The following is a 70,085-nucleotide window of genomic DNA, read 5'->3' as shown; positions in this document are numbered from 1 at the left end:
CACAGTTCTGGGTCACACACTGTCTTTCGAGCCAGGCAGATCTATGTATCCTCATCACATCATGCAGACTCAGAACCTCCATTTCATCTGCAAAAGAGCAATAATTCCCCCTTCCCTGATGGGGTTATCACAAAAGTTAAATGAGGTACTGTACCTGGCACAAAATAGCATATTTTAGACAGACCTAGCTTCAATTGTCAGCTTTACCGTGTACTAAACATATGGGGCAAGTTACCCAACATTTCTAAGTCTCAGTTTTCACATGTATAAAATGGATTCATAAAATGACTATAGGTTTCTTTTGAGAATTAAATGAGTGATTGCATATAAAGTGCTGAGCTCAGTAACAGCTCTAATTGAATGACTACACAACCAGCAAATGATAATTTCTTGTCCTTCCTCGGAGAGTTCTGAATGAGGAATAAATGTTATTATCCTTTCAATGGAAAGTGTTTAGTCAAGAGGGTACTACAACTATTTTCATATGTCAATAATGGTACCTGGATCCATGTCTCCTTCCAAAGGCAATCAAACATGTTTAATATTTACAAGTTTGCTGTGGTTTTAAATGTATAGTATCAGCTCCATTATCTGATGGTAGACTAGCCAACCAGGGGATTAGCTGTGGTAAAGCTTTAATCCTAATATGCTTTCCCCTACAGGAGGCCATGGGAACTTAGTGATAGGGCTCTGAGATCAGAGTCACCTTTTTCAAATAACTCTGGTTATGTGGCCTTGAGCATGTTTTTTTAACCTCAGTCTCGGCTCCCTCGACTGCAAACGTAGGAATGGTGACATCTTCCTCAAGGGTGTATGCTGGGAATAACATATGAAAAAAAATGCATGGCCCATATCATTCTTTAATAAATGGTCATTTATTCCTGAGCTACCTTCTATCACCACATGTTCTGAGTTTATGGATTTGCAAATTTTGTGTAACATTTGCTTAACAAACACATTATTACCTTGCCTCCAAAAATTATATAATTGAAAATTTATGTCCACATTAAAACCTGCCCACAGATGATTATAACAGCTTTACTCATAATTGCCAAAACCTGGAAGTAACCAAGATGTCCTTAAGTAGGTGAATGGATAAACAAACTGTGGTCCATCCAGACAATGTAATATCGCTCAGCCATGAAAAGAAATGAGCTATCAATCCATGAAAAGACATGGAGGAAACTTAAGGGCATATTACTAAGTGGAAGAAGCCAATTTGAAAAGGCAGCATACTATACAATTCCAACTATATGACATTCTGGAAAAGGCAAAACTACGGAGACAAGAAAAAGATCAGTGGTTGCCAGGGTTTGTGGGGGGGCGGGGAGGGTGGGGATGAATAGGCAGAGCACAGAGGATTTTTAGGGTGGTGAAAATACCATTTATGATACCATAATAATGGATGTACGTCATTATACATTGTCCAAACCCATAGAAAGTACAACACCAAGAGTGAACCCTAATGAAAACTATGGATAATTATGCTGTGTCAATGTAAGTTCATTAGTTGTAATAAATGTACTACTTTGATGGGGGATGTGAGAAATCTCTATCTTCCTCTCAATTTTGTTGTGAACTTACAACTGCTTAAAAAATACTTTTCAAAACATGAAAAAAAAAAATTACATATTACATCTCAACCAAAAACAAATCATGTGTTATCCATTGTTTAGAATTAATCTATATTATAATTTCCCTCCATTAGAGAAGAGAAGACTAGCAAGAGTTGGCTACAGTAATTTTCGAAGTAAATTGAAGACCTCATAATTCATCCTTAAATCAGAGAAGTTACTATATTTTCCATTGTTTCACTGTTTACAATCCAAAAGAATACCATCCTCAGAATATAAAACCTTTTTATCTTCCAGTGCATCCATCTAATGCACTGGCGAATATAGCTGTTATTAGTAAGTTCCTATTTAACAGATGGGCAAAACAAGGTAGTGAGACTAAATGATCAGCCCATGGCTAATACTCTATTGAAAAGACAAATTTAATCAAAGGTTCCATTTGACTTCCCGTCAGGACTAGAATTAAATCCTAGGTGTCTCTCGACTCCCAGTTTGGTGCTTATTTCACATGACAGTAAAATAGATGCTTTATTACATGCTTTAAAATAAAAGGGGAGGTAGTGGGAAGGCGTGAGTATCTTCATTCTAAAAAGCACAAAGCGAAAATACAAGGTTAAATATTCCATCATTAATTTGCATAGTATTCCCCTTAAAACAGTGAGTACTGTCTCTCCCTGGGTTGGTGCAGAAACCTGAGCTAAAGAAGTTACATAGCTATAAAAGATGCCCATAGTTGTCCAAGGAATCAAAGAGAAAAGCCCAGAATGAGTCTGGAAAAGCCCAGAATGAAAATGGAATTGGACCATACACCTTCTGGAAGGAGCACAGTTCTAAAAATCTTTAGGAATGCAAGGAAATCAAAGTATCTTTTTAAGGGGAATGGAGGGAGTAAGAATAGTTTAATAGACTGTTTAGCAGCAGCCCTGAGCAGGTTGATAGTGTTTTGGGAAATATTTTTTTTAACTTAGTCAACCAATTTTCATCAGGCCCAACCAACCAACTGCCTAGCCCTGTTTTGTTTTGAAAAATAATGTCACAAATCTGTCCAGTGCTGGATAAAATGCACAGTAATGAGTTCATTAACATGCCATCTGCATACAAAACAAGGGGATTTCAGAGGCAGAATCCTTTGGTAGGCCTGTTGAAAATCAAATTCTGGGCTAAAAAGTATAAAATACAATTTAGGGAGAAAAATATTACAGCTACACCTTCACTTGGCCCACAGCAAAGAATGCCTTTCCAGAGATCCCAAGCCAGCCTGAATCTTTTCCCCTTTTTAAATTTTAAAACATGTTTTACTACTTAAAGAGGGTAAAAAATAAAAAAAAATTGCTTACAGCATAAGGTAACTGATGGAGTTTTGTGAATTATACACATCTCTAGGAAGAAAGACCCAGATAAAAGCCTCAGTGTCAGAAATCCATTTAGGATTGCATGTCCTTTGAAAATCAAGCCTGTTTACCCCCCTGATTCACTCAATAACAAATCAGAAAACAAATCTGCCCCTGCCATCTCTTCCAGCCCTACTGCTTCCATTTCACCCTCAGAGAAGGGAAGGATTAGATTTCCAGTGGCTGTAGCTTTAAAAAACCAGAGGCAATGTTTCTTTCCACAGTGGTACCCCAAACTTCATCAAGACATTGGAGTCTGCTTTTTTTCTGTTGCAATTTCCATTTCACTTCAGCTCTCCCTGACATACCTGTGAAGTGTCACCAAATGCTGTATCGTATCAACTTTTAAAAACTGCCAACAGCGCTAATGTCTGAAACCTCCTGATGTCACAGCCTTGCAGTACACAAAAGCACAGCTTGAGTTTTACCATGCACGGTGACAGCGTCCTGTGTTGGTAGGGCAGAGGATCTTGTTGACAGTAGTGAAATAAGACAAACAAAACCATGTAAATGGGGTATGTGAAGAGATTGTTTGGGGAGCCCATTCAGAATTCTTCCCAAAATGCACTGAGACTCCAGCCCTTTCACCCTTCCTTGAAGAGCGATTTATTTAGGCAATCATTCCTTCTTTTCAGCCTACTTCCTTTCCTCATGATAGAAATTTCTCCACAGCTTAGAATTTTACAAGAAAATATTTTATCTATTATAAATTTCATAATTTACATCTATTCCCACCCCTGAATCTCCCCTTCAACCCCCCTCCAAAAAAAAAAACCCTGATGAACACTATTCAGGCTACTGATTGTATTGATTATTCAGTTCTGGGTATGCGTGGCATTTGCTGAAAAACTGGAATCTATCGAGGTGGTTTTCAGTCATACTATAGAGAATAGTATCTATAACCAAGAGGTTGGGTCCAAGAGGTTGCTTCACTACCTGGTGCAAATCCTGCCTACCCCTCAATGATGTACCAGACTCAACTTACTGATATGAGCTTAAGTCACAATATACACATAACAAATACATAGTATCTCATCCTTTATAATCAACGTTCTGCAGTTTTGAATCTACAGTGTGCTGATCTCCTCATATATTCTAGGTCTTTACAACCTAAAGTGGATATGTGTATATCCATCGATATCCAATGAGAAGGGTAATTTAATCTTCAGACCAGAGAAAACATATACTGGCTAACTTAAGTCTCATTTTGCACATAGCAGAATAAAAAAATTAAAAGATAGCCTGCAAAGAATCACTGGACTGAGATACTCCATGAAATAACATATAGACATTATGGGCTTTATTAACTGGTACTTTGGCACCAAAATCCACTGTGGTCAAGAATACAAACCAAGAAGAAAAGTCTTTTTTGCTTAACTTTTATATCGATATCAAAATAATGTTTTATTACATTGAGTAGAATTTTTTTCCTAACTATTTTTTCTTTGTAATAAAGGCAGCTTGGATTTAATGGTGTGTTATAGCAATTTATTTACAAATCTTGATATCTTTTTGGATTCTAGCAATTAATGGGAAAATAAGAAGTACAGCCAATTTTTTTTTAAATCAGCTCAGAATCATGTTTGGATATAATTAAAGGTATAATCTGTTCCACTTGAACATTTCAGTGCTTTCCCATCTTAAAACAAATATGAATATTAGTTCTTTTGTGGTACGTCTGCTTTTCACATCACACAAGAAAATGTGAAATTTTTCTATAAAAATTATCGTTTGTATTACTTCTTTTATACTTACAAAAGTATGTGTTACTTTTATAGAATCAAATTCATCGATCTTTTATTTACTACAAGTATTATCCGCAGACTCAAATCACAGCTCATTCAAACATTTTAAACATACCATTAGTAAATGGGATGTATTTTTCCTCAGCAACAACTTGTGGGCAGAGTTGTTATCAATTATATTTAATTTACCCATCATGAGGTTGTTGAGATGTCAAAACTCAAAAGAAATTTCTTTTAGAGCAAAGCCAGGATAGGCAAGCAGTCTAAATGAGTTGGCATTCCAGGTTGGATAAAGATTAAACGCAATACTTTAGTTTTTTAAGGGGAGATAAAAACATAGTTATAGTTCATGCAATAAAGTATATCACTGTTGCAGAAGGCAAGTGTATCAAAATGCCCAAAATGCCAGGGTTCAAATAGTTTTGGCACTGTGGGCCTTAATAACAGTGGGCAGCCATGTTAGAGCCTGAGGCAAAAGAAAATACTGACCTTGCCTTTATTTAAAATTGTAATATTTTGTTCATCATGCATGTTTTTGCATTACTTTTATTTTTACCGATTGTTTGGTACCCCGTTACATTTTGCACCCAGAGTACCTATTCACCTCACTCTCAGTGACCTCATCTGTAAAATCTCATCTGTAAAACTGAGGCAATAATGATAAAGAGGAGTATTGTGGCGACTGAGTAAAATAACGTATAAGGAACTTGTTAATTGTAAATGTTAGGATACAAACACATTTACAAAGCATTATGAAACTCTAAGATAAAGTTATTATAGTAAACATTATATTTAAAAATGTAAAGCTTATGAAAAGTGTAAGTCCCATGATGGATGATAGAAATTGAAGGAGAGGGATATGCAGAATTTAAGACACACCCACCTCTACTAAACCTTATTTAAATAAAGAAAAAGCTATACAACTGCAGCCCAAGCAAGCAATTTCCTTTTCTGTTTTCCTAATTAATCTTCATTTGTAAATTCAGTTTGTCTTCAGATTTTCTCTTTACAGTTCCTTAAAAACATTCAATTCACTGAAAATGAAAAATTAATTTAGGAAGAAACTTCTTTAATGTTTTCTTCTTAGTTAAAAAAAAAAAAGCTCAAACAACACGGAAGAAAGCCTACAAATAGATGCACTGCACATGAAAATTGTTTTTGAAAAAGTTGAGGACATAAACCTTTTGATTCAAGGTAGGGGGAACTTTTTAGGCTGAAGGAAGGTGAGATCCCTCCTGTTCCCGTGAGCTAATGATTGTTTCCAAGCTGGTTAGAATTCAGTGCTAATTGCATTTTAAAACACCACCTCTAAAATCCGTTCCTCTCTCAGGAACTTACATCGATGTTTCGCATTTTCAATAAAACCTTTGCACTTCGCCTTTCTCACTCAACAAATCCTGAACTTTAGATCCGCAGGAAGAATTCAGTTCATATCCTTTCTTTCCCCAGCAGGTTTTGATCTGCTGGTGGCAAAGCTAATACACAGGAAAGCTGTCCTGCCCTGTTTCTGAGGGGAGAGAGACAATTAAAACAGGTATTTTGGTGGCTCAACTCAGGCTTGTCCATTCCAACAGAGTCATTAAACAACTTTTCAGTGTCATTCAAAGAACTTATAACAGAATCAATTGATTTTCATCCTATGCTTTATTAGTTGTGATTTAGGAGATAGAACGGCCCTGTTTACACAGCTGTAACATGTCAAGACCTGTAGTACATGATTGGCTTGAGGCCTCTGAGTTGCAGTCCATTCTCAGCAGAATCAATCTGAACTTGGAAACATTCCCTCTAGGAAACATGCACATATCTACTAGCATAAAGTACTTCTTGTACAACTGAAAATAGTATTCACTTGAGGTAAGTTGCAAGTTCACCTTCTAAAAATCAGCCCTGACTTGTCATGGCTCTCAGCATGTTCACAATGGGAGCAGAGGGCTACAAATGCCTCTTAACTAGATACCCAACATGGGTGAATGTGTTACACTTTGCTGCTAGTCAGATCTCAGACTCTGCAAGTGGGAGTTGCTGGCTGTTTAACATGCGTTCAGAGCACTGCCAATCTAAAATGGCTGCTCAGTAATACTTTAATTGCAGTTTCATGGAAACAAATTGCTATTTAACTGCAATAAGAATTTCTGTGACTTGGCTGGACTGACAATAGGTGAGTCTCAGTAACAGAGCGACAAGTCACATCAACTTGTAAATGGTCTGTTTCTCCAACGGCCTCTCAAACTGAGTCATAGGTGCACAAGCACCCAGGATGTAATTCTCGGGTGAAGGAATCGCTTGCAAAACCTCTTCTCAATTTAAATACAATTATTTAGGCTAGACAGAAAGTCTTCACTGGTCTCTTGATATATAGCTCTTGGATTTACTGTTATATAATTTATTGGTCCTAAGAAATATTTTATATAAATAGTGGTACGCATTAGAATCTTACTATACTGACATTTAAAGCCACTTAGAAGCTTCATTTTAGATGATTAGTTGTTTCAAATATCAGTGTTAATAAGGGCAAAAGAAAGAATTTAAATAGTTAATATTAAAAGGATGACAATTTCACATGCTTCATTTTGGTGTGAGTTTTCTCATTTTGCACTTTATAAGACACTACAGCCCATGTTAAACTATTTCCTAATAATTCATGAAGAGGTGGAAATAGTTTCTTGTGGCAAACGGTTTGGTTTGGAAAGGCTTCTTTCAGGTCCTCATGCCTTTCGGGATGTGTAAACCTAACTAGGCAGGTAAAAAACATTAAATCCTTTCAAAGGATAGTCTTTTTATAAAACTGTTTCATTAGCAAGAGTGAGTTTGCATGATTGAGACATTTATATGTCTCATAAACATGTTTTTTTTTTAAATCAGGAGTTCAGCAGGGCTCAGAAATATTTGCTTTTTAAATTGCACTTCTTACAGGAACTGGTGGCCATCTCACTCTACGACGTGGGTAGTATCAAATAAGTCTTTTCGAAAGAACAGAGTATCCCTCGCTAACATCACAAATGCAATGATTAAGGTGAACAAGCTGGTGGATTTTTTTTTCCTCTCAAAGCAATGTTAGGGTTGCGGTTGGGGGAGGAACAAAATCACTGCTCACATCAGAATAAACCTGTTTTTAGGGGCTTTCTATCCACAGAGCATCCCCATTAGAGCCACATTTTATTGTTTGAAATGCCTCTGGTTTCAAGAAAAGTGTTTTACCTAAAGCAAGACTACTACTTAAATATGTTCTATTGTATATTCATAGCTCCATTAGTCCTTCTCCAATTTAGCACATCAAAGAGAAGGCTTCATCACTTGCATGTGGATTATACTAACATGAGTGACATTTGTAATCTTATAGGTCTGCAACTTAAGAAATGCTTTTAGAAGCTTGTTATTAAATATGCAGCAGTGCTTGAGGAGCCAGCCATATAATAGTTCATTTAAAGTCTTTAATGACCTTAGCCCTCCACATCACTAACTGCCACACTATATTACTTACTAAAAGTTATTAGCTATCTCCTTTGAATTTCTACACTATATGGGACGAGTGCTTATGACAAAAATATAGAAGATACCTGCATTCTTATTAACGTTTCCCCTTTTCCATCCTGAAGAGTCTAAGTTCCTAGAAATTCCTCAAGGATCTAATTCAAACAGATGTTACGTGATTTTGTTCATTTTATTTTTCTTGCATTTTCTTTTTATAAAACTCTAATAAAACTATTAACTTTAACTGCCTTTAAAAATTCTCCTACTGGAGGTTTACAGTTTGAGCAACTGATTTTCATCCCGGCCTGCAATCTGAAAGCAAGTGAGCAGAGATCTCAAAGGGAAGCTAAGCCGACTGTGCTAGCTGAGATGTGCTAACCTCGACCTCTCTATATAACCTATTTCTGTTCAGAGAGACGGTCTACATCGGGAGCTCTTCTGGAAGAAAAGAAAATAAAACAAATGCCGTTTTTACAAAGAAAATTGAAAGTGGCATTGTAAACACACATGGTTTTATTAACCTGTGATAGAAGTCATAGTTTAGATTTGCTCACATATGTAATGAGTCTGGCAGTGAAGCTTCTTTGGTTTTTCCTCCCTCCAGCACTGGCCATGGACCTACTGAGTCCTTGGCCTACACATGCTTTCCTCAGGGCACCTCTGCAGGCAATGCAGAAGCTGTTGGGCATACTCTGCTGCCTAGAACTAGGATCTAAATTATCTCAAGACTACTATTAAATGAATTCCAAATCCTCTCCCAAACATGGAAAGGCAGAGTTGGTAGAGGAGTGTTAGAGCAAAACAAAATAAACAAATCATACAGCAGACCACATGAGTCTAAAAAACTCAAAGGAAATGGCTGTTTCACCCATCGAAGATGTCTATAAAAGAGCTCCGGGTCCCTAACAACTAATGGAACTTCAAAATATGTCCAGGTATGGTTGAGAAATGCTATTTCCTTCAAAAGCTATATACTTGGTAAGGGAACAAGATGGTTATGCCACATTCTTTAACATGCTTTTCATCAATACCCAAGGTGTTCCTATTGAGAAAAAAGAATAAATGAAATAGCTGAAGAATCAAACAAATATTTACATATAAACACAAAAGATGCACTGTGATATAGGAGAGGTGTAATGAAGTGCTGTTAACAGAATATTCCGAACTTATAAAAAGGACTCAGTTAAGAAACATTGCTTTGTACCCCTGCCAAAACGGCATGGTTAAGTAATTTGGAGAATACCTTACTGGCTCAGAGCTAAATAAATATACACACCACCTCCCTCAACCCCTAAAATTTCAAGTGAGCTTGGTATCACACGAAAACCCTGAATTTTTCCAAAATACAGAAGAGGAGAAGCAGTGTTTAAACCCAAACTCCATCAAATATTTTTTCTTTTAAGTTTTTATTATTTAAATACACCATACTAGAGCAAATGTCTCTGAAAATATCACAAATAAAAGATTTTTTTTCTTCATTCAGCAAATTAGAAGTAGAGGGAAATTTCTACACAGTAGCTGCTATGAGCCTGATTTTTTTTCCAATTTTTTTTTCTCTTTTTGTTCTTTTTTTTTTTCCTTCGCCATGGGAGTAGCAACATTAGGACGAAAACACTTACATGCATACATACATTGTATTTTACAGAGATACAATAAAAGTGTTTGTGATAGAATATCACAAAAGCCACATCTCTTTTCCTTATCTCATGTTCGGTTTTGATTGAAACACATTTCCTTACAACACTTAAATATACAAAGAGCAAGTAGAATGTTGTTAAGGTAAAACACAGGGTACAAACTCTGGCCAGTGCCCTGCTAATTGTTAATGAAGGTAGAAAGCAGATTTGAATGCTTCTTTTAATTAGCTTCATTAGTCATTTCCCTCCTCCCAAGCTCCCCACCCCCACCCCCCCAAGATGTCCTCCGGTGGATCTTTTTTCATTTTCTCTACAGTCTCCCATTAGCCCAGGTTCATGGAGTCCTTAATGTTCATATTCAGTCATTTTAATACACCAATAAATGCAGGAAGGGCAATCAAGACTAAAGAAGGTGCAATGGCATGGAGCTGGCACTGGTGCTAGCTACAAAGGTGACTTGTCTACTGAAGACACATGGGATCCACCTGTGATGAACAAAATCTGAGATGAAGGCACGCATTCTGCATTACTCTGACCTTTTAGCAGACCTGCAAGAAATAAAAATGGGCATCTTAGCTAAAATGCTAAATTTGAGAGATATTAAACTCAAATATGACTGCTTTTGTCTTTTCTATATTCACTAATCTTCTTTTATTAGATTACTTCCCAACTGTGACTTGATGGAGGCTTTCTACGCTACTTACTCCGGCAGTGAAGAACTAAAGCATAACATTTTCTACATTTTTACTAGCAGAGAAAATGAGACAATAAATGGACTTTCAGAAAGTTTCTGGTGTAAAGTTCTACAATGAATTGCTTAACTCTGTTAAAAGCAAGTTTCTGAAAGGAATTATGACTACTTGCCAGTAGTCGTATCTTAAAGGCACATTCAGAGCCAAGTTTCCCTACAGACCCCCGGGCCCAAGGAAGTTTTGGGTTAATATGTTCAATTGTGTAACTTTTGACAAGTTACTTAACCTATCTGTGTCTCAGTTTCCTCACCTTTAAAGTGAGGATAATATGGCTGTTGTAAGGATTTCATAATATATGTGGAGTATTTTCAACAGTGCCTGGCACTTAATAAAAGCTAAGCAAATATTGGCAGTTATTATTCTGATACTTCCATGTGACATCTATTCGCCCCTGTCCTTCTCTACCTATAGGCATGGACCTGCACACCTATATGTGGGCATGTGTGCGTGTGTTTACGCGCACACACATATACATACAAATATTCGAATAGTACTTTTCACTTAATATTTCCTATCTATGTCACTTAATATTACATATTCTAAATATATGAATCAAACATGTAATGTGTTAATGACTTATGATCAACTAAAGAATGTAGTTCAATGGAAGTCTAACTTTAATGTCTAAGCTAGAAATGACAATCTACAGTCATCAAATACAATCTGTTTGCAATTACCAAAATGAAATAATATATATTAGGTTTTTATGGTTTTAAATGACATTTTGAGCTTCCCAGGAAGTTCTCGTTTCACTCTTTCCCTAACTTACTAAAAGCCTGCAGTCTATTAGGAACTGCAACCCCCCACTTCCAAGCTAATTAAAGTGGTGGAGGCTTAATTCCCCAGAGTGGAAGCTCAGTGTGAGAAAGGTAATTTGTCTGTCCAGAACAAAGATGCGGCAGCAGCCAGCGAGCATATTTAATAAATGAGCATCAAATGTCCTCTACGATGGACACACACACAACACCAATTATGTAACTACAGGGGAATTGCGAAGTGATATGTAAACTAGGACACTTGCTAAATTTTCCTCCAGCTAAAGAGGTGTGATCTCTTACTTTACTGAAAAGCGCAATAATTCTAGATGGAACCATCACTCCTGCATAGAAGAAAGAATTCCAGAGCAGGCAAAAATTTACAAAAAGGGGAAAGAAAAAAAAAAATTAGCCACAATTCCTGACTGCATTTACATAACTCTCTAGAAGGCAATATTCTCCTAAGGATAGCCAAGCCTCCTTTAAATGATATCGGCTATAACATTTTGTAGATCCTTTGAATACTAGTGGTCTTGAGATTTCAGCCAAGAGACTATATGATTTAAAAGCTTAAAATTATTTGTTCTCAGAATACACAAAAGCCGATGATGCAGAACAAGAACTAAACTACATATCCCAGACATTGGGAACAAATTTCAGAAGAATAAAAGTTTAAAGGGACCAGATGATGGGGGTCTACACTTTCCATACAATTAGCTGCTGTAAAGATGGGATTACAAATAATCAATTCATTATTTTTAAGCCAAAGGATGCTTGGGTATATTTATTATGCATTATGCACAAAACGTAATTGGTTCTGCAAATAGAAGGAAAACGGCCGAAATTAATGTCCAATTTTCCCTACCAAAAATATGGAGAATGAGAGAGAAGAAAATAATCAAATGGAGCTATTTGTCATTTCTCCCCATCTCATCTCCTCCAGAAAAGAAACGCCAGAGGCTTTTGGAAAAAATAATTTTAAAGCATTCTCCAGGACCACAAAACAGTTTATGTTCCACCAGGAAGTGTGTTTTCATTACTTCTTCCCCCTTGCCCTCTCATTAATATCTCTCTGGACCGTGTTCGGCTTGCCCAAAACCTTTATTTACAAAAACTACCTTGTGAATTGACTGTGCTCATGGTGAGCTGAGCACCAAGGGCAAAAATGTGAGACATTTATACCAACAGGAAAATGTTCTTAATTAACGTCACCCCCAAAACACAGCTTCTCACCAACTTCTGATAAGAACATATCCTTAAGTTATATATCCTTTCGCCTTTTAAGAGCTATTAATTTTTGAAGGTCACCTGTCTCTTCTGGCTTCCAATATTAATACACACTAGTAGGTTCATATTCATCGCCTTATATATTTTGTGTTCCAAAACGAACACCCTACCTTTCCTCATTCGGGAAAAAAAGTATGGAAAACAGGAGATTTATATGAAAGGCACAATACATGCAATCTTGAAACCACGTAAACCAGATTTTTCTCCAGTTTCCCTCACATCTCAAAATTTACATCACCTTGTACTCAAAAAGATGGTACGGAGACCCTGCTCATATTTCTTATTTGTCCTTTGCACTTAGTCCCTAGCTAACATTGCTACTGCCTATGTTCAGTGCTTCGTTTTGGCTACGTTTTCTATCACGTCTCCACATTTTTCAGATCTCACCATGCATGTTGGTGAGCTCTAACAATCATTTTTTAAATTTTGCTAAGTCATGAAAAGAAATGGTATAGAACCAGTAACAAAGTCAAGAAAGAATTTAGGTAAAAACTAAGCTTTTACAATGGAGGGAGTGGGGAAGAGATCAACTGTTTTATTCCTAGCTCATTTTTTCTTTAAGCTACCAAGTGTAACTACAAATGGCTTTGCCTCTAAATTGAAATGGGTATCTGAAAATATTTATGTTACCCATTCATTGTTCTCAATTCTTCTATACAGATTCACTTTATTAGAATTCAAACCACAAAAATCTGTACATATTTATATGTATTGGCATTCCTTAAAGCAGCTTGAAATGTCTCATCAATGGTGACTGGTTAATTTGCAATAAAAAATTAGACTTCTATTCTTAAGACAGCATTCTATGTAGCTTCCTGTATTAGTAAATTAAAGTGTGCATATTGTGAGGTAATTAACATTTACTTAATAAAGAAATGGAAAATACATTTAAAATTATTCCGTAAACTTGTGTAAGGAAAAATGATAAATATGAGCATTAAAATATGGCAGTATAATTTTAAATGGTTAAAAGTTTTCAAATATTAGTCATTTTCCCCATACACAGCATTAAGAAAATGCACTGCAGAAGACAAAGAAGCCTAATATTTTTTCCCGAAACTTTTGAAGCTTGCTAAATTCCTATTTGCAGATAAATGTTTTTTGTTTTGTGATCCTTACAACAGACATTAATGAAGTTCCTATTGTAAATCCATAAAGAATTACCAAGTGAAGTGTGCACTTTTTGTTTCAATGCAATAACTCAGTGCTGTGTGATTGCCTGGGTTAATGATGAAAAAGTCAAACATACTATCAGAGCTGATGGAAAAATCTATCACCGATCTGAAATTAAAATTCATCTGTGGTCAATAAGATTTAATATCCATGCAAGTGGCGCTGTAAAGAGTAAATGAATCAATGTCATCAATACATAATCAGTATGAAATATGATGTGAATAAAATTATGCACACGAGTCATACATTTCACTCTTTTCTGGGCCAGTGTAGAATGAACAGTCTCTTAACTGAAGGTTGACAGTAATTGTTACAAATTAGGCACAGCAGTTATCAAAATGCACTCACTTGCATAGCTATAGGACTTATTAAGGAGATTAAAATAGATCTAAAACTATCCAGTCCTGGGTGTGCTGGACAACTGTTGATCACCAATTTTCCCTCTGAAGCGCCTTCTAATACTACGTGACCTGTACGCTCGAATAATGTCCTCATTTCCAACTCTGGTCCAAAAACTTTCCAGGTGTGGATGAAGAATCGAGATACATAATCTTTAATGGAGCTATCAGTAGCCCAAAGTGATTAGGAAGAGTTAGAGTTCTGTTTTAAAAGTCATAACTTATTCAAATTTTACGGGACTACCAATCAACAAAAATGCTCTCCTCTAGAATTATAGAATGTTTTGTAAAACTGATTTTCTAAAAATAAAAGCATCGTAAATTGGACTTGGAAGGCAGGTGTCCAGATTGCTATTATTAATACAGAAATCATTCTGTCATGACAAAGACGTTTATTCCCTTTCCTACCATAAATGTTCTACTTTTCCTCCCCCAATAACCTTATTCACATCTATCATGCTTCTGAATTTCAAAATTGTCAAATGGGATAAACAACTAGTTATATATAAGTTTTATGCTCTATTTGATTTTGCATGTGATAATCCCATGTTCAACAACGGTAAAGCTACAAATATAATAAAATGAGAAGGATTTTTCTTTTTAGCTAGAAAAGATTCACAACTTAATCAACTCTCCTATTTCTGAACTCTGTATGTATGAGTAATCTACATTTCTTCAAAAGGACATGCAAAAATACAAGCACCCAGGAAAATTCCCTTGCTAGGTTCAAAGAGGTTGAACCTCCCAACTTGCTCTAATAAAGCTTATTAGTAACTGCGGGGTCTTTACCTTCTGGTCTGGCAGTAGTGGATTGCTCTGAAGTGAATTCAAATGGCCATTGATGAGCGCTGTAGGTCTATCATGTTCACAAAATAAACTGCCATTGATGTAGTGAAACCGATCTCCCGGGACCAGGCGATTCCGGCAGGTAGAGCATGTAAAACACTGAAAGGGAAAAGCAAATGCACTGAAAACAAGTACAAGTCTTTATCTTTTTCCTTTCTTTTTTTGGTCGCAAGTTTATAAACTATTTTAAAGCAGGTATGTGTCAAATACAGAGCCACTTAAGGTTTAGTGTGTTTCTTCCTTCAACATGATTCCAGAAATCAGTAAGCCAAAACACAATAAATTGGATCAGTACAATAAACTGGATCAGAACAAAGACAGAAACAGACAAATGTGTATGCCTGTGTGGTGCGGGGGCAGTGTGATGCGGGTGGGTAGGTAATCATCACTGCCACGCTACAGTCTCAATGGGTTCCTTCAGAGTCTGCAGCTTGAGAAAACGGAGTTCATACTAAAGAGAAACGCGCTTTGCTTTATCTCCATGTAGGAAAGGTATGATTCTTTTAAAAAGAGAGGAAGAACGAATTCTACCTTAAGATGATACACATTGCCTTGGGCCCTCATGACGAGTTCGCTCGCAGGAATCGACTGTCCACAAGCGCTGCAAGCACCGCTATTCCCAAATAATCTGAAACAAAGATGACGGGTGACACCGATGAATAATCCTAAAGCAAAGAAAAAGAAAAAAGAAATCCCTGGCCTTTCGCTCTCCCTTTGGAGTGCATGTGACAGAGACTGAATGCTTAGGCGCAGGCCTCACACTTTATGAGTGATTTACATAACCTGGGGAAAATCTGTTTGGGGGTCACAACTAACTTCTGCCTACCGCAGAGGAAGAGGATGCCCCGGATTTAATCAAAATATTGACTTACACCTCTAGCAAATACAAAACAATTCTGTTCTACACACATTTTATCAGATTACTGGGTTCATCATAAAAAAAAAAAAAAGATACAATTCATGACTAGAGTTTAAATGCATTGTGTCCTTGAAATAATATGAAGAACTCTTTTGTACTTTAATCATATCTTGAGATATGAGTCATCAAAAGGGTTAAGAGGATTTGATTGTATATCTAAGAAGACATCATGCTCAGTGTATTGAAACTCCCGTAAACCTCCATCAGTGCAGACTTTCCATTAGAAACTCTCTGCTATCCAGGTTGATATATAATGTGTATGGGTTAACCTTTTCAATCATGGTGTCAACACTTAAGATTTGCCTCTGCTCATCTCTTTCATCCTAACCTTCTCTCTCTCTTGATAATGAAATGCTTGCTCCAACTTCCCTCTATCTGCTCCTGAGTCCACAATTTAGATTACTTCATCTCTGCTAGCAACAAACTGAATGAAATTTCGATTTGAGCAGAAAGTAATTTACCGGGATCTGGACCCATTTGTCATCATATCTCTCTGGGTGTTTGCTGTATCACTGCAGTTTTCCTATGCAATCAAATGAGACCACAACATCTGCCATGGGGGGAGGAGGGGGAGAAGGAGAAGGCTGCAGAGGAGGGGAAAGCTCAAGGAAGTATGGTGTACTGAAGAAAAAATATATATGTAATTCTTTATACCCTTCTATAGGTGTAACGAAATATTTTAATGAATACCAAAATTTGGCTTTTATGGGATCTGTAGACTCAAGCTGGGGAGCTTTATTTGCTTTTGGGCTTCCCTCTTTAATATCCACAAATATTTATTAAACAGACCAAAATGATTTCACATTGAAAAATGATATAGGCACAAGTAAACGGAGTCAGAGAGGCACTTTCAACACTAAAAAACAAAGGTAACACGACCTACAAATTAACATATCGGTGTCATAATAAATATTAATATTTGCATTTCTTCTTGTCCAAATAAAGTCATAAAATGCAGTTTGTGTCAAACCAGGAGACACGCTCCTATAGAACACCCCATAATCTGAATGATTGCGGCATGCCTCTATATAAAAATAATTGCTTTGAGTTTTCAGAATCTGGTCTTGCAGAAGAGGCTTGTCATGTTCAAACTACTAATTTGCTGTCGCCACTTTATTGAAAATAGCCTGTAAGTTGTTATTAAATGTATCGACTGAACGACAGGGAGAGTAGTAAAACTGCCCCTTAAGATGGCTTTTAATAGGAAGGCCGAGAAACAAATTTTGCAGCAGCATCGATTTGAAGAGTTCAATCAAAACTCCATTTCAAAACTAATTAGTCTGAGATCCACGACACATTGACACGTTCTTGCGGAATCAGAACAGTTACAGAGAGAAAGCTGAAATAATATACTGTCAAGACCTCTAACTGCAGGACCACACCGTGTGAGAGCTAGAGGGCTGCCGGCCTGCCATCTCCTAATACTGGACCACTTCAGGAGTACTGATGAGGACCACCCGGTGCCTCACCTACAGCATCCTGCCAGTCTGAGTTGTCACTGCTGCCACAAGGAGGGTTCCCCCAAAAGGCACGGTGGCCAAAGAATTAGCATGGCCTTGGCAAGAAAGAGTTTACAGTCAACGGCAGGGCAATTCTAATCCCCAAGAGCAGTACCAAATTCAAACAAATCGGGTAAAAAATATAGTTAAAAACCTGTCAATGTGGCTATATACATGCTGAGGATAAAGGATGTGGGGGGTTGTGTGTGTATAGGTAACACGAGTGGGGAACAGAATCTTACCAGAGCTAAGGATCAAATATCCTCTTACAGCAACCCAGAAGTATTTTAATGGATAGGAGTCTATAATCATGGCTGCCACTACCAAGAGGTACACGGTGACACTCCATTTCAAAAATACCCTTTCACAGTACAGATCTGATTACCCAGACTAAATGTTCATTTATTTAACAATTTACCCTGAGTAAAGTCAGTTGTGTATCTTCAACATCTAAGTGTATTTTAATAATCAGGGCAGTCATATGTAATCCAAAAGCTTTTCATACATCTTATTTTCTCCAGTGCCACTTTCATAACCTTTCAGGGAACATTCATTCAACCACAAAATTATGGGATTCCTAAAGTGTCAAAAATTATAGTTACGAAGTTTGAAAATTACCAAGATCTACCCAGAACTGATGTAAGATTGAACATTATTAATAGAGTTTAAGATCTTTCCATATCTACAGCCTCAGAGCAAAACAATTTACACGCCTATATACATTTTAATCCACTTTTACCAGAGACAGAAGGCTACCATTAGAATTTCACCTTTTCCTGAAAAGTTGTTTCTTTTTTAACATTTCTGTGCACTAGAGAGTTAATTATCTAACCAGGGGGACTATCCAGGACAGTGTTTGATTTAAAAGGCTTGAGGCTTTAGGTGCTCAATTAAGTAGCTATCGGTCTCAGACTGGACTGTAATGGGCTCTTTTCTCTTTAACTCAAACAACGGGGAGATATACCCCAGGTCAGGCTAATTAAAGCCAGGGGAGTCTTTAATTGTGATGACAGAATCGGTTTCAGTTTCCTTTCTTTGGGTCCTCAGTCCAAGAAGGTCGTTAATATTTCAGCATTTGGGCAATGCAATCAATCACAAACATCAAGAGGTTCCTTATATGGGAAAAAGGGAAAAGAAGGGAAGAAATCCCACCAAACCACTGCACTTTCAAGGTGCTCCTATGTGAAGAAAATGTAGTGTTAGTACTGCTTGCCAGCTCAGCTTCAAACTCTCCTTGCCGACGACATAAAGTGATGGAGAGGGCAAGCCATGCTTAGCATCTTTCCATAACTCCAATGACCAATAGGTGGGCTTATTTTCAACTGCATTATTACTTCAAGCAAAATACACGTAATATGCAGTACTATCTGGCTGTGTTTTCTAAACTGCTTTCAGGGAAGGAGAGGTGTGTTTTTAAGAGTGTGGCTGAAAGGTATACATTTGTACCTGCGAGTAAATATCAGCAACCTATCTGAGGAGAAAAATGCACATCCACAGCTACTGATCCAAACGCAATTGGTTTTCCAGCAGGTTCCTATATTTAATCTAAATTCTGCACCAGCTATATTAAATGTAACAAAGAAATGCAACCCAGAAATTATGCCTGGAGCCAAGTCCATTAAAGGTACTTTGGAATAACTAGAGACCAAGCACCTTAAAAGCACCAGAAGCTATTGATACTTAAGAGGGGGGCTGTGAATAATCGCAACTGCTGCATTAGAGAGGGGAGGGAGAGAAAAAAAAAAAATCAGCCAAATTACGCTTGGTTAATTCAGAGTAACAGATCTGCCCCCAAGTGAATTGGAGGCCTTGAATTAATTCTGTTATGACAAATCAAGATAAACGTTCCCCCTAAATTGCATGCGATTTAATTAATTTTTGAGATCCTGGGTTTTTTTTTCTTCTCCTAGCTAATAGTTCACATGCTCCTGTGCTGTCATTGTGCTTGAGTGGGCAGACTTCAAAGTGATATTAAATAACCAACTATTAGATTTACCTAGCACGTCCTATTGGAAAAGTGCCATTTAATTACCTAGCCTGTTCAATTAAAGGGACAGCATTCTCTGAATATAGCAGCTTGCTGTTGATTACCAGGGAAATGAACTCGCTGTCTGGCGGCGCCTCCGTTCCTAACGCTACCCCTCCCCAAACACACCCTCCACCACCGACATCCTCCCCTCACCCCACCCCTGCCCGGCCCCCCCTCCGGCTGTGCGGCGCTCACTGCGGCTGCGGGCGCCACATGAACCGCCCAAGAGGAGCCGGGGACAGAAAGTGCGACTCGCTCGCCGGGCTCCCTCCCAGCGCTCGCCCCCTCGCGGGCCCGAGGCCGCTGGCCGGCTGGGCGCCTCGACTGCGGCCTCCGGCGGCGCCAGCCCGGTCTCAGCTCGGGCCCCGCCAGGGCCAGGCGAGAAAAGGCTCGCCCAGGACCACCACCAGCGCTTCCGGCGCGGTTCCTCGCCCTCCCAGGACCTGGAGCCCCACCCGTCGATCTCCGAACTTCCTCCTCTAGCTGCACTTTCCGCCAGTGTTCGGGCCGAGGTGGGGGTGAAGGAAGACGGGTTCGAGGAAGGAGAAACGGAGTTTCTGAAGCTACTTGGTGGAGCTTGGCTTGAGCTGGGGGGTCAGGAGCTGGGAGGAAGGGGACAGTACCAAGGTTCGCCAAGTTTTGTAAGGCGGGGGGGCAGGCATGTTGACACCTTTAAGATCCACCCTCTTCTTCCTTCCCCCCCCCCCCTCCCTCTCATAGAGGCCAATTTTGTTAATTAAATGTTTTGTTTGCGACGCAGCTCTCATTCATTGCGGACACGTCATTCGGAGCAGATCTAAGCCAGAGACCAGATCTCATTAGATAAAGCCCATCAGAACTAAGAAAATGGAGGAGCCACTAATTAAAGCTTTTAATTGTGCGGATTCGCTGCAGCAAGGCAGCCGCTTTATCTGAAATCTTGGAGGGAGAGAAGGCAGAAGCCCAGCTCTACCCAATCCACACTTGATCGCCCAGGGGGGAGGAGACTGGGGAAAAGCAGTGCAGCGCCCCCGCCCCCGCCTCCCCAGCCTCTCCCAGCTCTCCCGCAGCGTTTTACCCAGATCTTGGTTGTTTTAAAGAAAACCACAACCTCAAAGTCAGACAGTTTAAAAGCCCTTAATAAATCGCTCTGTGGTTCCAGCCAGGCCTTAGAGCCGAACGGTCCCCTTCACCTGGCGGCCAGAGAGCGGATTACTCCGCTCTTCCGTGGCCTCTTGAAGAACTGAAAGCTCCTCCAACAAGTGTCCTGGAGGAAGATTGGGGAGTGGGTAGCTGAGAGGAAAAAGAACGCATGTGCCTCCCCACCTTTCCACCCTTGATGGGCAGAGAGAGGGAACACTCAAGGAAGACTTCAGAGATCCCTTAAATTGGGGGCTGGGTGGGGGTGATTAGCTGCTGACGAGCCCTGAGCAGTGTGAGGGCAATTTGGTACTGAGCTGGAACTCATCACTCCTGGACAGATCTAAGGTTCTCAGGACAGCATCTAGTTCAAGAGCAAGCCTGGCTCCAGTTTTCAAATTCAGAAGAAAAAAGAAAGGAAGTAAGAATACGGACCCAATTAATTAAGGCTCAGGGCTGGGCACACATCCTCTCTCCACTGATCCATTAAGCCACAAGAAAACACCAAATGGGCATTTATATTTGTCCCCAGAATGGGTAAAGTAATGGAAGCGATTCCCAGGAAGCCACTTGCCTAAACTTGTCCTGAGGGAATGCAAGTGGACCCATCTTCTTTTTAATTAGTGGTAATCAGAAGCGAAGGTTTTTTGAAAGCATTTGGAGAAGAGATGAATCTGTACCATTCACCCTGTCTTAACAGTACTGTCAATTTTTCCACTTCAAACCACCCTCCTTTCTTACCAGTTTTGCTCTCTATTTAATTACAATACTGTCAAAGCTCATAGCATTGCTTGGAAAGAGGACGAGAAAGCATTACACTCGTGCTCCCGCTGATTTTCCAACATCTATTTCTAAAAGAACACTTAGTGAAATTAATGCCGCCATCTTAATTTAAAAATAAAAGCCCTCTTTCTTCCTATATGTCTTTTACTTGGCTGATTGAGGATGCCAGCAGAGTGGACAGAAGTTGGCTTATTGGAATAACCAAATGTCATTTTACTCCATCATTTTACACTAATATCACTGGAGTAAACATACACATACATACTCAGCTCAACTGCATTGGGATCCTTTGCAGTTCTAGACGCAGAGTTAGGGAATCACAATGGTGCTAAACTTTGAACAAAATATCTCGTCCACTGATTCATCGCCATTAATAAACAAAATTCCTTGCTAATCACTATAAAGAAAATTGTTTAGATCAGAAATTTAAATAGAATACAATTCTTTTTAATAGCGGTTCTCGAGCGCTTCTCTAGTATCAACGGTGTGCGTGTGGGTTTTTTTTTTTTAATTACTGGATGTTGAAACAGAACACCTCCTAGAAGCATTCATGTGCATCAGTCTATCAAACCATTTACTCAAATTAAATGTGTAATCCTTCAAATGCCTCCTTTCAAATTAATGAGTTTAAGTAGCTTGAGTTCACCTGAAAAGATCCTATAGGCACCTGACCTCCTGAATTCTTTCCATTAATTGCACTGAAACTTGTTGGAAAAGACTGCTTACACAGGCATATGAATGTTCCTATACATCACTTTAAAATGCAAGATTAGTATAATTCTAGTCTCTTTTCTTAAATCTTTTGGAGACCGAGGATAGTGATACAAACGACAACAAAAAACCCCAAATCTGAACATTCCTTAAGTGAAAAAACTGCAAATTCTACATCACAAACCACACAGTAACAATTAGCATCACAAGCCTCCAAGTAACAGTATATAAAGAGAAATATTACCATAAATTTTAAGGTTTTCTTTTTTTTTTTGCTTTTTTTGCTATAAGAATTACAAGTCTTTAAACTGATAAGATAATCAGCATTTTTTACAAGGAGCACAAAGAATGAGTCACAGGTTTCCACTCAAAAAAGTTTAAAGGTGCTTATGTAAATATAATTAGCCATCACCGTAAGCAAATAATTTCTAACCACGCTTTTAAGTCAACCTTTTGTCTCTGAGTTTCTATGTAGGTCCCTAACTTGCTTTAAGAAAGTTTAATTCCCACTTGAAATGTTTATTTTTAGCAGAGTCCAGTTGGGGCTGACCGCTTAAAATTTTGGTCCCCTGAGTGCCCAACCTTTGCACACCTAGTGGCTCAATTCCCACCAGATGGGCAGTTTATACTTCATATGGCATTCGACATAATTTACCATTAAAAATTGGAAGGTTAACACATGCTTCTTGAACCCCTCAAATACGGGCCAACCAGAAGGTTTTTGAGGTGAAGACTACAAAGAATTCTCATAAGTGCCCTACTCCTTTCTTTAAAACCCTTGGTAACCTTTGGCCTTACAACTGCTCTGCTCACCCATCTCGGGGAACAGCAGCCAAGTCTTACCTAATGTAGTCATTTCTGCAAAGGATCATGCCGCTCTTGGTGTAACAGGACGTGCCGATGTCGCCCAGCTGCGCCTGGCAGCAGGAGCACTTGAGGCACCGGCTGTGCCAGTAGCTGTCCATGGCATAGAGCAGAAAGCGGTCAGCAATCTTGCCCCCGCAGCCTGCGCACCGCTTCCAGGAGAGGGAGCCGGCCGTCACCGGGGGCGGCTGTGAGCTGCTGCCCGGATTCACCATGGTCTGCAGAGGGCGGGAAGGGGAAAGGGAAAGAAAGACAAAAACAGGGGCGACATAAAAGTTAGTAAGCGCAGCGTAAGCAAGCGAACCCGTTCCCCACAGAGCTGCTGGAAGGAAGCAGCAGGGCAAGGGCGGGAAGGGTGAGGGGGGAGAGGGAAGGAGGGAGGCTCGCCGGCAGCAGCCGCCTGTTTACTTTTCTCAAGCTTTGTTCTGGGGCCACGAGCTCCTCTCAACTTTCCAGCGCTCGCCGCCGCTGACAATTTCAGCTTGGGTACTGTCAAAACTCCGAGAGCGAGGCTCGGCGGCGCGCTCCACCCCTCGCGGCACCTCCTCCCGGCCCCCGCCTCCGCCCACCGCCCTCTCCACCCCTCCTTCGCCGCCCGCCTCCAGCAAATGAGGGTCAAACCCACCCACCGCCGCGCCCGGCCCCTCCCCAGCCCCGGCCGAGCCCCGAGAGCCGCAGAGGGGAGTGAGGAGGCGGCCCCAGCCGGAGCCACGTTCCCTCCCGAGCTCTGCCCTGGGAAGTGCAGCTGCAGTTCACAAGTTGGAAATAGTTCGGTTTTCTGGGAGGAACCGGCAGAGGGGAGATGGAGAGAGGCAGTGGTGGGAGGGGAGGCAACTGAGTGAGTGCGGTGTGTAAAGTTGCGAAACTGGTTTTTCGTATTTTAAACAGCACCTTTCACATGCCATTGTGGTGACCGCCATCTCCCATTATTGTTCCAAATCTCATTTCATTTTGAAGATCAATGAGTGTTTTCTCTGGGTTTTCAGGACACAGGCAAGAATAATAGATCATTGAACTTTAGGATGCCTGTTAACTTCCTATACAAACACTCTCCACTTTGGTCTCACTAATCTGCCCTTGATCAGCAATTTAAATGCTGAATCTTTGTTCCTCCAAAAAGGGGGGTCAGCAGATAATATGCGAGAAGGCACTATTAAAGGATGCACAAGTTAAGTTCGAGCCAGTCCTGCTGTCACCAAACCTGCTTTTAAAAATTCCCCACTCTTTCTAATGAATGTCATGAGAGAAGCAACTGGGGTATAATATAGGAATCAATTTATAAGGCTTAGCCTAAACCGATTAATTTGTTGCCTCCAATCCTGAGTCCAATAAAGTCCTAGTGTTCCTCCAGTCACTTATTCTATAAAAAGATCAAGTTATTTACTGCCAATTAAGCAGCCTGTTTTGTCTTTGTCCTCTGTAAGCCGAGAGTGTGGGCTCCCCCCGAGGCTCCCGGCTATCTGCTCAAGACATTCAGCTGATACCTCAGAAGAGAGAGGGCGAACTTTGCCTGTCCCCGGCCCAACTTGGCTGCTGCAAAGAAATGAGGGGAAGGGAACGAAACAAGGACTCGGGTTCCTTAAATAGGCCGATTTCAAACGCATTTCCTCCGAAAGAGTCCCGGAACGTGTGTCCGGAGACCGCACAATAAACCAGAATAAGAACTGCACCAATTAAGCTGTAACAAAACCCTGAGACTTTGGAAACAAGACCACTCTAAAACCCATTAGCATTGCATTTATCCGAATGCATCATACCTTTATGTAAATTGATTTATCTGATGCATTTACTCGAGGAATTGCTTTTTGTTACAATTTCAGCCCTAACCCAAATGAATCTGCATTTCCTGCCCTAGGTCTTTAAACTGTTTCCCCCCCAACGTTTTAATCGCTCCGAATTCCTTTTTAAAAGAGGAGAGGGAGGGAGGAGATTCCAAGCTCTTCCCCGCCCCCCATTCTTTGGTGAGAGGTAAATATATGTTTTTTTTTTTTTTTTTGAAAAGGAAACATTACACTGAGAAAAGCATCCAGTAACCCCATTAGCTAAAGCTCTTAAGGACAAGCAATACCTTAATGCTGATTAAATCTAAAAGAGATGAATCAAGAGGACTGACCAGAAACTGACTCCCCTGATAACTAAGGACGGGCCCTCATCAAGTTTCATTTAGAGTTGGAAAAAAAAGAAAGCTTTTAAGTTAAATAGGCTTATACTCTAGTAATTACATAGCCAAGCAATTTAGGTCCTGGGATAGTCAGTGAAATAGAAAGCAGAACCCAGCGTAAAGGCAAAATCCCCCCATAACAACGTCTTGGTGTTTTTTAATGGAGACCAAGGGAGGGACAAACGTAGCGCCGGCAATTTGTAGTACAAAAATGGATGCTTAATTCATGTCTTGATTTTAATTAGGTGATTCACCGGATTTCTCCTGGATTGGAACAAAAGACTTATAAGCCAAGAGGAATTTTTTTTTTTAAGACCCAGCAATACGAATCCTGCTCACTTAGATCTTTTCTGCCACTGTTTTCAAAAATACTGTTTACTAGGGAATGGGGGGGCAGGGGGATCGTGACTATTTTCCCCACACTACTTCTCATACTTAAGCCCTCCTTTCAGCACCCCTGCCTTTCCTGAGGAACTGAAAATCTCCCCACCCCCCTCCAAGGTCCTCACTAGCCCGGTCTCCGAGAACCCTTTTGTAAGCAGGAACCGCTACAAAGCTGGCGGCCCGGAGCTGCTCTCCGTGCTAGCTCGCAGGCCGGCCTCGGTAGTTTCAGACTCGCGCATTATCCAAGCCAACGTATTGTTTACTTGCAATTTGGGACGGTCAAGGGAAGGAAGCCAAAGAAAACAGCCCCGGCCTCCATAGGCCCCCACTTCCCTCCCCCCTCCCAGCCCGCGGCTCCCCAGCCGTCCCCTTACCTGCTTTTCCCCTATATTGCAATATTGCGAGAGGCGGCGGCGGCGAAATGCGAGTGAAGCCGCTGGGCTTCCAAAGAAGGGGCGCCTTGGCTGGAGGGAGGGGAGTTCTCGCAGAAGCAGGAAAGGGGAGGAGAGACTACAGACTACTTTCTTTTTTTTTTTTTAACGCGTTGCTCTGAGGCAGGGTTGGGGGACCCCGCGTAAGTGGCAGGCGGCCAAGAGCAGAAGTGTCAGTCCTCGTCCCCGTCCTCCAGCTCCGCGCAAGCAGCGGCAGGAGCCCTCGGCCAGCGCGGCGCGGCTTCAGGCGCGGCGCAGCGGCAGCAACTGCTGCAATCGCTGCTGCAAGTTTGGCAATGTGGCTTCACTTTGTAGATTCCCCCGCCCGGCGGCCCCCGCCCCCGCCCCCGCCCCCGCCCGCGCTCCTCCCGCTCCTCCTCCTCCACCGCCTTCCTCCCTCCCGCGCGCTCGCTCGCTCGCTCCGGGCTGGCGGCGGCGGCGGCGGCGGCGGCGGCGGCGGCGTCCGCACGGCCGAGCTTCCTGCACCGCCGGCCGGGGAGCTGCCGCAGAAACAACAGCCCCGGGAGGGGCGGCGGCGGCGAGAGCGGAGGACGGGAGGCTGGCGCGCCGGGGCGGCGGGCTGGGGCCCGGCTCGCGGAGCCTGCGCCGCTGCCGGCGCTGCTGCTGCCCGGCTCGGAGGCGGCGGCGGCGGCGCTGGCCTCTAGCCGGCTCGCTCGCTCGCTCGCTCGCTCGTTCCCTCCGCGGCTCTTACACATGTGTTACTGACAGAGCAAAATCCCAACTACTCCCCGGCTCTGCCGTCGACGTCAGCGACCCTCAGCCACTGGGCGGCCGGATTGTTCAGGCGGAATAATAAAACCTGCCAATCCGGGGAAGGACAAAGGGATGCCTGAAACGAGACTCTGGGGGCGGGGGAGAGAGCCAGGCGGCAGAGCCGGCCGAGGAAGGAGAAGGGAAGGGCTCGAATCAGGTGGGGACAAGTGACCGGGGCGCCGGGGACCTCGCCAGGGCTGCCTTGCGCGGCCTAGGATCGCAAGCGGAGGCGCTGGGTGCAGCACCCGCTTTCTCAGCGCGCGGGGGACCCCTCGGGACCCGCACCCGTGTGCCCTTTGGGGATTGCCCTCCCTTCGCGCCTAGGCGACACCCGTAGGAAACTTATTTCACATCTTTCTCAGAAATGGGCCTCTTGCTGTTTTGGAAGAAAAGTCTTATCGAAATCTTAGGGCGGTGGACTTCACGCGCGCACACACACACACACACAAACACACACACACGAGGTGATTAAAAAAATTTTTTTTTTCACGGCGTTGGAGATTTATGAACCTTAGTGGAAGTTCAGTTAACAAGGTAAAACCAGTAAAGGAATCAATAGATCCTAAATACTTACCCCCTCCGCGTTAACTAGAGTATAAACCAAATGCCTAGTAGGCACTTCATAGATACTTAAATTGTTAGTGATAAAAAGATCACAATCCTTATTTTCGGAGTTGAGGAAAACTTCGGGGAGAAAGCCTTGCTCTTCTATGCATGCACCCCGCAGTGGAGGATGAGAGGCTGAATTTCCCATGGCCCTCAAAAGCAATGGAAGTAATTGCAAAATTTGCAATTTCACAGCCTCTGGAGAGTAAGGTCACTTCTAGTATAAATCAAGTTTTGAGGAATGCTTTTAGGGTGCTAGCCTGAGAGTGTCTTTCTAGGGCCAAGGCTCAACCTAGATGCTTGAATACCTAGTCATTCAACTTTATCTTTCCTGCCAAATAGGTTTAATAAATCTCTGATCTGAGGCTAATATTAGGTCTGATTATTATTAGTAAGTTCCAGAGAGATTTTTCTGGTGGAAATTATCATGAAAGTGCAAAGCCCTTCTGCTAAGTATCATTAAGTAAAACCAGCCTTGTGGGACAAGTTTTCATATTGTATTACACTCAGCAGTGCTGGATTGGGGGAAGGAACCTGCAGGAGAATCTGGCTAGACAACGCAGATGTTAAACATCTATGGTTTTAGTGTCTGTGTGGGGATTTCTGTCTTTGAAACCATCAAAATGAAGGCTGCAAAAGAAACGGTAATCATTGCATATAACATCGAGCAGAGGATATGTTAAATACCAAATTGAATACTCATGTCTATATTTCTAGCACCTCAAAATCAAATGACTTAATTTTAGTGATTATTTAAAATTGCATTTTTATAATCAAGTCACTTTGTGCATGTATGAAAAACATTTTTGAAAAAAAAAATCATTAAAACTATAATAGTAATTAAAATGTCCTGTACAGAAAACAGCTGCAGATGGGTGTGATTAAAGGAGGCCAACTTAAAAAGAGGTAATATTCCTTGAAGGTTAGTAAAGAAAACTCAATTAAATTAAATGAGGAAAGGAACCCCATAAACAAATAATGCACACCATTTAATTCTCTGGTTCAGTTTCAATTTATTAATAACTTATAATAATCAAAAAGAGATGACATAAGATCTTAGTGGGCTACAATTAAGTTATGAATTGTCATGTACAAGTAAATTTCCTTTTCTGGGCCTTAATATTTCTCATCTTCAAATGAGGGAATTAAACCAAATGGTGTTAATTTTTCCTCTTTTTTAAATGATTTTCTTAAATGGATCACGTAATACACAATTCTATAATGAAGTGTCATACTTTAGGTATTTCCCGAAGTATGTATACTAAAAAGAAATATTTCTTTTAAAAGGGAATGTTAGAAATTTAACCACGCACATGTTCGATATCACTGAGTGATTTCCCCAAAGGATCCATGTAGTTTCTGTGGAAGGAAAGGGGAGAACGATGGATGAAACTTTGAATATAGACCTCTAGGCTAGAAGGGGCATAGCAGGCGGTTTCAGTGTGTTAGTCTGTGTGGAGTGAGGTCTTTACATATGTCCCGGTAGATTAGAGAGGGTGGGAGTATATTACCAGAGAGCTTTATTTGCTGATGTTGTGGTTATAGAAATACAAAAGAGATAATGGCTAACAGTCTGTCTTCTGAGGGGTAGGGAGTAAATCCATTCACTGTAATAAAAATTCAGGTGTACTTTAACCACAGCGCCACCTCTGGGTAGTTTTTTTTTCTGCATTCTTTGCATTTTGTACTCTGCTCATCTGGGTAGTAAGATTTGTGGTCTAAAAGTAGAGTATCTGCTTGAATGAAAAGCAATGTCAGTTTTTTTATTTCCACGGATACTAAACTCACAAAAAGTGTGTAAATACACACAAGTTCATTATGGGTAACAGATTTCTGTATTCGGGTATTCTTCAAATATAAAACAGTGCTCAAAGGAATAATCCTGGTATATAGTAAAATTGCCTGAATTCAAAATAATTATGTTATATTGCACCCAGCAGTTCAAGATAACTGCTGATATCATACATTCAACACTCAGCCTACTTACCTACAATGAGAATAAAAGTTCAGTGCTTTGGAAAAGAAAGAGAAACTCAAATTGTTTTTTCTTGAATCTTAACTAAAGGTAGAAACCATATTGATCCTCGATCAAGCCCTCATGCCCCCTAATTGCCCCAAATTACTTGTCCATACCTTCCTTTCTTCTCATTTAAGTCCTTCAGTCATAATTATATCTCCATTCTCCAAGTGACAATTCTCTTAAGAATCTCCTATGAGGAACCAGAGGTTCAACACAGACCCATGTTGCCTTTGATACCTTGAGAACAGTCAGACTATTTGACGCTGTTATGGCAGCCTGCAAGACAAAGTGACCAGCTATTTCTCAAGAAAAAAATATTTTATTCTTTTAAAGTAAGTGCAAAACTTGTTTCAAACGCAGTTTTTTAGGAAGGATTTCCTTTTTTAATCTGCCTGTCTTTATTGCTGCTATCATGGGGATTCCTTGAAATCTAAAGGTTCAGCCAAGGTGAATCCAAAAAGTTTGCGTCTAGGACAGTTCCAAAATGTAAAAGAGTAGAGAGAAGAAGAGGGAAAGGTAGTTACCTTACCAAAAGATGTAATGAGAAAACCCAGGGAGGAAGAATGGTAGTTACGTCTCAGACAGTTTTGTGTGGTGGTGGTGTCTGGGAGTGGAGGTGGGAGTTTGGGGGCAGGTACTGCATGATAAGTAGAGTTAGGGAAAATGCTGCAGCATTTGACAATAGGGTTTTATAGCAAACAACATATCTAAAAACCTACATTTCCAAGAACCATATCCTGGCTTTAAATATTAATAATATTACTTTAAATTTACCGACTGCCTGCGTTTTGTTAGTATTTCTCAAAATCTCTTACAAATATCTCACTAAATGTTTCATATGATAAAGGAGTAGGTAGTTGCTGTATTAGAACAATCTTATCTTTTTTTTTAAAGCAATCCAGATATCTACATTTGGTAAATGTTCCACCAAACTATATTAATCAGTATATAAGAAGTCCTATCTTAAGCTCTCTTTTATATGGTAATATAAAAGAATAGTGAAGTTGATTTTATTGCGATAAAATAATTATAAAATCACTGAAGAAAAAGCATTGATATTGTGATTAGAAATATAATTTAAGATGTAGATTTTGCTTTTAATTATTTTATTTAGACATTTGAAACTCCTGGGAATGATAGGAAAGGTGAAAAAGATGATGACAAAGAAGAAAATACATCTGTGATAATTATTTTGCCTGATATAGAAAGGCCACTTTTATTATGGTGGCAGGAAATGACTCACTTTCGTCATCTATATTTAGTAGGGTGGGAACAGAACCTTAAAAGTCCCCCAGATCTTCCTCAGAGCTATCAGTAAATCTTAATATATGAATACATTTCATATGAGGATATCACAGAAAAAATTATTTGGCTTGTTTATGGTACCTACTTCTAGGACTGAATATTGTCAACAATATTCAAGCACAAGTGATATTCTACATATATTATTGCAAATAAATTATCAGACTATACACATGGGTATCCTATATGTTCATTAGGGTCTTCTGAATGGTCCAATGGGTCAACAGGCAATGCTTATTGAAAGTTGAGTTAAATTTTACTACGGATAAATTTTATTTTAAAATAGTTACAAAAGAGTGTATATAGACGCCCGGGTCATTTATATATATGTGAGATGAAGTACTAAAATATGTATCAGAATTATAAATCCAATAGAAAATAGAAATTCCATTTAACATTAATTACAGTTCCTCTCCAAGACGATGGAAATGAGCATTTATTGATGGAGAAACTAAAGCATTAAAACATAATTTATTCCCCCTTATGTTTCCACTAACTGTTCTTGGTAAAAGAAAGGCTAATAATTCAGAAATTTCAAGTGCCCAAAACCACAGCTTCTTCAGTTAGTGTCACTTTTAATTATATTATTGCAATAATTAAGCTTTTTCTTTATGTAGATTTGTAATGAAATGTAATATTTTAAAGTATAATACTGGTCTCTGCTCACTAAAAAAGTTGATGAAAATATGATAATATTTATTCATCTAATTGTAACGAATGACCCTGGTGGAATTAGGAAAGTTCAATCCATAGCTGTCCATAGACATGAAAAACACACATTTCTACTCTATATAGTGCCATAAATTTTTTAGAATAAAAAGAACAACTAGATATGGATTTTTTTAAAATAATAAAATTGGATAACTCAATTGACTAAAATGTGTTCCCTCCACGCAGAGGTACACATTATAACGTCATCATTTATATTTCTCAACATAAATCAAATTTCATAATAAAATTGTTTTTGATGAATCACCACTTCTTTTCTAGCTTCAGAACATTCTGACAGAGAAAGCAAATTTGTCGATTTCTCTTTGTGATAAGAAATCACTGACAATATATTTAAGTCTAAGATGATAATTTTGTGAGGAAAGTTTCCTTTTTAAAAAGCATATTCAAGTGAAACCATTTTAAAATTTGGGGAAACAACTCAAGAATAAAAGAATGAAATAGACTTTCTTTTCGGCATTTTTTCAGAACCATCTGTTGTGCTCTCTTACAATAAGGCCAGAAGTCATTACAGAGCACTACCCTGGAAACAATTGGCTTCAAAGAATAAAAAGAAAACTTAAACAACACTACCTTTGTACATGTTTGTTCTAATTAGAGGGTTAAAACATCCAAGCATTGTACCCAGATGCCTCTCTCTGTCCTGTTTTTATTGCTTTTTTCCACTGAGATAACATTTAACGCTGCATTGAAATTCCTACTCACTGCTTGTGTCCAGTAGTAAATCCTGGCACATTATTAGAATATCTGCCTGTTATCAGCTCAGTCAGGGAATGAATTATTGACTATAACTCATTGCTGGGAAGACTACGTATGACACTCCAGTGAAGTTTTGATAATTTCTAGAAGTCATGATAATTTATGGAGGGGGTTTTGATTGATCTCCCACCACCTATTTTGCACCTATCAGTAAATAGGACACATATTGATGGCCTGCTTGAAGTTCATTAACAATATGGGAAATTCACAGCTTAAGCATTTTTTTTCCTCAGTACAATTTCTATTAAAACAATAGCTCAGTTTCTATTAATTTTCTTCTGTGTGGTTTATCCATGGGAGTAGGGAATCATAGATCTAGACTATTGAATGCAGAGTATCACTATTCTAATAATTATTTAAATATATTCTTCATTTGTAGTTATACCAGCCTCTACCTTTTGGAAAAAGAGCCCTGAGACCATTGGAACAAATGAGGATGGGGCAAAACTTACAATGAAAGATTTTAAAGACTGTCTTCAAGTGTTAGGATCCAACTGATAAATAAAAGATAATTTTTTACATTAACAGCTAGTAAGTAAATTACTTATCATATGAAAGAATGCTTGTGATATATTTGATATAAAAGTTACAGATACCATTTAATGTGATGTAACTGTAATTTTAAAGTTCATTTGTCAGAACATTAAATAATAATCATTAAAAATCACCACTTTCTTTTAATTTAGGTTTATTTTCTTCCTGTTTCCTTTTTGCTACACTCTCTAAACTCAATTATTTCTCAGTATAAACTCTATTGGACAAATGTTTCCCTTATTTCTATACTGAGTTTTCATCATTATGGTTTCATTATTGTTTTATTTACTATAAAAATTGCTTCCTAAAAAATAACCTGTATTTCGAACTCTTAATATATACCATGCAATATAGGAAATGATATAAATAATAATTTGAAGTTTAATAGTTATGTCCAAGATGACATTTAAAGCATGTCTAATTTCTAGTAATTTCAGCTTATACCCAAATAGTATTTAGTAATCTGATACAAAAATAATGGCTTCTCTTTTGCCAGCACAGTCAAATTTGGGGAGTGGGTAACTTGACTGAACGCTTGACTTAGAGAAAACAATTTTTTCTTCATTTTATCTTAATTTAGTAGCTTCTAGCAGTCATATAAACAATCCTAAAATTAAAAGATAATGTTAATGGAAGAGACTGTTGTCATAGGATAATGGTTTCCCGCTGCTAGATTAATGCAGTGGCAATAATACTGGAGCATTTATTGAAAATAAAGGAGAAGACAAAGCCAGGAGATTTATTTGTAAAGCAGGTGTCATGGATCCTAGATACTGTTGTGTTATAATTACTTGGTTTCAATTTTGCCACATGGCTGCTAGAGAATGATCTCTTTTCCTGATGGATGTGGGGTGGCAGAATCATGTTGGCTGGTACCCCCATTACTGAAGAGTGCATTCTTTCTGACTAGAGGAAATGATTTGTTGTGATTCTTCTAATTAGAAGTCACCTTCTAATGATTGTGCCATTTAAAGAAACAAACACCAAAAATGCACAAATAAATATGTCATATATATATATATATATATATATATATATATATATATATATATAATACACACACACACACACACACATATAAGGCAAACATCTACTCAACACTGTTATCAATCATTCTAGAAATATTAATAAGTCTCCCCATGTTGGCACCCCAAATACATTGCTTTCAATTTCAGGAATGGCCTACATGACAAAAGCTGTGCCCGTGGATGTTAGCCACTGTCGCCAGCTGTCATGGACTTATCTTCTTTGAATACATACAATAATTTTGGACCAAGTAATAAATTTCTCCAGGTGGCAGCCTCACAGGAATTCTGTGATAGTTTGGATCCTAAGATAGTTCCCAAGATTCCCACTCCTTGGTGTGCACACCCTGAATAATCTTTTCTCCTTGAGTATGGATGGGTCTGACTTAATCAGGTGAGCCTTTTTAAAAGAGGGCATAGAAATCAGAGATGGAAGAAGTTGGAGGGATTCGAAGTTGCAGATGTTCTCCTGTTGGCCTGGAAGGAACAAATTGCCATATATGAGAGACATTGTGGTGGGGACCCATGGTAAGGCCATGAAAAATAGCCTACCTAGGAGCTGAGAGCAGTCCCCAGTCAACAGCTATCAAGGAGACTGTAAGGACATGCATCCTTGCCAACAACCAGTGGAGAGGACCTCAAGCCTCAGAGGAGATGGCGGTCCAGCTGACGCCTTGATTTCAGCCTGCTGAGACACTGAGCAGAGAACCCACCTATGCCATATCCGAACTTCTGACCTACATAAACTCTGAGATAATAAATGTGTATTATTTTAAGCCACAAGCTTTATAGTAATTTATTAGGCTGTAATAGAAAACTAATAGAAATGCTGTGAGAAAAAAAAGGCAAGTAAGATATCTTGTTGCCACCTCTTTCTCTCTACTATGAATTCTTCTATTGTCCCATTCCCCTCCCTAGCAGAGCCTGGAGCAAAAAGTTAGAGTGTCCTCAGTGCAAACAGGGTGTGTGTATAAGCTAGGATTTGGTCTTATAGGTAACAAATACAAATAACTAACTCATGCACAAGGGAGTATACAAAAAGAGATAAGGAGTTCTTACAATTAACACAAGACCAGGACCAGTCTGAGAAAAAGCAAGAACCAGAGTAATGAAGTAGGAATTTTGACGGTGAGCTCCCAGCAGGAAAAGGACAGTTAGTATGGTATTGCTTGGACGAATGGCCTCCAACTGTTCCCATTCTTGCGCAAGTTGCAAAATCCCCTAAAGAAACTTCCTATTTGTTGGGCATTCTTAGGTCATATGCTTGCCTCTGTGAGAAGAGGAAGGAGCAGCCTCTTAAGCTTCCATAGTGGGCAAGCCCTGGAAGTTTCCTCCTATCAAGAATCTAGAGTAAGAGAAAGATAATACCCTAAAAGGAAATAGATACTACACAGCTGAAAGAAAGAAAAAAGGTGACAAATGTCAAATGTGAGCCAAATTATAAATTGTATGTGGCCAAAGGGTGAAAGCTAGAATCACGGTTGGGAGAGAATAGAGAACCCATCGGACAAAGACATCCAAAACATGTACTAAAAAGAGAGAGTATGAGTATCAGGCCATAAGGAGCCTAAGAAACTGACCCCCACTGCACATAGGGGTCATTTGAGTGAATTCTAGACCCAAGAATCCAACTGGTTTTGTACATGCCCCACACTCGGGTAGATTAGACCTATGTAGAGCAGCCAGAACGAAATAGATATCTATTTCTTTTGTGCCTAATATTCATCCATTCTTTACCTTATCATAAGCACTATATTTCTCACCTCTTGGGATGATAAGCGTCTGTGACTGTTTCAGAGACCAGGCAAAGGGATATTACTTACACATGTCAGAGTTGTTATGACCAAATATTCAGGAGGGCAGGGGGAGAACCAGCCTGGTAGCCACAGGGCATCGAAGATTCAAAACTAGTTGTCTTATACGAATGGACTCATGATTTTCTTTGTTTTTATTTTTACCTCAATGACAGTTTTCCTATCTTCTGTTCATTTTTTCATTCAGAAAACATTTACTGAGCACCTACTATGTGCCAGCCAGTGTTCAGTGTGCTGGAGATAGATAGAGGAACAAAAAGAGCAAAGTCCCTGATCTCATGCATTTATAAATATTGCACATTAAATGGTACTGCTAGGAAGGAAAATGAAGCATGGTAAGAATGAGAGGGAGCAGTGGGTCCCAACAGAAAGGGTTTGGCGGCCGATCACAATTTTATGTAAGTGAGTCAGGGGAAGTCTCATGATGACAGTTGTATAGAGACCTAATGGAAGTAAAGGAACTCATTAATCTGAGGGAAAGGGAGTTCCAGGTCACATGTGGGATAGAAAACTGAAAGCAATAAATGAACAAAGAAGACAAACAAACAAACACTCATAGACACTGACAACGATATGGAGCTGAAGGAGGGAATGAAAAAGGGCATAGGGGGTCAAATATATGGTGACGGAAGGAGATTTGATTTTGGGTGGTGAACATACAATGCAGTATACAGATGGTGTATTATAGAATGGTACACTTGAAACCTATATAATTTTATTAACCAATGTCACCCTATACATTTATAAGTTAAAAAAAAAAAAAAGGAGTTCCAGAGAGAAGCATCTGCAATGCAAATACCCTAAGGAGATATGTGCTGGGAATGGTTTAGAAACAGGAAGGAGGCCAGGTGGCCTGGGTGTAGTAGGAGGTGAGATCAGAGTTTTGATCGGGGCAGATAGAGACTTTGGTTTTTACCTGGATTGAGAAGGGATGCTATTAGAACGTTCTGAGCAGAAGAGAGATATAATCTGATTTACGTTTTGAAAAACATCACTCTGCTGCTGTGTTGAACACAAACTACAGAGGAATTAAGGTAAAAGCAAAAAGACCTCCTGTCTGGCAGTGATCAAGCAAGGGATGATGGTGGCTTGGACCATAGTGACAGCAAAAGGGAAGTAAGAAATCAGATTTTTGATATATTTTGAATATCTGAGACAGAACCATGGTTTCTATTTTGAAATTTACATTGATGAGTTTATGTGCCTTTGACAGTTCTTTTAGGTTTTCATGACAGCTATAAACTCCCTTCTGCTTCTACAAAGTTGGGCAGGGAACTCCCATACCATCTTCCGCCCCCATATGATTCCCCTTCCTACATGCTGAGTTTATGTCATAAATAATCACAATGTTGTTTTTCACTCAAACCTTTCCATTTTAACTCAGATGGGAGAAATGACAAATATTGGACCTCTCAATGTGTGCCAGACACAGGGCTGGGTTCTTTCCATACAGCAACTCATTTAATCTTATTAACACCCTGGTATAACAGATATTATTGCCTCCATTTTAAAACTGTAGAAACTCGAATCATAAAAGTCAAGCGATTGCTCAAGATCAGTGTCAAAGCTGAGGTTCAAAACTTGGAATTCTGTAAAGCTTTGCAGGTTGATGAAACCTTCTTCAGTCTATTCCTGTCTGCTAATAAATCAGTATATATGCTTTGTTTAATAGTTTGTGCACCTTAGTTTCTAAACTCATGGTTCTCAACCGTAGATGATTTTGTCTCCCAGTGGACATTTGGCAATACCTGGACACATTTTCAGTTGTCACAATTGGGGGTCAGGGGATGGCTAGCGGCTTGAATGAGTAGAGGCCTGGGATGCTACTGAACATTATACAAGGCATAGGAAAGTCCTCTACAACAAAGAACTATCTTACCCAAAATGTCAATAGTGCTGAGATTGAAAAACCTTATTCTAAGCCGTTGTCAGATAACCGGACTGTCATAGCAGAAGTTACATCAGTTGTAAAATTTTTATTAAAAATCTTTTCATTAATATGCCTTAGAAATGAGAAATTTTCTGTAGCCAGAACAATTTCAGTGTGTTAGTTGGGATAAAACTTATAGCCACACGAGGAAGTTTTACCCAATATGTCCTATGGCACAATGCTCAGTGCATATAAGTTTCGAGCTTATGAAAAAAAGAAAGTTAGATACCTGGAGTAAAAAGTTTAGTAGCTCCAAAGTACGAAAGCAAAACTGCAAAAATTAAAATTACTAAATGTCCAAGAAAGTATCTACAAAGGTAGCTGATTAACTTGATACTTGCAATAAAATTGAATTCTTATATAAGCACACTCAATTTGTGTTTATTGTGGCGTGTGTTTGATGTGACTTTGGTAGATGTTTCAAAAGTAAGATTTTCTAGACTCTACAAAAGTCTGACCATAGCTCTTCAGTCATTATTTTAGAGAGTAACATAAGGAAATCTGGCAAGACTCTACCTGAATGAAGTGAGGTGCTGAGCAATGCCAAGATTTGAAGGAAACACATTTCAGGCAGCAGAAACAGCACAGGCAAAGGCTCTGGAGTGGGAATCAGCTTGATATATTCAATGGAGACTGGTGTTGCCAGAATGGAGTAATATGGACAGAATGTGCAACAGGTGATGTTGGAGGGAGAGACAGAACCATTTGATTTTAATCTGAGCACAACGAGAAGCCCTTGGAGAGTGTTAAGCAGAGTAATGTCATAATCAGAAATTTTTTCAACTAACTGGATTTTAGGAAAGAATTGATGAAAGTCATGTGTGGCAAAATAGTTACAAGTTTATCCCAGGATCCATTCCTTCCTTTCTCTTAGAAATAGAATCCCAAATTAAGCTGGGTGTATTGCTGCCTGGAATAAAAGATTACATTTCCCAAACTTTCCTTGCAGTTTCATGGCCCAAGTGACTAAGGTGTGGCCAATAAATAATATGTAAGGGAAAGTATAGATAGGACATTTAGGAAAGTGCTTAAAGGGTGTTAATTCAGCTGGGAAGGACCCAGTTTTCACCCTCCATATTTCCTCCTTCCTTGGGCCTGAAATGTGGACCTAATAGCTAAAGTTTCATCATGAGATAACCTTGAGGATAGAAATGGTGTACCAGGATGAAGCCTTGTACTGAGAAGACGGAGCAGAAAGGCAGAAACCCTGGTGAAAGATGGGTCCCTGGTGACACTATGAAATTGCCAAAACAGTGCTGAAATAGTTACTTCCAAACTTATGTGTGAGAGAAATAACTTATCCTGTTTAGACCACTGTTAATTTTCAAAATACAGAGTCGGAATCAATTCTGACACAAGAGACAAAAGTAGAAGTGAGAGAGTAGTAAAGAAATTATTGTGGTGAAAGTTGAAGTTGGCATGGTGAATGATGGGAGTGGTGAGAAATGTAAGTTTGCAGATACACTTTGCACATAGCGTTAAGAGCATACGCTGATGCATTGTGTGGGAAATTGGTGAGAGAGAACAAAATAAGGATAATCTTTAGTTTTCTGGCAAGAGTTAGAATGGTAATTGTCCGTCCTTTTCCTGAAATGGGTAAACCTGGGAAAGAAGTAAGATTATAGGAGGGTAAATCAAGATTCTGTTTTGGACCTAAATGTGACAAGGTTGAAATCTCCACTTAACATCCATGTGGTGAAGTTGAGAAGTCAGTTAGATACATATATCTGAAGTTCATAAAAGCTTTCTATGAGCTGTAGAAAGAAATTTGGAAGTTGTCAGTATGAGAAGCTATTGAAACCACGAATGAGGCCATTTAGAGTAAGTTTTGGTACAAAAATGGGCCAATGATTGAGTCCTAGGGTGTCCCAATGTTAGAGGTCATGAAGAAGAGGAAGAGCTCAGTCTAGGACCTGAAAAGAAGGCAATAAAGTGGGAGGAAAACCAGAGGCCACATGAAGAAAAAGTTCCAAAGGAGAACACTAGTCAAAACTTTAAATGCAGCTGAGAGGCTCAGATGATGACTGAAAATAGATCGTTGATTTGGCAAGATGGCTTTATTGGGAAAAAAGTACCCAGCTAACTTCTTTCCCCCTTATGTCTCATTGACTAAGAAAAGGTCACACGCTTATCCCCAAACATGATTAAATCCCTGGGCTGGGGGAAAGAAACACCTTGCCTGAAATCAATGGATCTCTGGCTTCTAAATCAGGAATAGATTAGCAGGGAAGTAGGGATGGGGAGATGGCTATTGGCTGGGCAATAAACGGTATCTGCCATAATACTTTTTTATTTTGCCATAAAGATTACACATCTCTTCACAGTTGGAGTTGGTACTACATTTGGCACATGTGGTAGAGTGATCTGTCGCTCTTCTTGCTGTTGCCATTGATCCTATGCTGAACCGATTGTCAAGCGTTTGTATACTTTTAATTGCAAAATAATCACTCCCATCTTCAAGAAGTTCAACACGCCAAGACTTCTAAAACTAAATAAAGATGCTGCCAAATGAAAAAAAAAAATCAATTGCATGGATTTTTTTTTTTCCTCGAAAATACTAGAGCCACCTGCTTGTCAACTTCGGAAGAGTAAACAGTTTGGTCATTTGCATAAAAGCTAAAAAGGTACTATACTGACCAAGTTTTGAGGAAAAATAATGTTAGAGATTTTTTTTTTTAAATGTCCAAGAGAATTCTCCACATAAACTTTAAATTTCAGGACCTCTCAGCTTCTGCTTCTTCATTCTCATGCAAAGACCCTCTCATTTGACTTTATAAAGTTCCTTAAAGTTAAACATTTCATTGTCATTTGTCTTTAAGACCAAGGCAGATTATGGGAACTAGCCTCTCTTTTTTCCTCTCACTCTGCTGCCATATATAGCAGCTGTGCTTATAAAATGAGTGGGTGGTGGTGGGAAGCAGGCGATGCTGCCTTATTTACAGAAATTGGGATCCTGTGGGACTAGTCCTGGCCTCTTCTATCTTAGGAATGCTTGCTACTTTGCTTCTCTTAAGAAAATCTGAAGACACCAAAAGCTGCTGGAGCAAAACCAATGAGGAAATCATGACAGAGTGCCTACTATGTGTGAGCACCTAGCACTGAGTAGATCTTCAATAAACAATAGCTCAGTGAATACATGAGACTACAAAGCATGCAGAGGACTCTTGCCCTTGGGGCTCTTCTAATTTAGTCTGAGGTGACAGAGTTAACAGATAAGAAAAGAATTTGGGCATGCTATTTGTATCAGCTGGAGAATAGAGACAAAGAAGACATACCAGATGGCAGTAAGAAAGTGAAAAATGTATCAGATTTCAAAGTAAGAAGAGATAACTAGGGATCCTCTGGCCCCACTCACATTTCACCCTGAAGTCAGTAAGTTGAGCAGAAGTCCAGGATGTGGTAGAGATCACTGTGCATCAGTGGTAGAGTTTATCTTAGTGCCCAGGTTGTACTCCCCACACCTCATCATTTGGCTGTCTATACCCTCTTCCAATGCCAGGGCATTCTCCCCTTTATTGAGAGGTGATTTATCAGAAGAACACAGATGAGAGCCATGACTGATCACAGCCCATGCTCAACTTTGTCTTCCGGATCCATGCTTTCATTCACCCCTCACTTTTGGCTGAAGGTCGTTGAGAATGGTTACCTTGGAATAATAATCTATTTAAGTGCATAACCCTATTGTTTACCTTGACAATAAGTCATTCACCACGATCCCCTTCCTCCTCTAGTGAAATTTGTTTAGGTATCCAGTTGCCTAAACAAGAAACTGGGATGGCCTCCGAGATGAATCCTATTGGTCTAAGCCTGAGGTGTCCTTGTCAGTGATTGGTTTAAGAGTGGGCATATGGCTCAGTTCTGGCCACTAAATTATGAGAGGAGGTTAGCTGCGGTTATTTCTGGGAAGGCTTTCTTTGCTTTTCTTCTTTTTTTATCTTCAATATTTTTTTAAATTAAAAAAAAAAATTTATTATGGTGATATTGATTAACAAAATCCAGTAAGTCTCAGGTGTACAATTTAAGTAGTATATATATTGCTTGTGTGTTCACCACCCATAGTTAGATTTCTGTCACTACATATTTGACCCCTTAAACCCTAACTACCTCCCCCCTTCCCCTCTCTTTGCTCTTTTTTTTAAAAGTGGTGGCAGACTGAGCCACATAGCTTTTGCATTTCGATGTGATGTGAGGATGAGATGCCAGGACCTGCCTCAGCCATCATGTCGCTATCGAGGGAGTCACCAACATACTGAGGCAAAAAAGGAATGAAAAGATAGTAAGAACCTGTGTCTCGAATGATGTTGGTGGGTGCCTGAATTAATCAAACCGAAGCTTCCGATCTCTAACTTTTTGTTATGTGAGGAAATAGATTCCCCTGTTGTTCTGCCCACTTTTAACTGGGCTTTCTGAATGTTGCAGCCAAAAGCATTCTAAATATTATAAAAGTGGGAACCAATCTTCAGAATTTCTAATCATCCGAAAGAGGTTTATTTTGTTTTCTTAAAATATTAGCAAAGAGGGCTGTCTTTAGGATGACATTTCTGCAGTTGGACTTTTGCAGTTGCAAGGCCTTCCTGGCAGCATGATTCCAGCAAACACTATTTCTTAACACTCTTGTATCTCTTAACACTCTTGTGTCTCAGGCCAATGTGGGATTTTGGCCTGAGCCAAACCTTGTTTATATTATTAGAATTTACAATGCCTCATGACGTGGGTTTCTCTTATTTCTTACTGTAGCCTGTTTCAGAAGGCTGAGGATACTTAGGGAGAAAAAAAAAAAAAGACACTGGAAGAGGAAATAAATTCTCAATATCAGTCTTATATTGGGTACTAATATCTATTTCCCACCAGATGGATGGGATTTCAGGGTCTGGTAAGTTTGTGATGTATACATTTGAAATTTATAAAACGTTCCCTTTGTTTCGTCTGTTTGAATGAGGGCAGTAATGATATTCCTTCACTGTATATAGTTATTAAGAGTCCTTTGCTTATGTTAAGGGGGCTTATGGAAGGTTTCAGCCAAACACAAAACCACTTATTAGGACAAATAGAGCTTTTAAAAGAATACTATACTCTCATGAATAAACTAGTTTCTGATTGGATAGAGTTGCAATTTAGCTTTTATCAGTAATTAAGGGCACGCCATGAGCAAACTTGTTAGTTGACACCAATTAGAATTGGTAGACAAACTAATGAGTCCAAGAAAAAAGTTATTTATTTCTAAACTTTTGAAGCATAATTGTTGTGTAAATCGGATAGCGTGCAAATCTTTTCCATACGTTTAAGTTGGTAATTGAGAAATAAAATGGTTACCAAATGTACTCTTTGTCCAGTTTTGTTCTGCAGTCCATCTCTCTTGGGACTCTTTAAAGTGTAAGGAAAAGGTGATGTCAACAGCAACGTACTCTGGGCGAACGGAGCCAGGATTAATTAATAGAGATGAAAGAGAAACACTAGACCTTTCTTAGCCATCGCCTTACAGTCCCTACAGTTAGATACTGGCTGCTCTGCAGATGACCGAACACGGGGCTGAGGATGAGGGCCAGGGCCTGGAGCCCGCTGCGTATTTTAAAACAAAACAAAACAAAAACAAAAACAGGAGAATAGAGAATGAGACTTATCTCCATCTTATTTCCAGCATGCAGTCTTTACAATGAGGAACTCTCAAGAGCTTTTCCCTTTGAAGTTTAATATGTGGGACTTTACATCAGTATAACATTTTAAATGTGTTAAACAAATTAGTCTCTGGTTACAAAAGTTTTGAGACATTTGCAAGTTGCTGTTTAACTAAATGTAATATGTGTGGGCAATGTTGATCGTGCAGTTGTTCATTTAGAAGAATGCACATTTGGAATGATTAATAAATAAACCAGCCTCCCATTGCTTCAACCTCTGTGTTTATTTGAAGGCAATCTACTTTAAAAAGACATTAATATTCTTAGAATTATTATTAGAATAATTGCTTTTACTCCTCTCAGAACACACATTTTTTCTCATTTCCCTTCAGCACAGACAGCTTTTCACTCAGATATAAAATTCCCATTATTATTCCCCACCCCCCAAAAATGAAGAATAGGAATTATACACTTTTCACTAAGGAATAATTAATTTGTCTCAAGTATTAGAACAGAGAATTGTAGAGTGACTTTGAATGGTAGTCTCTGAGGAGTAGCATTGTTTGTTCTCTCCAGTCTTTAATGAGCTTTAGTAAATGGCCAGGAAAAATTACCTTCTTTCTGTAATACGAGAGAGGCGAAGAATGAAGGAAGCTATAGAATCCCTAAGAGAAAAGGAAACACACGCACACACACACGCACACACATGCAGACATACACGCCTTCTTCATAACAGCACTCGAGTCAGTTAGGAGGACACAGTTCTCCTTTAGATTTATTTGAGGACAAGAGATCTGGTTACTAAGTGCATTAAAACAGAAACATGTCTCTAATTTGTATTGATTATTGTTATCGTTACTACAGTTGAATCGGCTGGGGAAACCATCTATCCTATAATTCTGAGGGGCTGGATATTTGTTACACCCACCATGTTAAATTTCTTCCCTCTTTAATGCCTGGAAGAGAATTAGAACTGGAGCTGGAAATAAGCTGTAAAGGACCTGTCCCTCCCCTACAGGTCACTGGACTCCATGAAAAGAACCCCTGGACTGTAAAGGTCCTATCCGAAAGAAGACAGCCCCAGACAAATTACTTTTTAAAAAGCCAAATCCTTTTCTGCAGGAAAAGCCATAGGATTTGTCCCATCTTCTAGAAATATATCTTTTCAGTCTTAATGTTTCTCAGGTCAAGGGGAGATTTTGCACTTCTTTAAAGGTGGCCTGGAAGCTGTACTGCCTAGGGGACACCCAGAGACAAAGATAGGTAGCTCTTTCTTTCTTCCGTCCTCTCAATCTTGTGCTGGCACTTAAGGGGACTATAGGTTAGCACCCCTTTTCCTTACCCGAGTTCTGAACCAACTGAGAAATAATACAAAAGAACAAGGCAGGAAGGGATCCAAATATTACTCTCAGACTGATGAAGACAGTATGTATCTTTCATCTGTGGGCAAGTAAGCTCTATAGAACTAGGAAAAGCACAACTAGCCTGACTGCCCAATATGGGTCCAGCAGCACAGGCCTCTACAGCTCAGCGGAATGCACAGCAGAGAGGAGGGCAGAGCTTGGTTGCTGCAGGGAGAAGAGGTGCTCCCCAGAGGAAGGAGAGAGAAAGAATAAGGCATGTCAGAGCTCTCCATTCTCTTCTCTGGCATCTGGCATGTACCCAGCATGGAAAGTCTGTGCCCTGGGCTGGGCTACTCTTCCTTTCCTCATCAATAGTTGCTGACCTTATGCTTTATTTTAGGCGGACTCTAAACTGTCACTTTGACAAGTCTTTTAAACTGGTCCCCACTGAAAATGGAACACCTGATAGGCGCTTAATATATTATGAGCTGTCAATTAAGGGGGAAAGAAAAAAAAAAATTGAATTTTGGAGTCAAATGAAGTGTGAATTTTGGTTGCACTTCTTACTAGTTTTATACCCTTGGGCAATTCCCTTAATCTCTCTGAGTCTCGGGGTCCTCATCTATAAAATGGGGGTAATGCCACTGTTGGTAAGAACTCTATAGGTCAACATGTTGGCATGATGCCTAACACTCAGCAAATGTGCATATACTTCTGTTCATATTTAGATATAAGGAGATGATAAGAACAATAACAACAGTTTTAAATTATATAATGTTTAGAGTTTACAAAATGCTTTAGTATAAATATTACCTTAGAGCTATGAGGCTTGCATGCATGATTCTCACAATACATCTCCTAAAGCAGGAATTATCTCTGTTTTGCAGGTGAGAAGCTCAGAGAATAGAAGTGACCTGATCAAGGCTATTTAACGGGGAATTGCTAGAATTCAGATATGAATATGAGGTCTCTGCCTCCAAATCCTATTTTCTTTCTACTCATCTGGTTAGTTATTAATGGTAGACTTTCTAGCACTGAAAAACTAGAGACCATACCTTAATTCAGAGGAGGCAAACTGGCAGCTCAGGGGCTTAATCCAGTTACCAGATGTGTTTTGTTTAGCTGACAGTTTCTTAAAATTTTGAATTTTTTGCTAACTTTTAAAAATTGTGATATTACTTGTAAATATTTGGATTTACAGCTTCTCTTAAAAGCCACGAGGCCTAGAATCTACATGCCCATGTGGCTCTACCACCTCCTGATTCTGCGACCTTGAGAAAGCTATTTCTTTGCCCTCCCTCTTGTAAAATGAAGATAGTGACAGTACCTACCTCAGAGGGTGGCTGAGAATTAAATAAGACAAAGCATTCAAGATGTTTAGAACAGTCCCTGGCACATAGGTAGATCTCAATCAACTTTAAGTGTTATTTTTATTCTATTTATTACTGTCTGCCAGCAAAATGGAGGCTGGGAGTTTTCCTGGAGACCTGCAAACTGTTCTTATATTTGAAGAAGTACAAGATGAAAGTGTTGTTTTAGTCTGACACACACACACACACAAAGTACAGCTTAACCCGGCATTAATGCCTGAGCTGTTCCAGCTGAGGTTCTGAAGAAAAGATTTGTCATGTCCCACATTTATGATATTTAAAGCAAACAAGAGAAAAACCTAACTCGAGTTGGCATTTTGCATGGTTTTGCAAAATGGAAAGAAGGAGGGAATGAAGGAAGAAAGGGAGGGAAGAAGAGGGGACGGGGGAATGAACTTTGCATGGTTTTGCTGAACCTAAGGAGGGAAGGAAAAGAGAGGTGGGGAGAGGAGAGAAAAGGAGAGAAGGAAAACAAGAGAGAAGGAAAAGAAAAGAAAGGTTGTTCTGAATATCAGGGAAGGTGACTTACCCATGCAGCCAGAATATTTTAGATGTGCTAGTGCCCTCTGGTAGCAACTTGCATTTTGCTTTGTTTTGTTTTCAAAAACTTCAAAGTTTCTCCAGGCTTCATCCTCAATTAGAACAAATGTCACTAACATGCTTGAAGAAAATTTGTTTAGAGATGTGTGTATAGTTGAAAATTGCACATTACACATGCCCCATGCATGATTTTCCACTAAATTTTTAACGATGAGCGGAGGTACATGGTTCCAGATAGACGAGTGAATCTGAATGTATATATCTGGTGCTTTGCACGTTGACATAAACACAGCTGCCTTTATACATTTGAGAACATTTGTGTTTATTTGAATGTGTGATGGGGAGGTCATCAAAATGAACACACTCGTTGTGTTTATTTGAATCTCACATCGCTCATAAGAATACATGCCGTGTTTGAACATGCAGTCAAACACCAGCTTTTCTAAAAGGCAAATCAAACCCCAAAAGGCTATTCAGTGCAAAACCCCATTAACGCTGCATTAGAGTTGAAATTCCGTTCACATGAAAGTCAGAGAATTTGGAGTTAAAGGTTTTTAACTGCAATCTTACTTCTAGCTCAAGAGTACAGTTTCTTTCCATTACTTTATCACAGTATATATAATTTATATTTAGTAATACAGAAAAAAAGAAAGAAAGGAAGAAGGAAGGAAAAAAACAAACCCTAGAACTAAATTACCAAAAATGTTTGCAGAGTACTAAGGAACAATATAGTATTATAATATCGACAAGAGAAAGTGCACATAAGCATTATGGCTTTTTATTTGGAGGATGCTGCTGGCTATATGAGAGAAGTTAGGTTCCTCTGCGATCAGGACTTGAGTTTGAGGTTTTGGGTGGTGGTTATGGTGATGGGAATGATTTGAATGGATACCTTAATCTCATTTCCACCTGCACAAGGATGTTCTAAAGCAATTAAAAAAAAAAAAACCAGGTAGGTACAGTTGTGGTCCACGAAGAGAGGCCCCCACATGTAAGGATGCTTGCTTTAGTTCTTGAATAGAGGCCATTGCCAAACACAGCAGTCCATGATACAGAATGTTTTGCACACTTCAAGAAAAAGAACAGCATTATTATTCAACTCTGACACTTTGAAGCAATGCAACCCGCTACGTGTGCCCTGTTCTCAACTGTTGCTCTAGTTAAATAAAGGTAAAGACCCTTTCTGTTGTGCCAGGATAGCGTTTTGAATTCTTCACGAACTGCCATTAGAATCTTCAATATTAGATTCGCATAGCTCGTTACCTGTGGTTTTCTTTGCAAAAAAATATGAAAAACAAATAAACAGAAGGGAGGAAAGGGGCACACAGAACAGCCAGATGAGGTTCCTCTGGATATTAAATAGCAGATGCAGGCAATTGAACAACAACAAGAAAAAGTGTGTATTTCTGTTTGGCTTATGAGAGCTGACAAGATTACAGCCGACGGTGGTTTGGCTGGAGAGTTGGAATTTTATTGTAAGATATTAATTAAAGCCGGAGGGAGTAGGGTACCAGGAGCAGGAGGTAAGCCCGTGTTTCCACAGAGCCACAGAACACTAGGGTTTGGCCACCAGGCAAGACTTCAAATATGTAAAAAACTTTCAAAATAAAAGACATAAAAAAATCTTTAAAGGCCCGTACTGCTGTCATAACAGAACATGCTTGGAATAACATGATGTCTCTGCGGGTTCCCCATTAAAACAATTACAAATTCAAAACTACTTAACTTTTTAAATTAGATAAGATGAGATTGATTGAGACCAGAAGCAACATTTATTCCTCTTTTGCTATCGAGTTGTGTTTTAAATCAAGTGATTTTCTGAATTTTATGTAGAAAACAAGCAAGACTATCTCAAATCTCTTCTTTGATGAGGCTCCAAATATACAAAGGGATCAAACTCCATATAGACAAAAGGATTTTCTTCCTCACTTTGGAGTGATATCTTGTTACACTAATGGCTCTTGACAGCTATCATAAGACCCTTCATTTATAATCTTCAGAACTAGGGAAGCTAGATTCTGCCATTTTAAACATCAAATTCTCCCAATCAGAAACATGCAAGTATGCCTTTCAGATAGACACATAGACAAAGGTAAGAGAAAATAGAGTCAATTTAAGTGGAAAAGGAAGTTTTAAAACAGTATCTTTGATATAATCTCATTTTTGTTTTCAAAAATATAGTACCTGTGCGTGTTTGTGTGTATGCATGTGTGTCAGAATGAACATAGATCAAGCTGTTAATGAGAGAGCCTTCTTTTCATTAACTATATTTAGTACTTCTCTATAATAAAACATAATTACCTTCATAATATGAAAAATATTTTAAAAATATCTTTCAAATGCGGAGATTTTCAAAATTAGTGACATTGACACCATTCAGTTTCACCTCTGAAAATAATTCATTCAAGGATACAGCTCCCTAGCCTGAAGCTTCTTGAATGACATATAGAATAAATCTCTTTAAGATCAGTACTGCCTTAATTTCTGGTTCACAGGTAGGACAAGTGAGACTCCCAGTGGGGATCCCCACCCCTACCCAGTGTCTCCCAATAGTAAATGAAGGAGGCTATGTGCAAAGTGGGTCTTCCATCTGCAGATATCATGTCATTTCCTCTGTTTAGAGGAAGATTCGCATCACATTCTATCATTTGTCAGAGTTGCACTCACCTTTCCAGTAGCCCAGCAAGGTAAAAATTACTAATGGCCTCCACATAAAAATGAGGAAACAAACTCTGAGAGGGAATGATTTGACTGTCATGGTCTTATGGCTGGAGCATGGCCAAGCTGGACTTGGGCCAGTGCTCTGATACTGGACCTAGAGTTCATCCTCCCTCCTAAGCGAGATAACACAAGTGAGATATTCAGGTAGCCATTTCACAGGTAGCCATTGAGTGGAGGGGTCAGATGGCATGTGATTAACCCCCACCCCACCACCCGTCTTCTTGAGCCAGAATGCCTAGGTTAGAATCCCGGCTTCACTACTTACTAACTGGGTGAACTTAGGCAAGCTATTTACACTTTCTCTGCTTCAGTTTCTGAGTCTGTAAAATGGGGATAATGATAGCTCTATCTTACAGGGTTGGTTCGAGAATTAAATGAGTTAATGCATATTGAACACTTAAAACAGTTCTGGCCCGTGGTAAGTATTATATAACTGTTGGCTATTGTTATTATTAACATAAGAAACAATCTGTGTCACCTTAAATAAAAGGAACTTAGAATTTATTGCTATATATTGTGGTCAATTAAAGGCTCTGAGGATGAGACCTACCCCCCCGTTATATAGAGACCTATTCCCTGTTTAATACAAAATTATTAAAAAGATGTTAAAGACACATAGCATCAATCAAGATAGTCTGCTGAATTGATTAGGAAGATTGAAAGAGAATTTTAAATGGAATACTATTCTCAAGAAATGAAGCAATGCACTTGACTACCTGAGTCCACGAACCACTCAAAATCACCTTAAATATACCGTCCCACTCTTAGGACACACCAATAAACCGTCCTGGTTAATATGGAAACTGGACTAATGGGTCGACAATGTGTGGATTGTCTCAAGGACAGGAGTACTAAGTTGTTTAGTCAACTATAGGATACTGGGTCTTATTATTCTGGTTTCGAGGGGTTAAAAAAATTCAGGCATTTGGGTAAGATTTTTCATTCTCCAGCAGTGTGGCAAGCTGTTTCGTACATGTGTGTCAAGCCCCCTCTTTCCTTCTTTCTCTTCTTCTCCCTCTCCTTAATTGCTCTTTCTGCTTCCCATGGGACTTCCAGGTACAGGACTAACATCCAGGACAAGGTGAGCCAGTTCCCTGCTGTGCACTGAGAACAAACTTGCTTTGCTTCTCTGGTCTCCTCTTTATCGCTGACTATACAGTGGATCAACATTTGTAGCTTCATAACAGTGAGCTCCCAAAGAGCAGCCCGAGAGCTAAGGAAGGAAAGAACAAACCTCTGACCCCACTATAGTCTGAGGCTACGTGAGCCTGGACAGATTGGAAGGGTAGAGCTTCCATGTGGTCCAGCCCAGCATTCCAAATTTCTCTGTACTTAAGTTAGAGGCCACAGTGCGGCTTGTAATATCCATGTTCTCTTTCATTCTCTATCTCTCCTCAGAGTGAGGCTGATTGGCCAACCAGAAAGAATTCCTGGGCTCTTGAATATAATACTGTAAAACACCACCTCACTCTCTCCACAACTTTAAACAGTAATCTGCTGGCACTTTCAAGGGACTTTTTGGAGGCAGTGAGTAACCCAAAGATTTATCTCTGACGATGAGAACATCAGGCCTGCTGGCAGTTTGCTGTGGGAGATGCCTGTGGCAGGCCATGTAGTTTGTGGGGTGGCTTCATTCTGGAGTGTGAGTTTTTAGTGAGACTTTAGTGGAAGGCTTCCTAAGGAAGCATTTGTGGTGGGTTTTATGCTTTTGTTACCCATTGTGTGACTCAGATAAGGGGACAATCAAAGCTAGGACAAAGTTTCGTCCTGGAAGAAGATCTCTGGGCCTACCCACATGCTTGGCAAGGATCTGTCAGCATTAGAATGGCTTCTTTGAAAGTCTCTGTGATGAGAAACCAATTCAGTTTTTTAAAAAAGTTTACATAAATTTTTTTCCAACTAAAAATGAAAATAGCTTTATTGAGTTCCGTGGAAATGATATATAGTTTTACGATCTAGATTATGTACTGAAACTGTCAATAAAAGTATTGGCACTGCTTGTAGCGGACACATCTGGGCGTATTTGAGAACGATGTCTCTTGATTTAAAACATTTCATGCTTTCTCATGTCATGCCTCCCTCTCCAACCTCGCCTCTGCTCCACCACTCTCCCCTGTATTACTGCCAGAAATTAAGCCATTCTCTTCGAAGCATCCTCCAGTGGGTACCTCTCCACTTCCTGGTGTACTTTGGGCTGGGTTCTCTGTCATGGGCCCTCTCTCCCAAGGTTGACAATCCCCGCTCTGCTTGGCTGTCCAGACAAGGGAGTCCTGCAACCCAATGAAGGCCAGTTGTGGCCAGTTTTCTGGAAGAATCTGCAGCCAGGGTGACACTATATTCAGAGGGCTCTTCTATTAGATCTATCACCAGTGGCTCTGGAAAGTTCCCTCCCTGTATTTTCCCTTCGAATCTCTTTGCTACACCTGAGAAGGAATTAGGCTGTCACTAGAAAGGCAGAAAGGCTGAAGATGCTTGAGAGGTGACTTTGTGCCACTTCAGGAACTTAGATGGCCACTCACACCAACGCTGTCCCTCGCCTGTCCTTGTTACCTTCTAGATCAATGAAGAGATGAAGGCAAGAGCTGCTACCTTACAATATTGCCCACATTAGCACTAGAAACTTCTCTTCAAGATGAGCAAACAGAGCATCCCAAAGCCTCTATCTCTAGAAATGGAACCCAGTCAGTTTACCATAGGGGTGCTATTTAAAAAATGCCGCTCGGGCCTCTGGCCCAACGTCCATCTCTCCTAAATCTTTTGTTCTCCAACTGGTAGACTCAGGCACCATGAGAAACTGCGTCTCTGGAAATTTAAAAATGTAATTTGTGCTTCTGTTGTTAAATGATGGTAACTTATAACCACCGAATTGGAACTCATTAAAAGGGTGGCATTAAGGAGTCACTGCTGCATTTCTAGGAGGTTTGTGTGCCATTAGGGACATTCTCATAGGGTCATTGAAGTCAGTACTTTTAGAAAACAAAATATTCTATACAACACCTCAAGGTCTCTGCCTGCTTTCTTTTAGATATTTAACAGAGGATTATATAAGCTCCAATAACTCAATTAATTAAGAGTAAAATGAAGACGATGACTTCATATTTCTTTGGTCAGTGAAAATTTTAACATTCTCATAACCCTTTTCATTCTCTCCTCTCTTTGTGAATGCTAATAGAAAAATCCTTTTAAAATGGTATTTTGTTAGCAGGGGATATGCCGACTACTCTGCAGTATCTTCCCACAGATCACTGCTCACATCATTCAGATGTTGAAAATTTTAAATGAAATCAATACTAGCCTATTCATGTCAACAGCACTATCCCTGGCAATGTAAAAATATATAGAGAAATTGCAACCCAAGCGACTTACCCAGCGCTCTTTTCATTAGAGGTCGTCAATTAAATTATTTCTACAATATTGTATCCATCCACAGAATGTTACGCAATATTCATGCACATTACTTCAGCTGCACAGAATCCTGGGAAAATAAATGACAGCAGGCTGGAGAACTTAGAGGATCTAGTAAAATTGGATGGCATTTACAGTAAGTCCAGTCGAAATTGCCCCCAAGATGATGCTTTTATTATCATGTAAGAAACAGTGACGCATTCATTATTGAGGTTCCAAAGTATCCCATAATATAGGAAAGAGTATTCCTTGAGAGATTTTTGTGATGTTTCACGATACAGGTTTGGAAGAACTTTGGATTGGGAGCTTAAGAGTCAAGTCTGCCTCGTTTGAAGTGGACCCAGTTGACCGGCCCTGCCTTCAGAGAAGCTGGCCATGTCACTATTTTCCTGGATTCAGTAACAGCAGCCAGATTGAGAAGCTGATTCCATTACCAGTCAAGTCCTAGGTTGCCATTGATGACTCCCCAGGAGGTTCTGTAGTTCCAATTGCCCTTGGCCCTGAGCAGAGGAAACCGGTGGACTGTGCTGAGGCTCTACCCTGGGATCCGTGATCCAGCCAAGATGCATGACAGCAGGAGGACAAACAGATTGAATCAATAATTTCAATCACCGCCTATCCCTGATAGGAACCAGGGAGGGCAGAGAAGTATGGGGGAAGGGAAAATCCACAGGCCCAGCACAAAGAGGCAGCAGCTAAGCCCCGCCTCAGAAGAAAACAAGGAAAAAAACCTATGTAAGGAGATGAGGGTCAGAAAGAGGAAAAATGGACTAAGTTCACTAAGTATTTGGGAATTGTCTTCACCCAAGGGAGCCAACTTGCAAGCAATCTGCGATCTGAGGGTTCCCTCTGTGGCGCATGGAATTGTTAGACTTTTGGTCTGAGCATGATGATTGCTATGGGCTGGAAGACAGCCCAGCCCTTCCTTACGAAGCCCGCTGCTCCCTGTGCTTCTGGTTTATAGGACACTGGCTGCAAGCCTAACTCTGACACTTCTTCAGATATGTGGTCAGAGCTATATGGCTAAGTTAGGCCAAATAATCTCTTTAGCCCTATTTCCTTCTCTTTTATAAGCGGGGAGGGGAGCAAATCAGATGACAGTTCAGATCAGATCCTCCTGGGGCTAACACTGGAGAGTTCTGTGGGCCAGAGTCACAGCCAGCCTGCTCCTGATCACTGCCCTTCTGACTGGTCTGGTACTTTCCATGGTCTGAAAACATTAAATGGAAAATTCCAGAAATAAAAACTTAAATGTTTTAAATTTTGCACCGTTCTGAGTAGCACATTGAACTCTCTCACTGTCTCACCTGGGACGTGAATCATCCCTTTGTCCAGCATATCCACGCTATATACACTCCCTGCCCATTAGTCACTTAGTAGCCATCTTGGTTATCAGATCAACTGTAATGGTATCGCAATGATTCTGTTCAAGTAACTCTTATACTAGCCTAATGCTACATCGTAATGCTCACATCATTCACCTCGCTTCATCTCAACATGTAGGCATTGTATCATCTCACACCATCACAAGAAGGGTGAGTATAATGAGATATTTTGATAGAGAATGCATTCACCTAACTTTTATTATAGTATATTGTTATAATTTTTCTATGTTATGATTAGTTATTGTTGTTAACCTATTATTGTGCCTAATTTACAAATTAAACTTTAACATAAGTGTGTAGAGATAGAAGAAAACATACTACATATAGAGTTTGGTACTATCTATGGTGTCGGTCAGCCACTGGGGGCCTTGGAACACAACCCCCATGGATAAGGGGGACCACTGAACCACCCTTCTCCCTCTCTGCCCTTCAATGAAAGCAATGAGGGAATTAGGTTTCTTCTTTTGCAGGGTGGCCTTCAACCACCAGCCAGGACGTCCAGTAGGGGCCTTCCTTGAGAGTACTCCAGGCACAATGACGAAGCAGGGGGCTTGCTGGGACATGCCTCCCCACTACCCATCTTCTCTGTCTTCCATTCCCTTAAACTTCATCTAGGACCCTCAGCTTCATCCCTGTCTTCCACATCTGGCCCTCTTTGCTGAACAATCCTCTCTTCACACACCTCCCAGACCTACAGCCCAGTCAAAAGAAGTTACTTCTAGGTACTCCTTCTGGGCCTTTGTTCTCTGCTCTAAGGCTGTCAATGAGCCATGTTAAGGGTACTGGGATTATGCCAAAAGCCTTTGACAGTGTATCCCAAGTCTCCAACAATTTAGAACACTTTGGGAGACAATGCTCTTAATCTAAAATCGTAGTCAGGATTTCTGGGCCTCGGGGAAGGTCATATCAAGAAGACTTGGGGAGGAAGCAAATCTGTTACATCTGCCACCATCCCAGTCAAGGACAGAATTGCTACTCCAAATAATGCAGAGAACTGGTCCCCCAAACCTGGGGACCTTTAGAGCCCATTGCAGCAATGGAAGCTTGCCGAGGAAGGGAGCCATCAGTCAAGAAAGACGATGGTGGTATCAGCAATGGATACCACTGGGAAAAGAGAAAGCCAGAGGTGCCCTGGCTCTGTTTCTAAATCGCCATAGTGGGAGTTACCAGCAGCCTTCCTGAGAGATCCACTTAAAGCACATAGCTCATAGTCAGTGGAGCCCACAGTTCTGTCACATTGTTTTTCTGTTCAATTCACTAAAAAGTGTTTAAGAATTTGCATGCACGAGGTCCTGGTATTGCATCTGGAGACACGGAGATGAATAAGACATAATCTCTGATCCTAAGAACCTCAAAGTCTAGTGGGAGAGACAGATACACACAGAAGTAACCATGATACAAAGCAAGCGATGATTAGTGCCAAATAGCCTTATATACACAGAGGATTGTGGGAGCTCAGAGGCCAGCTGATAATACTGTCCACAGAAACAATTTGCAGAGGAAAAGACCTGAACTAGGCTTTAAGTATAAGAAATGCAAAAGCCTTGTCCTCTTTGAACACTTAATACATATCCAGCTTTTGACACGCATGATTCCAGGAAATGCTCACAGCACTGTAAAGAGAGAATGACCCCCACTTCACACATGAGGAAGCTGAGCCTCAGAGAGTGTATGCAGCTCAGCTGAAGAGTAGCACAAGCAAGAACCAAACCCAAGGATGTCTGCCTCCAGAGCCTGAGAAACCTTCATAAGCCAAGAGAACCACAATAACAGAGGTCCTGAGGTTGAAAAGTGCATGGGGGATTGGGAAAAAGGAAGGGGAGCAAGTTTGTTACGGCCAAAGTTCCTGGGGTGGGGCTTGGGATGGGACGAAGGCGGGAGGCATGGAGAAAGTGAGACAGTGTCACCTGAGGGGAAGAGCAGGCATTCTACAACCCACTTCTCGGGCTTATATCCTGGTTCTATTACTTACTAGCTGTGAGGCCTCGAGTTAAGTTGCTTAACCTTTCTATGCCTCAGTTTCCTCATCTATAAAAGGGGAAGCTTGTACAGTTGTTGTAAGAACAAATCAGCTAGCATATATATCATCATAGGACAGTACTGGGGCATAATAAATACTATATGTGATGATGATGGTGATGATCATTGAAAGAGGCAGTGTAGACTCTGGCTTGGAGTCTGAATTTCAAAGTCAGATGGTCTGGATCAAACCCTGTCAGATGGTCTGGATCAAACTTAGTGGCTCTGTGACCTTGTTCAATTCATATCATATTTTTGTGCCTCGGTTTGCTCATCTATAAAATAGGAACAACAGTGCCTATCTCGCAGAGTTGTCAAGGAGACGCTGTTGGCCAAAACAGGAAGTCTGGCTCCACATACAAAGTTATTTCCTAAGTCGTATTCTCACTTCTACTATGTTGACTTGATGGTTATAGGCTAAGAAGTTTCTTTGCAATCAGTTGTGCAAGTGTCCTCATGGGAAATTCAATAAAAAGTTCAGCAAAAGAACTGTAAATTCTTAATTGTAAGGGATTAATAAGTCTTTATTATGGTAAATTTACCTCACACATGATTTAATAGGTCAAAGTTATGTTTTGTAATTAAAAACGTAAAAGATCATGCATGTTGAGGCTTATAACACAGAAATTTTAGTCTGAAACAACTAACTTGGAAAACCATAACAGACAAAGTAGTGTATATTCATCAAGGATTGGGAAGAGGCAAGGTTTTAGGAGGCAGAAATATCTATTTGAGGATTTATTTCAAGCTCCTCAATAGAGATTCTTTGTCCCTTGACATCTGAACTGTTCGGCCAATCCCATTTTACAGATAATGGATCCAAGGCAAAAGGAAAACAAATACTCAAAATGGTGACCCCGCCAGTGTTGACACCCAGCCTCGGTTTTTAGTTTGGTGTCCAGGCTCCCGCCTTCCCATAAACAGTCACTTGAACAAAGCCTTCAAAACAGATATAACCCTGCTAGCCTTCGTTCGAACCTGAAGATCTGGCATTAATTTGTATTCGAGATATGGATCCTTCTTGCTCAAGTGGCAAGAGAGGGAAAACTGTGATGAAGTTCTGGAGGATTCTCAAGATAACACGAAGCATATTTCAGTGGGAAGACAGCATCGCATAGTGGGTAGGTAGACAGACGTGGCGTGGAGGCTGATCCACTACTGGGTGGGACCTGGAGCAAATTCTCTCAATTTTCTGATCTAGTTTGCAAAAGTTTCTTTTTTTCATAAAATGAAAATAATAATAGTTTATACCTCTCAGAGTTGTTTTGAGGGCTGCATAACACTGTGAAGTACCATGCCTAGCACACAGTAAGCACTTAATATTAATTATTATCATTCTATTTAGGCAAAAGGCTCAGGAGGAACTTCCACACGTAGTAATAGTTAAAACTTCCATTCCAAGATAAACAGATATATATATAATTTATCACCCCTTAGGCATTCCGCGTGTGGTTACGTATGACTGGTCAAATAAGTTTCAATCTTGACCTCAGTTTTGGGGTCTACCACCCAAGAGTTAATGAAATTCAATTAATTAATAAGCTGGGAGACGCAGAACTTATAAACAGAAAAAAAAAAATGTGGGGCTGAATGGGCTTCCTGCAGCAATGTTCTTGCTAAGTAAATACTAGTTTCATCCAGTTTTCTTCATGAAAGGTAAGAAAATGTTTTCAATAAAAGGGTGAGAAGGGAGTCCTTGTCATTAGAACCATCCATAAAGAGGTCTGTGTACACTGAAGCTTCTATTTAAAATTCAGGCCTGAATACCACACAGGTGTTTCTTCCAGAATTGACAATCTCCTGCCCTCCCCTGCCCCCGCCACCCAACCTCCCACACCTCCCCCACCCATAAACATGAGCCCCTCCTGGCCTTGAACACTCACTTGGGTTTGGATTGGAATCTGGCTACTCTTCGGCATTGCCGTAATTATGTTGGTCAAGGCCTGTGTTCTTGACAAAGAAAACATTCCTCTAACTCAACCTGAGTAATCCTTAATGAGTCCTTGTATCTTGTGATAAATTTCATAATTATTCAGCCCCTACCACTAACACCGAAATTCATCAGTCAAAGCAAATTAGCCGAGATTCATTAGAATAAGACATCTAGTAGGCACATGTACTTTATTAGCCTCTTACACCAATAGTTTTAATTAGGTACATATTTCACAGCTCTCGAGCTACTCCAGTGAAGGGCTGCCTTTATCTCTTTTATTTACAGTAACAAGCTATCAAACAAACACCACCATAATTAAACTTGGATATAAAAAAACTTGTTTTATTAATGGCAGCCTATTCGAGCCTCGGATTCTGAAACCTGCACTAGACAGATATTTTTATTAATTAAATAAATACTATTCAATTAAACTGAAAAGATGAGGTGATGCACGAGGGGGCTGTGCGCTTGAGTCAAGAGTGAGCTTCTCTTCTTCCTTTGCAGATGGTTTCCTCCAGCTCACCTTCAGCAAGGGGAAAAAATATCTCTTCATCAGGTATTTTAGTGATGAGAAAAGTGATTAAAATCCAGAACATTTTTAAATTATTAATAAGGAATTTAAATGATGTTATAAAAAAGGGAAATACAGAAGAAAATGTTACACATTTATAGAATTGTGGCTCATGCATAATAAACAGTTGAAAATATTTTACTCATAATACTACCCAAATTAAAGAGGCAAGAAGTTGGGTCACAGGCTTTTATACGCGGGTGTCAATAAATGACAAATGGCGCCATCTGCTGGTCCTCACGTTAAACACTTAAATCAGAGCCCAGTTGTCAGAGCCATCTCTTGCGCCCACTGATACTTTCATATGCATAGACAAGGTATAACCCTATAAGAAAGGCAAAGTTTGAGTTTAACTCTAAAAGTCTCATCCAGACACTTCAGTAAAGACAGTGAGGACAGATTGTTAGCCTTTCCGGTCTCTTGAGTCAGTTCGAGTTGAGCTCTCTGTGAAGTGTACACAGAAAAATCACAGCCAGATCCTCAAAAGGCAACAGGGCATGACAAAAACTGCAAAGTGCATGCTCAGTTGAAGGACCGATGTGGCCTGCTGCCTTTGAACACTGTGTTCCTGGATTACTATACCAGGGAGAAGCACAGATTTCTGGGAAGGGAACATCTTGCTCTCTCTTGCGGATACTGTGACACCATCTCCATCATCTTCAAGTCCTTCTCTGAAATATTTGTTTCTTTGTTTCCGTTCCCACCTTACTCTTAGCTGTCTGTATCTCTATGCATGAATATGAAATTCCTCACTCTTCAGACCTCCCAGGGACTGGTGTGAAACCAATGAAATACCATCATTTTAATATAAACGAGGTATATTGATTAACTAAACCAGTTTATACAAATCATTGAACGAAATTATATGTGCAATAACTTTTGAATAACATCTTTTAAAATTCAAATCTTCAAAAGGAGAAAAACTATCCATACTCCCGATTCCTGCAAAGTCTCCCTCTTTTTAAGCTTGACCAACTAAATTAGTCCTTCAGAGGCCATCAATACGTGCAAATTGAAAATCTACATTTCCTGACACCACAGTCACTGGGACCTTTATCCCTGGCCACATTTTGGAGTAAAATGTGAAATTAGATCATTTAAAAAATTCCTTTATTACTGTTATAACATTGCTCATAAGTAACAGATAGTAGAGAAAATAATTTACATTTTTATAGGATATCATTTAAGAGGTTATTGCGAATAAAAATGCTATTAACAAAATTTGAGTAAACTTGTATTGCTTCTGCCCTTTCTGTGAGGTAGGACTCAGAAAGGCTTTTCCAATGGGACTGATGTGAGTAAGGAGAGGTTACCTCAGTTACAGGCTGACAGGTTATAATGTGGGTGACTCACACAGTGTGAAGTGATTGTGTGTGTGCGTGTGTGTCTGCGTGAATGAATTCCCCCCAAACCCATCTTCTTTGGGGTTTCAATCTCATGTGAAAATAGAAAACAGCGTAGCAAAACTTCCTGCTAGGGAGAATCACCTACCCCAGAAATATTCCTTATTGTGAGCAAATAGTCCATTTTAATTCCACGATTTCCCTGTCAGGGTTCTGTCTTCCTGAATGGCCTTCTGCCTTAGAAAGGGCTATATCTCCATACCTACTGGCCACCTGTGATCCTCTGTTTTACAGGGTTGGCCTTGTCTCTGGCCCTCAGGTCTCTGTTTGCTTTTTTCACCTTACCCTTTGGAGTCACAAATCATTCACAGCCCTGGGGACTCTGAAGAACTAGTATCTCCTTATCTTCAATCAACAAGAGCCCTACACCTCCTTTCTCTCTTCCTTATGCCCCTCATGTTTAGTGACCCTTTACACCACCTTTAATTTTAATTCTTACAGGAATGAGAGGGTGACTTAATATTCAGCCTCCGCTCCAGCACCTCAAAGTGGCCCTGCCTAGTATCAGACTGGAAGGAATAGACAGAAGTGGAGTCAGTAGGTAGCACTGATATGCAAGAAGTGGGAAAGGGGGAAAGAGGTTGACGTGCATAGAACACCTGTTAAGTACCAGGCTCTGGAGTCAGTGCTTTATCAATATTTCCTCTAAACCTCACAACAATCTTATAAAAATGAGATGTTATCTATGTTTTATAGATTCGGTGAGTAGGGCTCAGAGAGGTTAGGATACTTGCCCAACATCACACTAGTACTGCAGGGCAGAGGTGAAATCTGATTTCAAAGCCCTGACTGTTTTCATGGCACCACACTGCATTCTCAAAGCAAGACTCAAGCAAAAACTGCTTCCAACACAGAACCTGCTCAGGGGCCCAGGAGACCTCTCTCCAGCCTCGCACTTCTGGCCTCTCCATTGCCTTTGTCATGGCTGAATACTTCCTCCTTAGAACGCTCTCGCTGCCTCTGCCTATCTCTCCGCCTACTCTATTTCTAGCTTTTCCCTCAAATGGTCCTTGAACATGAATGTCTCAGCGTTCCAATCTCAGTTCCTGCTCCTCTACTATTCATACTCTCCTGAGTTACCTCATCCACCCCCATAGCTCTAAAAGCCAGACAGCACCTCCCAGACCTACTAGCTCTAACTCTAGATTAGTCTCATTCATTTACTCAAATTTCTGTGAAGTCTCGCTACTTGGGCATCCCAAGGGCACCTCAAACTCAACATGTCCAAAACAGTTTATCTTTCCACCAAACTGCACCTCCCTACATGTTGTGCATCTCAGTCAATGGCACCCTCATCCTCAACCTTTCAAGCCAGAAAGTTGAAAGTCATCCTGCTGCATCTTGAGCCCCCTACACAATCAGTCACACAGTTCTAATTATCTCGCCTCTTAAATATATGCTAGATTCCATGTCCTTCCCTCTGCCCCTGCTGGCACTAGTCCATTCATACCATTAATATCTCTTCCTCTGTCTATTGCAATACTTCCTAACTGTGAGGTTTCAAGGAGATATTGATAGCCAGATTTGTCTTCTCAAACCTTCCCTTCACAGAATCATCAAAGAAATCTTTCTAAAATGCAAATCTTTCCATAAGTTTGTATTTTTCAGGACTCTCTTGATCACTAGCATCAGAAGCCAATTCTAAACTGACCTGCAAAAGAGAGAGTGTAATTCAGTGTAAATAAGAGAGAGTGGTTCTTGTAATTTGGAAAGTGGACCCAGGTATTCAGAGGTAAACACTGGGGTTCTTGAAATGTGGCTAACGTAACTAAAGAACTGAATTTTAAATTGTAAGTTTTAATTAATTTAAGTTTAAATAGCCATGTGTGGTTAGTGACTATTCTATTGACAGCACAGATCAAAAACAGAGTTACATCCAAAAAAAAAAACAAAAAAAAAAACCAGAGGTACATCAGGTTATTTTATAATCCTGTGCCTTTGCTCATTCTTTTCCTTCATCTTGGATGTCTTTCACTCCCCTTTCATTCTCAAACCCTCAGCTAAATATGGAAGCCTCCAGGTAGCTGGGGTTGGGAAGGACTCCTGGACACTTGGTATCATGGAAACTCTTCTCATTCTCGTACTTTCATGCATTCATTCATTTGCACTACTCATTGCTAGGCACTAGAGATGTAAAAACAAATCCAGGTCTTACTGTAGAGCTCACAGTCAATCCCTCTTCCAGCAACCCTGATGAGCCCTTTCTGCCTATTAACTAGGTCAGTTGCCTACTCCCATTGCCCTCGGCCCTGAAATCTCTCACCGCGTGGCATCACTCTCTCCCAGCCAACTAGCTTTTCTTTAACTTTTGACCTACAGCAAAAACCTTCGCCTCTTTCTCCAACGTCTGGAATATAAGCAATTCTGGGAGGATAGAAATATCAGCCGCTACAAACCAAGAGTGACTGGGGGAGAAGAGGCCCCTGAACCAGGGCTGTCCTGTGTCTTCCCCTGGACATTTTTAGTATATCTCTCTATTAAAAGTGGGCTGTACAAATCCTTAAAAGTCTCACCTAAAAGAGAGGTTAAGTCTCTTTGAGGATAAACAGCGGAACTTTGAGCATCCATCTCAAGGCACAGCCAGTTAGGGTGGTGGGTACATGGCCATTTAAGAAAGAAAATGAGAGCAGTGGCTTTCAACTCTGGGGCATCAAAATCACCTTGGAGAACTTTTTTACAAATAAGGATTCTGGGGTCCAACCCAGGCCTACTGAATCAGCATCTTTGGAGGTGGGGCCTAGGTATTTGTATTTGAGAAGTCTCTGCAGGTGACTGTGCTCTGCCCAGTGCATAAGACTCCTCATCCTGGAGTCTAAGGAAATAGGAGCTTGGGCCAGGGAATAAAGCATGAGGGTACTGAAAAGATATTACCATGAGTACCTGGCAACAGCATCCCTTGGAGAAAACTCTGGACCTAACGAGTTGTCAGAGGGTTAAGTCTGGATACCCACTTGTATTAGTGTGCTAGGGCTGTACCACAGACAAGCTGACTTACACGTCAGAAATCAATTGTCTCACAGTTTTGGGGGCATAAAGTCAGAGATCAAGTTGTCAGCAGGGTCGCTTTCATTTAAGGCTTTTCTCTTTGGCTTGTGAACAGCCATCTTCTCCCTGTGTCTTCACATTGTCTTTCAGTCTTAAACCCATGCGAGGAAACACCAGCACACGTCTCTAAATAAATCTTTTTCAGAAAATCTTTTCTCCTCTTTTGCCAAGAACACTACAAAAAGACTCGCTGGTTTAAATTACTAAATAGAACAGTCTGCATCATTTGCAGAGAGCTTTCAGATGTCCTCATAGTTTACTCCAAAAATAATGAGTGGAACTTGGCTTATGGTTGTGGCTTAAGAACTAATCTTAGTGAATTTCCCAAAACAAAGAAGTCAGAGAAATGAATAGCCAGCAAACAACACCTTACTTCCCATGGCTGTATCCTTAGTAAAATTAAAATAATAATAATAATAATAAAGCAAAATTCCCCTTCTCTAGAAAACTAAGTAGAACATTGTGAAATTTTTTAAAATCGACTTTATTCCCAGGAGCCATCTCTTACTCATATATACACTCTTGCAAGGATATACATGCTCATGCACACTATGTTAGCTAGGATTAGGCTCTTCTGGTAATAGTAGAAAACCCAAAACTATGAGGCGTAAACAAGATGGAATTTTTTTTTCTATCTTAGGTAACATACAGGCAGTTACATCAGTCTAGGTTTCCTCTGCAGGGACCAAGGGTCTTATCGCACCACCATATGTGGTCACCTTCTTGTCCAAGATGGCTATTAATGCCACATTTAGCAAACACATAGAAGAAAAGAGAAGTCGCATCTCATTGGCTAGAATGTAATCATGTGGTCATGCCTAGCTGCAAGGGACTTTGGGAAATGTAGTCTTATTCATGACAGCCATTTACTGAACTAAAAACCAGAGATTTATTACTGTAAAGGAAAGGAGTAAAAAAAGAAAAAGCACTTAATTATAGCTCAAAGTATAAAACAAACATCCATGAGTCCATACTGATATAAATAAATGATTGAGTAAATAAATAAAAGAGAAGAGACAAAACTTTCATGCAGAAGAACTAAATAGTTTACGCAGACACTCTACTCTTAAGGACGTAGAGCATAATTCTCCACTTCTTTAGTGTGGGCTGTACATAGTGACTTTCTTCCAAAGAGCACAGTATAGAAAAGAAAGAGGGGGAAAAGAGTAATTTTGCATAGAGAAACCTGACAAATACTACCTCAAGCCAGATAACCAAGGTCAACATCAACAGTGATAAATCATGTTGATAGTATGTACCCTTGATATGACGTGTTAAGAATGACACTTTACCTCTGTGGTCTTCCCCATAACACATTACCTCAATATAAGCATGAGAAAAACATCAGACGAAATTCCATTTGAGGGACATTCTACAAAACACCTGACCAGTACTTCTAAAAGCTGTCAAGGGCATCAAAAACAGGGAAAGTATGAGAAACTGTGATAGCTATGAGAAGCCTAAGAAGACATGATGAATAAATGCAATGTGGTATCCTGGATGGATATTTGATTCCACTATTTTAGTGGAATCAAAAAGAGGGCATTTGAGGAAAACCGAGGAAATCTGAATAAAGTATGGATTTTAGTTAATAATAATGTATCGATATTGGTTTATGAACTATGACAAATGCATTGTACTAAAATAAGGTGTTAATAATAGAGAAAATAATAGACAAATCCATGAAACATATGGTAACTTTCTGCACTATCTTTGCAAAATTCTGCAAATCTAAGATTGTTCTAAAATAAAAAGTTCATTTTTTTTTTTTAAAGGGAGACTAGATATTGGAGGATAACTAACAGTCTTTCCCACAACCCTATTCTCTTTGTACCCTCAAATTCAAGAGATCGTCACGCTAAAAAGGGCCTTTGAGGCCATTTGGCTTATCCCCCAAAATGCGGGGTCAGAGACTAAAGAAACCCTTAAATGTTTGCCTACCATTATGCAGCCAGCTGGTGGAGCAGCTAGAAACAGAAGCCAGATCTCCTGACAAGAGGCCAAGTTCTCTCTCCACTCTTCCAGCCTGGAGAAAGAAATACCCCAACATAGTAGATAGAGCTTTGCCATTAACCGTCCTTTCAACAATGGCGAGTGATTCCATATCTTTGAGCAACAGTTTCCTCACCTTTAAAATGGAGATAATGTTAACTGCCCTGCTTATCTTAACAAGACTGTTGTGAGGAGTGAAATCTATAGAAAAGTCTGGCATTTCTATGTCGTAATAGACCATACTGAAATTTTGTGACGTAGCCCAACTGGGTTGCCCCAAACATTCGTTTATTCAACATATAGGCAGCATTGTCTGTCTTTCAAAATTGGGATACAAAATCTGGTCACAGTACTTTTATTTTTTTCTGATGAATTCCTGGGGGCTCTCTATTAGCAGAATGTTTCAGTGTCTCGTTTACCTACTGCTCCCTGTTTTTCCATGCCGCCCGACCTGAAGAATACAGGAGCCCACTCAGGCCACCATTCCTTGGCTTTTCCTAGCAATGCAGGTATCGGTCCTGTTTAGTCCAGTGGATGTTACTAGGAACACTGCCCTGAAGATCCAGATCTCTGCATAGGCCTGACAGGCTTCTCCAAAGGAAGACTGTGCCATGGCCTCAGTGCTGACCGTAGCAAGAACTTCCCATATCTGTGCTCCCATCATGCAGTGACCCACATCCAGCTCTTTTCCATTCTCATACTTCAGCACTCACAAGCTTCAGAAGCACTGAGCTGGTCTTGGTTCTAGTGTCACTACCTCAGAGGTCCAGAATCACTTTCTTCCTTCCTTCCAAGGCTCTGCCTTTAGAGTTCAGCTGCTTGTTGTTTCTCTTAAATCCTCAACACTCACAGTACACCACTCCTCTTCCTAGATGTTGAAGTTACTCACTCTCCCCTATAAATAAGTTGAGTTGGGTACCTCAAGGGTACTTTACACTCACCTGTTGGAAAGAAATGACTGTCAGTGACTCGAAGTTGAAGGGAAACACCCAGGTGAGTCTCTTCTCCCTTTTAGAGGAGGCGATGTTACTCTCAGGGGTTACAAGAAAACTTCCTAGCATCAGCAATTTAAAGTGCAAAGCCCTCAGTGAATAAGAGAGAGAGAGAAATATCTGATTGTAATACCTCGCAAGGCATTTTGCTGTAAACAAACAAAAAATACAATTGAATGCCTACAGTGTCTTAGGCATTATGCTTAGCATTGGGAATCAAGAAATTGATCAGATGCTGTCCCTGCCCTCAAGGAAGTGAGAGCCTTAGAGAAACAGACAAGAGGATGATTATCGTGCAGTTTGTAAGTATCATAAGCAGGACATCGTGCTAACACAAAGAAGAGGCCCCAACTAACCTTGCAGAAAATAGCCAACCATGACTAGCTCAGAATCCATGAGGATTTCCTTGTGGAGATGAAACTCCTGAACATGGACGAGGATCAGATTAAGCTCCGGGTCTTAAGTAGAGGCACAGAAGGAGAAAGTATAGGATCTCCTCAATACTAACATTTTGAAAAACAGACTTAATGTGAAATCAGAGGGAAACACGAAAAAGGAAGGATTCTGGTATTTTTCTGGACTCTCTTGGTTTAAAGTGACAAAACTTGAGTTAAACTACTTTAGGCCAAGTAGGAAATTAGAAAGATATTGGACCATAATCAGGAGCATGGGCAGGGACCCAGGAACAACTTGAAACTAAGGCTTGAACACCGTGGGATTCGGTCATTCCTCCCTCATCCACAGACTGACTACCTTCAAGTGGCAGAAAATACGTCTCAGAAAAAGCCTGACTCCAGCATCCAGGGGCCACCTGCATTGCAGAGAGGTGCGTCACCTCCGCTTGATTCCAGTTTAGAAAACCCCAGGGAGAGATTCTGATTGGCCTGGTGTAGGTCAGTGTCTAACCCAGACCAGTAAACCATGGCCAGAGCTAGGGGAGGAGAAGTTATGCTGCCCTGGAAACGCCCTAGGAATCCTTGTTGGTGCCAGTCCCAGAAAAGGGGAAACTGTGCCAAGAACCACCCCCAACAGACGTCTCTTACTGATTCCATGCTCAGAACACCTGGAACTGCAAGGTGGTATATGACTAAGAAACTGCCACCCAGGTTTCATCATTTCATAGTTAAGACCTTGAATAAGATCTGAAATACCAGCTCAATCAGGCTAAATCTCTGTAAGTACAAGCATTTTTTTAGCCATCAGAAGTCGACTAGAGCAAATAAAATATGAACTGCTTACACGTATCTAACATTTTACTAAGCGTTGAGGGGACGGGATTGGAGTAGGAATTGGAAGAAATAAGGTTAATGCCTATTTACAAGGAGTTTGGCACTCTTGGCGTTATCTTGGATAAGAAGTAGATCTGAGGGACCATGTAACCCACAGAACTGACTAAGTTCCAGGAGGCCACCAACGAGCACGGGGAGAGAGCTGGAGCGGTGGGGGAGAACGCGTTATTAGAGTCTGAGCAGGCAGGCGTTGAGCTCCCGGTCTCTGGCTTCTAGAGCATCCCCTGCTTCATCGGTTCTGCATACTGGCACTGCACAGAAATATTATTTGTAAAAAAGGTTTTTACTTCTTTAGAAATGTTTGAACACTACAGATATAGTTCAGCTCCCTTGCATTGCTCCTGGAGATTCCGACGCCCAGGAGACCCACCTATTCCATGCATTTAATCCTTACAACCATCTAAGATCTGGCAAATATAGATCTGGAGCCTCCTCCTCCAGACTCCCAGGCCGTTGTTTAGCCACCAGCTCTTACTTCACTTGTATGAAAGAGCCAGATAAAACCATAACCAAGAGACCTCACGTGGATATTCAAAGAAGAGAGGTCATCCTCTTGGATTGTTCAGGAGCAGAGTACTCATGTGAAGAGAGGGCGATGTGGAGGAGAGGAAGGAAGATGAGAGCTAGCACAGGTGGGAACGCACCAAGAACTGTGCCAGGTGCTCGACAAGTGCAGATGAGCGGGAGCACAAAGCAGGAAAGAAGAAAAGGAAGGAGGCAAAGGAGAAAAGAGTAGAGGTACGAAGGGAGGCAGGATGCGGAGGCCAGACCAGTCAAGAAGTCCCAAGAACTGCACTTACAACAGCTCGGTGTCTTCCCTTGTCTTTGTGTCACAAGTTTGAAGTCCCGAAGTCACTGATTCAATGTTTTCTCAGAAATTCATAATCAGATGCTTTAAAACAGGTTAATCTAACCGCATATCCTTGTTGAGAGTTACTATGTGCTGTGCACTGTGCTCAGGGCCAGAAGGAGCACGGGAAGCTGAGTGTCCCCTACAGCCAATACCCTACTGACCGACAGTCTCTTGCTGAGGGTGAAAAAAAACTGGTTTTCGACTAAAATAATTCATACGTATGTTTTTCTTGATGTTACAAGCAAGAGAATTATCTCATACTTTAACTTAATTAGGATTGCGTTCCATTTCACTTATTTTACTTTCGTAACTAAATAGTGTTCCTTTCAAAGCATAGAGGTAACTTATATTGATAAAGTTGTAAAATTTTGTTCAAATTTTGCTTAAAATCTAATTTCTCTGACTTGCACACTGACAGAATGTTGCCCATGCTTTTGTTGTCCTTTTCCGTTATGATTCTCCAAATTAAACAACTGCTTGGGAAGTCTGGTATCAGAATTCTAATTTTGATAATAGCATAATTCTCCATGATATAGCCATAAGCCAGGCATTATTTGGTTTCATATTTTCGGGCGGGTACAACTGCTGGTCACAGGGTGTGTGGTGGTAGCATGAAACCCAGCAACACTGGCCCATAAGGATTTTTTTTTTTTCCTTCTAAAGGGGGCAATTTATCCTGATAAGACAGGACAAATTCCACCTTGCGCATTTATCAGGATCATGGGTAGAAAACTGAGTTACTGGCACCATGTTGATCATTTATTTCACAGGTATTTGGCATTCTTAAACACTGGTCCCCAAGGCAGCTGCCCTTACAATCCAGCTCTTAATCTGGCCTGGGCTGTGCCAACTGTTCCCATGCATTTTATCCTCTCAAAAATGCTAAGAAAATAGGTCTTATTATTTCCCCATTTTACAGATGAAGAAATTGAGGTTTAGAGCATAACTTGCCTAAGGGCAAATTAACAGGAAGGCAATAGAGCAACAGTTGGACCAGAACTCCAAAGCCCATGTCCCTACAACATACAGCACTCTACACTGAATCTTCCAGAAAAGGTAAGCACACCTTTCACTTACATTTATATTTTAGACTTTCTGCCAAAATAGCTATTTTTGACTTGAGAACTACAACATTAGAAGCATGACTTCAAGTCACTAACTCTTTCAATCACACCAACGAAGCAGTGTGTGACATAGTAGAAGGAGCACTGGTCAAGGAGATCTGGTTTGTGAATCACAGTGCCTGACACGTAGTAGGTGCTCAGTAAACACAAGAGAACCATAAGTCATGTGTATACATTTGATTATGCTTTTCTCCTGGGTGTTCAAGAGGGCGCTTTAATTAAAGATCTTACACTTCATGCCAGTGTCACAGGGATTGTAAAACACTATAGTATAGCATCAAAAACTACCATCGTTTACTGATAATTCATTAAACTTCCTTCATAATAGAGAATTTGAGAAGCAAGAAAAGTGCAGGAGACTTTTGTTCAAAGTAGCCTCTGCCTCTAACTGCTGTTTTGTTCAACTTTTCTTCCCTTCTAACTTTGTCCCAGAATAATCTCAAGGGAAATAAAATTAAGCTGTTTCCCAGATTTACTCTTCAAAATTAGTCCTGGGCTGGACTTCAACACTGCAAACACATTCTGCGTGGTCACAGGGGAGGACTGCATTAAATTCTTGGACCAACTATGAAGCTTTGGGGGCCAGACAAACTGAACGAGCGCAAGAAAAAAACACACAGGTGGGTGTTTTGTGCTAATTACTGGTTGCCATGCTGGTCTGTTTAGGGGCATGAGCCTCTTTGCCTTGCCTATTGCTTTGTCCTCACCCTTTCCTGCTGTTGGCAATAATGTCTATTTGCTGCCTCAGCTTGGATTTGGCGCTGGGGAAAGTTATCTACAATAACTAAATCAGGCCAAAGTTTTGCACAAGTACCCAGAGACCATCATCAGCGTCACTGCAGTTCCCAGTCCAACGGGCCTCCTGCACGGAGGTAAGAGGTGGCAGGGTTTTATCAGGGCTGCCTGCCGTGGTGAGTCATCCTTTCAGAGCACCCATCCATAAAAGCTGGACGTTGTCAAGGACTTACCTTCATCGTTTTCTTAGGAACAAAGAAATTCAATTTTAAATCTGCATATTCATCATTCTGGAGAAATAAACAGAGTCTGAAACTGAAGTATTTAA

The 70,085-nt window shown here is 40.2% G+C and overlaps 1 protein-coding gene across 2 annotated transcripts; it reads right to left on the bottom strand.

Annotated features, from left to right (window-relative positions):
* Positions 1-9,568: 9,568 nt before the first annotated feature.
* LMO4 (LIM domain only 4) lies at positions 9,569-26,224 on the bottom strand. 2 transcript variants are annotated; one of them, XM_039838748.1, is made up of 5 exons: positions 25,873-26,224; positions 22,933-23,171; positions 15,561-15,657; positions 14,973-15,128; positions 9,569-10,366 (listed from the first exon to the last, which is right to left on the bottom strand). In XM_039838748.1, the coding sequence occupies exons 2-5, from the start codon at positions 23,166-23,168 to the stop codon at positions 10,358-10,360; spliced, it is 498 nt and encodes a 165-aa protein (XP_039694682.1). In that variant the 5' UTR covers positions 23,169-23,171; positions 25,873-26,224; the 3' UTR covers positions 9,569-10,357. The 2 variants fall into 2 exon arrangements, with proteins under 2 accessions (XP_039694682.1, XP_039694683.1); XM_039838749.1 differs by lacking the exon at positions 25,873-26,224 and adding an exon at positions 23,362-23,514.
* Between the last annotated feature and the right edge of the window lie 43,861 nt (positions 26,225-70,085).

This window comes from Pteropus medius, unplaced genomic scaffold (assembly GCF_902729225.1).
Source record: "Pteropus medius unplaced genomic scaffold, Ma_sr-lr_union100, whole genome shotgun sequence".
Classification (NCBI taxonomy): domain Eukaryota; kingdom Metazoa; phylum Chordata; class Mammalia; order Chiroptera; family Pteropodidae; genus Pteropus; species Pteropus medius.
Note: the sequence above shows the minus strand (reverse complement) of the source record. Positions and strands in the feature narration are given on the sequence as shown.

What these genes read in the sequence shown, in the direction of transcription:
- LMO4 (XM_039838748.1), bottom strand. Translation starts at nt 23,168, where the DNA reads ATGGTGAATCCGGGCAGCAGCTCACAGCCGCCCCCGGTGACGGCCGGC. An exon ending in TGCAGAAATGACTACATTAG is followed by an intron (nt 15,658 to 22,932) that starts GTAAGACTTGGC and finishes TCTTTGTTTCAG; the next exon opens with ATTATTTGGGAATAGCGGTG. An exon ending in GCAATGTGTATCATCTTAAG is followed by an intron (nt 15,129 to 15,560) that starts GTAGAATTCGTT and finishes TTTCCCTTTCAG; the next exon opens with TGTTTTACATGCTCTACCTG.